The 69,357-nt window shown below is 47.3% G+C and overlaps 6 protein-coding genes, 1 non-coding gene and 1 pseudogene across 14 annotated transcripts; 6 read left to right on the top strand and 2 right to left on the bottom strand.

Annotated features, from left to right (window-relative positions):
- Positions 1–1,079: 1,079 nt before the first annotated feature.
- On the top strand, positions 1,080–6,525 carry LOC103630759 (protein CHUP1, chloroplastic). The gene is made up of 6 exons (XM_008651823.4): positions 1,080–2,992; positions 3,983–4,114; positions 4,212–4,393; positions 4,479–4,590; positions 5,900–6,034; positions 6,145–6,525. Exons 1-6 carry the CDS (start codon positions 1,658–1,660, stop codon positions 6,271–6,273), a joined length of 2,025 nt encoding a protein of 674 aa, XP_008650045.1. The 5' UTR covers positions 1,080–1,657; the 3' UTR covers positions 6,274–6,525.
- An 11,966-nt stretch (positions 6,526–18,491) lies between these two features.
- LOC103630758 (uncharacterized) lies at positions 18,492–21,383 on the bottom strand (annotated as a pseudogene). Its single transcript, NR_157075.1, has 2 exons — positions 20,983–21,383; positions 18,492–19,407 (listed from the first exon to the last, which is right to left on the bottom strand). The product of NR_157075.1 is annotated as an uncharacterized protein (transcript).
- Positions 21,384–26,413: 5,030 nt separating this feature from the next.
- On the top strand, positions 26,414–27,123 carry LOC100276192 (DUF538 family protein). Its single transcript, NM_001152074.2, has one exon. The coding sequence runs from the start codon at positions 26,492–26,494 to the stop codon at positions 26,906–26,908; it is 417 nt and encodes a 138-aa protein (NP_001145546.2). The 5' UTR covers positions 26,414–26,491; the 3' UTR covers positions 26,909–27,123.
- An 8,633-nt stretch (positions 27,124–35,756) lies between these two features.
- Positions 35,757–35,895, top strand: LOC111589614 (small nucleolar RNA Z247). The gene has a single exon (XR_004850972.1). It is a non-coding gene; the product is annotated as a small nucleolar RNA Z247 (small nucleolar RNA).
- A 5,785-nt stretch (positions 35,896–41,680) lies between these two features.
- LOC100194241 (CTP synthase family protein) lies at positions 41,681–48,103 on the top strand. Of its 4 annotated transcripts, none has more exons than NM_001359436.1 (20): positions 41,681–42,037; positions 43,282–43,361; positions 43,716–43,802; positions 44,457–44,507; positions 44,615–44,732; positions 44,873–44,929; positions 45,059–45,123; positions 45,223–45,306; positions 45,410–45,460; positions 45,551–45,613; positions 45,698–45,744; positions 45,833–45,911; positions 46,018–46,080; positions 46,165–46,254; positions 46,341–46,379; positions 46,455–46,682; positions 46,780–46,865; positions 46,990–47,119; positions 47,223–47,316; positions 47,417–48,038. In NM_001359436.1, exons 1-20 carry the CDS (start codon positions 41,920–41,922, stop codon positions 47,602–47,604), a joined length of 1,818 nt encoding a protein of 605 aa, NP_001346365.1. In that variant the 5' UTR covers positions 41,681–41,919; the 3' UTR covers positions 47,605–48,038. The 4 variants fall into 4 exon arrangements, with proteins under 4 accessions (NP_001346365.1, XP_008647438.1, XP_020394393.1 ...); XM_008649216.3 differs by lacking the exon at positions 41,681–42,037 and adding an exon at positions 42,299–42,549 and having other exon boundaries at positions 47,417–48,103; XM_020538804.3 differs by lacking the exon at positions 41,681–42,037 and adding an exon at positions 42,700–42,830 and having other exon boundaries at positions 47,417–48,103.
- Positions 48,104–49,609: 1,506 nt separating this feature from the next.
- LOC100284657 (uncharacterized) lies at positions 49,610–50,560 on the top strand. Its single transcript, NM_001157552.2, has one exon. The coding sequence runs from the start codon at positions 49,666–49,668 to the stop codon at positions 50,407–50,409; it is 744 nt and encodes a 247-aa protein (NP_001151024.1). The 5' UTR covers positions 49,610–49,665; the 3' UTR covers positions 50,410–50,560.
- Positions 50,561–51,238: 678 nt separating this feature from the next.
- LOC100272371 (uncharacterized) lies at positions 51,239–54,824 on the bottom strand. The gene is made up of 15 exons (NM_001146852.2): positions 54,672–54,824; positions 54,369–54,412; positions 54,129–54,238; positions 53,726–53,763; positions 53,569–53,646; positions 53,431–53,484; positions 53,252–53,353; positions 53,020–53,105; positions 52,824–52,927; positions 52,653–52,721; positions 52,442–52,557; positions 52,286–52,320; positions 51,952–52,094; positions 51,681–51,806; positions 51,239–51,597 (listed from the first exon to the last, which is right to left on the bottom strand). The coding sequence occupies exons 1-15, from the start codon at positions 54,718–54,720 to the stop codon at positions 51,504–51,506; spliced, it is 1,248 nt and encodes a 415-aa protein (NP_001140324.2). The 5' UTR covers positions 54,721–54,824; the 3' UTR covers positions 51,239–51,503.
- Positions 54,825–57,827: 3,003 nt separating this feature from the next.
- Positions 57,828–62,557, top strand: LOC103630757 (pentatricopeptide repeat-containing protein At5g39680). Of its 4 annotated transcripts, none has more exons than XM_008651819.3 (3): positions 57,828–60,800; positions 61,239–61,352; positions 61,877–62,508. In XM_008651819.3, exon 1 carries the CDS (start codon positions 57,873–57,875, stop codon positions 59,919–59,921), a length of 2,049 nt encoding a protein of 682 aa, XP_008650041.1. In that variant the 5' UTR covers positions 57,828–57,872; the 3' UTR covers positions 59,922–60,800; positions 61,239–61,352; positions 61,877–62,508. The 4 variants fall into 4 exon arrangements, with proteins under 4 accessions (XP_008650041.1, XP_008650042.1, XP_008650043.1 ...); XM_008651820.3 differs by having other exon boundaries at positions 57,865–60,800; positions 61,874–62,557; XM_008651821.3 differs by having other exon boundaries at positions 57,865–60,800; positions 61,244–61,352.
- Positions 62,558–69,357: the final 6,800 nt, after the last annotated feature.

Here is a 69,357-nt window from a genome sequence, read left to right as displayed (position 1 = left end):
TCTAACCATGTTAATGCTCCGAGCTGCTGATCCTTGGTTCGTGGGTGGATCAGCTATCAAGCATTGGATGCCATCATTTTCGGTCCGGTCTCGTCTCTCTGCCCGAAACCACTGGGGTTAGTGGTCTACTCCATTGTGCTGTGATCTCCATCGATGGCTCTGTAGGGGTTTGCTGCCGAGGAACAGGCGGCACTACTAGTGGAGGGAGACTCGAGAGCGATGCCATGGCGTGCACGTACGGTCGTGTGTGTGTGTGTGTCGCCGGCCGTGCCCGTGCTCGTGCGTGGGTGCAACCGACGACGTGGCGCCCGTCTACGTACCTGCTACAGACTTAATTCGCTTGCTAGTCATTCCCATAACCACCGTTCCTAGCTAATGATGATGATGGTGATGATAGGTCCTTCTTGTCCGCACAGCATGCAAAGATCGATCGATCGATCGATCTACTACTGTAGTAGCAGTAGTAGTATCTATCACCATCACGTGAGATCTGCGCGGCGACCGCGCGCAAAGAGCGTGTGCGTGCGTTGGCTGCCGCAACGGTAACGGTTGCTGCTACCTCGTGGTCGTGGTACGCTCAGCAGCTCGCCTCCCACCATTAATTTCCTGGGCGCGGCGTGGTCTCGCCTCGCTCCGCCGTGCCGCGCTTGGACTTGGACTAGCTAGTGGCACGTAAGGTACGTGTACAACCAGCCGTGCAGGGCAGTAGGAGCGCTGTCCCTGTCCGCCACCACTGCATAGTAACATGCACCTGGTGCAGGCCGACGGCGACGGCGACGGTGGCCACGGCGATGGCGACGCTCTCCGTGGTCCAGCACCGCCGTGCCTCCTCCGTCCTATCCTAGGTACGGACAAGCATGCAAAGGAAGGATGGCACTCGCACACGCCCACACACTGCACTGGCTTTTGGCTGCCTCCAACAGTCCAACTCGATCCAAGCGCGATGCCTGGAAGAAGCCAGGAGGAGGAAGTCTGCAACCGAACGATGTAGACACCTCGCTCTCACGTACGTACGTAAATGCAGTGACATTCTCTGTTAGTGCCATGCTTGCTTGGGCTTACAATACTGTGCTGTGTAGTGAACTGGGGATTAGGCATTCGGATCTCACTGAGCTAAACAAACAGAGATAAAGGAACCGAGGACTGGAAAAAGCAGTGCGTCAAAAAAGGAGGAGGTTTCCAGATTCAGAACATGCAAAAGCAGATGCATCTGTGGATTGTCTGGGTCTCGGGTGCGACGTGGCCTTTGTCTCCAACGTTCATATTCCTCCATGCCCAACGACCTGAAGCCTGATTGCCTGAATCGCCGAAGGTGAAGCTAAGTAGGAGTATTTTACTTATACCACACAACACAGCACTCCACTAGCCACTAGGCAGTAGCAGCTGCATTCATCACTCCAGCTTGCTTCTTCCCAGCTGCAGACCAAACCAAAAGACCGTTCCTTGAACGCCGTGTCCAACTCCACCTCCCTCTTTTAAAATCCCACACCCAACCGGCAACCGCACACCAAAAAGCCTACCCTACCACTCCGACCGACAGACGACGAGCGAGCGCAGCCCAAGCCCAAGCAAGCAGGGCACGGCCATGCCCGTGGCCCAATCCTAGGCGTCCATTTCGTATTCCACGGCCGGCGAAGCAGCAGCAGCAGCAGCAGCCATGGTGGCCGGCAGGGTCAAGGCGGCCATGGGCTTCCAGCGGAGCCCGGCCACGCCCAAGCCCGGGGCCTCCTCCTCCTCCTCCTCCTCGCGCAAGGCGCCGCCGCCGCTGCAGCTGCCCGGGTCGGCCGCGCTGCCGGAGACGCCGCGCCGGAGGTCCTCGGGCTCTCCGGCGCCGCCAGGCTCCGGGTCCAAGGGCGGCGGCGGCCCATTCTCGCGCTACTTCCCGCGGTCGTCCGCGCAGGTGCAGCCGGCGCGCGCGTCGGGCCAGCCCGAGCCGCCGCCGCCGCCGCCGCCGCCGCCGTCGTGCCCGGGCCCCGCCGCCGCCGCTGACCTCGCCCGCCTCGTCGAGGAGCTCCGGGAGCGCGAGTCCCGCCTCCGCACCGAGCTGCTGGAGCACAAGATCCTCAAGGAGACCGTCGCCATCGTGCCGTTCCTCGAGACCGAGCTCGCCGCCAAGAGCAGCGACCTCGGCCGCTGCCGCGACGCGCTGTCGCGCCTCGAGGCCGAGAACGCAAGCCTCCGCGCCGAGCTCCACGCCGCCAGGGGCAGCCAGCAGAGGGTGGTTCAGCTGGAGAAGGAGCTGGCGGAGGTGAAGAGGCACCGTCGCCGGGACTCCGGCCCCGATGCCGACCGTCACGATGATGACTGCTCGTCGTCGGTGTCGTCGCACAACTCCGACTCCGATCGCTCCAATGCGCCGACCAACGCGGTCGTGCCCGGGCTGTTGATCGTCCCTCCTCCTGCTCCTCCTCCTCCTCCCCCGCCGCCGCCGCCGCCTTCTTACAAGTCCAGGTCCTACTTCTCTGCCTCGTCGCGCGCATCGCCGGCCAACTCCTCCTCGTCCAGCTCCACCTCGTCCGCGCCATCGACGCCAACCTACTCTTCAGACACCGCGGCGTCGCGAAACCGCGTGCCGGAGCTCTCCCAGCTCCCGCCGATACCCGCCCCACCCCCGCCGCCGCCCCCACCCCCGCCACCGGCAATGCCGGCGCGCGGACGCCGCAGCGCGTGCTCGTCACCTTCGACCTCGAGCGGCAGCAGCGGCGGCGGCTGCGGCAGAGGCTCGGGGCCTCCTGCGCCGCCGCCGCCGCCTCCGCCTGCGGCGAGGAGGAGCTCCAGAGCTTCGTCCCCTGCGGCTTCGGGAACGGCCCCGGCGCCCGCCCCCTGCGTCAGGCGAGTCCCCGAGGTGGTGGAATTCTACCACTCGCTAATGCGGAGGGACTCCAGGTCTAGGGACGCCGCCGCTGCCGCCGAAGCTGGCGCCAGTGGGGGTGCCGCCGCCGCGAGGGATATGATCGGCGAGATCGAGAACCGCTCTTCTCATCTTCTCGCGGTAAGTGTTCAATCGATTTACTCCGCCATGCTAATGGAAATTGAAAAAGGAAAAGAAGGCTAGTTTTCGATCGATAGCATTCGTTCATTTATCTTTATTACCCTACTAGCACTCGCAAAGTAAATTCCCCTTGTCTTGCCATTTTAGATTCAATTCTCCGCTCATCTTGTATTCTTGTTTGGCAACAATGCCTGAATGTCATCTTCTTGACGTGCCGTTTTTTGAGGGAAATTAACTCTTTTTAACAAATTGATTTGAGTGGTTATGAAGTAGCTGTTGGTGATAAGAGTTGTTGCGGAGAGATGAACAAAAGAAAGATGGGCACTAGAAAGCGATCGTCTTTTCGAGCTTCTGAGCTCGCATACGGCCGTCTCAGCACCAAATACAGTTGCAACAAACAAGCGCCTTTTCCCCCCTGTTCACCGCCCTCGTGCTCACCAACCTGCCATGAATTCGTGCGAGAAATCCATGGATTCCAGCATGCTCGTTTGTCTTGGAATTTCACGGTCCATGACGAGCAGAGAAGACGAGGCCACGAGGGAGACGAAGGACAGGACAGAGCCGAATAGGACAATCTCTAGTTGGCAACAAAAAAGAAAGCTGCAACCTCTTCTGGTCCTGGGAATCAATCGAAACAGGCTCGGCTTTGTCGGACTGACTCGTGGGTCCCATACACTGTCACCACTACGACACAAGTGATGATGCTGCCACTGAGATAAAAGAGGAGCGTAATTAATGACCTGAGACAGGGAGTGCCGCCTTTTTCTTTTCGAATATAAAAAGGTGTAGCCTTTACCCCACCCGAAACCTCGAGACCCAGCTAGCCGTTGGAGTCTACCTAACTCGACCGTTGCTTAGCGCCATGTGTTCTTGGGTCGAAGAAACTTTTGAAATCAAACGAACTGGCTTCTGTTGCTGCTGAGCTTATTGAAGTTGCTTTGGTTTGTGATTCTTTGGCTCTGAACTGACTAGTTCGACTTGTAATTGCAGATCAAATCAGACGTGGAGAGGCAGGGCGACTTCATCCGGTTCCTGATCAAGGAGGTGCAGGGCGCGGCGTTCGTCGACATCGAGGACGTGGTCACCTTTGTCAAGTGGCTGGACGTCGAGCTCTCACGTCTGGTGAGCTTATTATACCCACCCGTTGTCGTTCCCGTCACAAATCCCACCTAACGGCGACCGGCTAACTTCGTTTCACTTGGTTGCTGCGCGCGTGCAGGTGGACGAGAGGGCGGTGCTGAAGCACTTCGACTGGCCGGAGGGGAAGGCGGACGCGCTGCGTGAGGCCGCGTTCGGGTACCGCGACCTGAAGAAGGTCGAGTCGGAGGCGTCGTCCTTCTGCGATGACCCCCGGCAGCCCTGCTCTTCTGCTCTCAAGAAGATGCAGGCCGTCTTCGAGAAGTAAGTTGCACTTTCTACTTGGTATCGGCGTTAGATATCGAGTTATTTTTGCTTGCTGTTGTGCTCATCGGCGTTTCATTAGCAGGTTAGAGCATGGAGTGTACAGCCTTGTGCGTGTGCGAGACGGCGCAATGAGCCGGTACCGTGGGTATCAGATCCCATGGGAGTGGATGCAGGACACTGGAATTGTTAGTCAGGTACTGCAAGTCAATTCGTTTCCAGTAGGAGCAACATGTTGATTGAGTTAATGAGCAGCACTGGGTTTAACCATTCTTCCTTTTTTTTTCCCCCACAAAACACTCTAAACGGCTAGATGAGCATGTATTTTGCTGCTGTGTTTTTCATGCACTTGAAGACGAATAGGACAAGAACAAAAATCCATACTTTAATATTAGACACACTCATGGTGCCAACTGGTAGAATTTTGGGCAAATTGGTGTTTTGGGGACCAATAGTAGCTTTCGTTTCTTGTTGGAGTATGCTAAGCCATGCACGTGTGAGCCAGGGGTTCTCGTGAATCGATTTTGTTTCTGCGTGATGAATGTTCTCTGAATATCGGGGGGTCAAATTAGTACTGTACTGTGCTGTTATTTGGCCAGTCAAATGTCCTTTGTCGTTTACAACTTGTGGTACCAACAAGAATAGATGTACGCAAACCTGGTGTTTTTGGGACCAAAAAAGGGCCATATCAAAATGTGTGGTGGCCAAGTGCTGTGAAACCCTGTGTTAGTCAGGGATTCTCGTGAATCAGTTTTGCTTTTGCATGGGCCCTTCTGAATTTTGGTCCAGAAGCGCATGCTGGTCCATGAACTTTGAGCTGAACAGAAACAAAAAGTGCCAAAACACTGCTATTATATTTGGCTCATGTAAGATATTTTAATTTAAAAGAAAGGTGAGCATATCGACGTACATGTGTCAAAAAGTGCTTGTCCATAATATTTTTTTATCATCACACCCTATATCATTGAGGGAAAAAAACAGCCTGCATCACAGATCAACGAGTGTTGTTCTGTACACTCGCATTTGCTTTGATGATATCAATAGTTAAAATAGATAATTTCTTATTTGACACTAATAAAGTTTCTGGTTCTTTTTGATAATTTCTTATTTGACTTTGTTATTTTATTGTGATCAATTATGAAAATAGTGTACTACAAATTATTATGGAAATATATTACACTTTACAACAACAACAAAATATTTGTACTATCTTTAATAGGGATAAAATTCAGAACAAACGTCAGTGTTATATAGGGAACCAAATTTACATCTAATGTCAAATAAGAAACATCTATATTATGAGGGTCAAGAAAGGAATTACGAACTTTACTAGTGTCAAACACTGAATTTGTCTCATAGTTGCACAAATATCAGTTCTCTATCGTTTTTGTTCCATTCTGTTACTAGGATAAGCCTAAACCCTTAAACTCAACACCAGATCTGCACTTGAGTTTACTTCCTCAAACATAAACGGCATTTTGATGACAAGCCGGGTCTTACGTGCAGATCAAACTGCAATCAGTGAAGCTGGCAATGAAGTACCTGAGGAGGGTTTCCTCAGAGATTCAGGCCATACAGGTCGGCCCTGACGAAGAGGAGCTGGTGCTTCAAGGAGTCCGATTTGCCTTCAGAGTGCACCAGGTAAACCACTCGCCACTTGCTCATGTACGTTGCTGATATGCTCAGCAGCCCTTCAAGCTTGTATAGTTTGCTGCATATTGTTGTGCTCAGTCCCATACCATTCGTTGCAGTTTGCAGGCGGTTTCGACGTCGATACGATGCGCGCCTTTCAGGAGTTGAAGGAGACGGCGTCAGCCTTTCAGCAGTGGGGAGGCCAAAACCAACACCTGCATCAGCAAAGGCTCGCTGGCAGAAGTTGAGACGCATGTATTTATAGCAATCCGTTACTACAGGATAGTGGAAGCATCTATTTACCTGGCCAAATGCTCCACTCCTTTTCTTTTTTTTTAACCTTCCCGTCAAGAAGCTATATTTCGACAGATTCTTTATTATTTTTAATATGCATAAGAGCATGCAGAAAGACGCTTAGCGTGTCAATACCTTGCGTGTGGGCTATCATTTACACGCTCCTATGAGTGATTAACTCGCATCCATCGATGGACATTTCTCTCTTCTTACGTTCTCGCCTCAAGACAAGGATTTTACAGGTGCGAAAACACCCGTGTCTGCTTGTCGTGATTGATTTTTTTTCTATCACAAATTATCGACATTAATTTATTTTTTCAATAGCTGATCTGCACTGAATTTTATACTACCTCCGTTCTCGAATATTTATCATTCGTTGATTTATTTTTGAACTAAAACGCGACAAATAAAAAAACAGAAGGAGTAGTAGAATTCAGCATTCGATGACCACGACAATAGCACAAGGTAGCTGCAGTACTGAATGTGCATGGCTTCACTAACCATAGTATAGTGATGCCAGTGGCGTTTAATTTCTTTTGTCATATATGGCATTGTAAAAGGCATTGTAACTCTAATAGTTAGTTAGCTAAAAAAATTGATATTAGAGTAACTCCAAGAGACTAAGTATATGGTTTTGTAAAGGTAAATTTAGCTAATATTAAAAGAAAAGTCTATCCAATAGACTCTGAAAACGACTCTTTAAATTTAGTGGTTCTCTATTTCTCCATCTTCGCTCTCCATTTCTTGATAGTCTGCTTCACTCTCTATTCAGTCCGCAGATTTACCGAGTCTGTTGGATTAGCCTATACTTTTTCTCTAAAATCTATTTTAGAGAGTAGCTAAATCAATAAATTTGGCTAGTCTTTTTAGCTAATCTGTTGGAGTTGCTCTTAGAATTAGAGATGGCAATGGGTACCCGCGACCCGATACCCGATGGGTATTTACTCCATTAGGGTATGTATGTGGCTAAATATTCTATCCGTGGGTCTGTTATTGGGCAAAAATCTTTACCCAATGGATAAACGGGTATTAGAATGTTCCGCCTTCACCCATACTCGTTAACCCGTGGATATAAAGTACCCAATATAAACTTATCCGAAGCATGAACTTGGACTTTAGTCATCCAACTTTTTTACTATTTAACAACAATTTAATGACCATGTAATGTGCTATGTAGTACTATCATAGTGTTACTACTTTATTCAATTATCTTTGATGTGTTGAATGGATGGTTAAATGATGCTAGAAAAATTTGTAATGGTATTTATATGGATATACTTGACATTTGTATAGTATAATATTTTGATAGTTGTTTAATTTTTGTGGGTACGGGTGACCCGATGGGTGACCCATACCCACATGGTTATGGGTATGGGGGTAAATCCATACCCGCCAGTGTATACAGGTGACCCAGTGGGGTTATTTTTGTGTCATGGGTATGAGTATGTGGTAGTAATACCCGATGGGTATTTACCCATTGCCATCTCTACTTAGAATTAGCTAGCTAATTATTAACTAACTAGGTGTATGCTCGTGCTTTGCTACGGAGTCAACATGTATTGATAATATACATTAAGATGCAAAAGCATTATTTATCGTCCTATGCTCCCGTTATTAAAATGTTTATATGTTTAGAGTTGTACTCGGATGCTTCGTCTAGCTGACGAAGATGACAGACGGGTCACAGCAGCACTCGTCGATCAAGTAGTAGCAGCACAGCGCGACAAGGCTGTAGATTAATCAATTAGATGGCACATGTGCAAGAGCAGAAGTGAGCGTCGTCATTTGGGAAATCAGAGAGACAAAGCCAACAATAAGCTTATGGCATAGTGAAAGGGAATTAGGCTTACACCTAGTCCCTAATTAATTTTCGTGGTTGAATTGCCCAACACAAACAATTGGACTAACTAGTTTGCCCAAGTGTATAGATTATACAGGTGTAAAAGGTTCACACTCAGCCAATAAAAAGACCAAGTTTTGGATTCAACAAAGGAGCAAAGTGGCAACCGAAGGCTCTCTGGTCTGGGAGCACCGGACTGTCCGGTGTACACCGGACAGTGTCCGGTGCACCACCGGACAGTGTCCGGTGCACCAGAGGACTCCAGCTCAAACTCGCCACCTTCGGGAATTTCCAGAGGCACTCGCGCTATAATTCACCAGACTGTCCAGTGTACACCGGACAGTGTCCGGTGCGCCAAGGAGGAGCGGCCTCAGGAACTCGCCAGCTTCGGGAAACTCCAACGGCTAGTCCGCTATAATTCACCGGACTGTCCGGTGTGCACCGGACTGTCCGGTGCGACTCCAGAGCAACGGCTAGTCGGCGCCAACGGCTACCTGCGGCGCATTAAATGCGCGCGCAGCGCGCGCAGAAGTCAGGCGCGCCCATACTGGCACACCGGACAGCAAACAGTACCTGTCCGGTGTGCACCGGACACCCTGGCGGGCCCACAAGTCAGAAGCTCCAACGGTCAGAATCCAACGGCAGTGATGACGTGGCAGGGGGCACCGGACTTTCCGGTGCGCCATCGTGCAGACAGCCTCCCAATGGCCACTTTTGGTGGTTGGGGCTATAAATACCCCAACCACCCCACCATTCATGGTATCCAAGTTTTCCTACTTCCCAACTACTACAAGAGCTCTAGCATTCAATTCTAGACACACCAAAGAGATCAAATCCTCTCCATATTCCACACAACGCCTTAGTGACTAGAGAGAGAGATTTGCTTGTGTTCTTTCGAGCTCTTGCGCTTGGATTGCTTCCTTCTTTCTTGATTCTTTCTTGTGATCAAACCTTCACTTGTAATTGAGGCAAGAGGCACCAATTGTGTGGTGGCCCTTGCGGGAAGTTTGATTCCCAAGTGATTTGAGAAGAGAAGCTCACTCGGTCCAAGGGACCGATTGAGAGAGGGAAGGGTTGAAAGAGACCCGGCCTTTGTGGCCTCCTCAACGGGGAGTAGGTTTGCAAGAACCGAACCTTGGTAAAACAAATCCGCGTGTCACACTCTTCATTTGCTTGCGATTTGTTTCCTCTCTCGCGGACTCGTTTATATTTCTAACGCTAACCCGGCTTGTAGTTGTGATTATTTTTGAGAATTTCAGTTTCGCCCTATTCACCCCCCCTCTAGGCGACTATCAATTGGTATCAAAGCCCGGTGCTTCATTAGAGCCTAACCGCTCGAAGTGATGTCGGGAGATCACGCCAAGAAGGAGATGGAGACCGGCGAAAAGCCCACTAGAAGCCACGGGAGCACTTCATCGGAAGAGTCCCGCACCAAGAGGAAGGAGAAGAAGAAGGACTCCTCCAAACGGAAGGAGAAAAGATCTTCCTCTTCTCACCACAAAGAGAAGAAGGAAAAATCTTCTTCTCACAAGTCGCATCGGAAAGGCGACAAGCACAAGAGGATGAGGAAAGTGGTCTACTACGAGACCGACACTTCATCAACATCGACCTCCGACTCCGATGCGCCCTCCGTAACTTCTAAACGCCAAGAGCGTAAGAAGTTTAGTAAGATCCCCTTACACTATCCTCGTACATCTAGACATACTCCATTACTTTCCGTTCCATTAGGCAAACCGCCAACCTTTGACGGTGAATATTATGCTAGGTGGAGTGATTTAATGAAATTTCATCTAACCTCACTCCACAAAAGTATATGGAATGTTGTTGAGTTTGGAGCACAGGTACCATCCATAGGGGATGAGGATTATGATGAGGACGAGGTGGCCCAAATCGAGCACTTCAACTCCCAAGCCATAACCATACTCTTGGCCTCTCTAAATAGAGAGGAATACAACAAGGTGCAAGGATTGAAGAACGCAAAGGAAATTTGGGACCTCCTCAAGACCGCGCACGAGGGTGATGAACTAACAAAGATCACCAAGCGGGAAACGATCGAGGGGGAGCTCGGTCGCTTTCGACTTCGCCAAGGGGAAGAGCCACAAGACATGTACAACCGGCTCAAGACCTTGGTGAACCAAGTGCGCAACCTCGGGAGCAAGAAGTGGGATGACCACGAGGTGGTTAAGGTTATTCTTAGATCACTCATTTTCCTTAACCCCACTCAAGTTCAATTAATTCGTGGTAATCCTAGATATACTCAAATGACCCCCGAGGAAGTTATCGGGAATTTTGTGAGCTTTGAATGTATGATCAAGGGCTCCAAGAAGATCAACGAGCTTGATGAACCCTCCACGTCCGAAGCACAACCGGTGGCGTTTAAGGCGATGGAGGAGAAGGAGGAGTCTACACCAAGTAGACAACCAATTGACGCATCCAAGCTCGACAATGAGGAGATGGCTTTAATCATCAAAAGCTTTCGCCAAATCCTCAAGCAACGGAAGGGGAAGGATTACAAATCCCGTTCCAAGAAAGTTTGCTACAAGTGTGGTAAGCCCGGTCATTTCATTGCAAAATGTCCTATATCTAGTGACAGTGACAGCGGCGACGACAAGAAGGGAAAGAGGAGAGAAAAGAAGAGGTACTACAAGAAGAAGGGCGGCGATGCCCATGTTTGCCGGGAGTGGGACTCGGACGAGAGCTCCACCGACTCCTCCTCCGACGAAGACGCCGCCAACATCGCCGTCACCAAGGGACTTCTCTTCCCCAACGTCGGCCACAAGTGCCTCATGGCAAAGGACGGCAAAAGGAAGAAGGTTAAATCTAAATCCTCCACTAAATATGAATCCTCTAGTGATGATGATGCTAGTGATGAGGAGAATAATTTGCGTACCCTTTTTGCCGATCTTAACATGCAACAAAAGGAAAAATTAAATGAATTAATTAGTGCCATCCATGAGAAGGATGATCTCTTGGACTCCCAAGAGGACTTCCTAATCAAGGAAAATAAAAAGCATGTTAAGGTTAAAAATGCTTATGCTCAACAAGTTGAAAAATATGAAAAATTGTCTAGTGAGCTAAGCACTTGCCATGAGACTATAGACAACCTTAGAAATGAAAATGCTAGATTAATTGCTAAGGTTGATTCTCATGTTTGTAATGTCTCGATTCCCAATCTTAGAAATGATAATAATGATTTGCTTGCTAAGATTGAAGAATTAAACATTTCTCTTGCTAGCCTTAGAGTAGAAAATGAAAATTTAATTGCTAAGGCTAAAGAACTAGATGTTTGCAATGTTACAATTTCCGATCTTAGAGATAATAATAATATCTTGTGTGCTAAGATCGTTGAGCTTAATTCATGCAAACCCTCTACATCTAGTGTTGAGCATGTTTCCATTTGTACTAGATGTAGAGATGTTGATATTAATGCTATTCATGATCACATGGCTTTAATTAAACAACAAAATGATCATATAGCAATATTAGATGCTAAAATTGTCGAGCATAACTTAGAAAATGAAAAATTTAAATTTGCTAGAAGTATGCTCTATAATGGGAGACGCCCTGGCATCAAGGATGGCATTGGCTTCCAAAGGGGAGACAATGTCAAACTTAATGCCCCTCCTAAAAACTTGTCTAACTTTGTTAAGGGCAAGGCTCCCATGCCTCAGGATAACGAGGGTTACATTTTGAACCCTGCCGGTTATCCCGAGAGCAAAATTAAGAAAGTTCATTCTAGGAAGTCTCACTCTGGCCCTAACCATGCTTTTATGTATAAGGGTGAGACATCTAGCTCTAGGCAAACAACCCGTGCTAAGTTGCCTAGTAAGAAAACTCCAAATGCATCAAATGATCATGATATTTCATTTAAGACTTTTGATGCATCTTATGTGCTTACTAACAAATCCGGCAAGGTAGTTGCCAAGATTGTTGGGGGCAAACACAAGGGCTCTAAGACTTGTGTTTGGGTACCCAAAGTTCTTGTTTCTAATGCCAAAGGACCCAAAACCGTTTGGGTACCTAAAGTCAAGAACTAAAATTGTTTTGTAGGTTTATGCATCTGGGGGCTCAAGTTGGATACTCGACAGCGGGTGCACAAACCACATGACAGGGGAGAAAAAGATGTTCTCCTCATATGAGAAAAACCAAGATCCCCAAAGAGCGATCACATTCGGGGATGGAAATCAAGGTTTGGTCAAAGGTTTGGGTAAAATTGCTATATCTCCTGACCATTCCAATTCCAATGTTTTTCTTGTTGATTCTTTAGATTACAACTTGCTTTCTGTATCTCAATTATGTCAAATGGGCTACAACTGTCTATTCACTGATGTAGGTGTCACTGTCTTTAGAAGAAGTGATGATTCAATAGCATTTAAGGGAGTATTAGAGGGTCAGCTATACTTGGTAGATTTTGATAGAGCTGAACTCGACACTTGCTTAATTGCTAAGACTAACATGGGTTGGCTCTGGCACCGCCGACTAGCCCATGTTGGGATGAAGAATCTTCACAAGCTTCTAAAGGGAGAACACATTTTAGGATTAACAAATGTTCATTTTGAGAAAGACAGGATTTGTAGCGCATGCCAAGCAGGGAAGCAAGTTGGCACTCATCATCCGCATAAGAACATAATAATGACCGACAGGCCACTGGAGCTCCTTCACATGGATCTATTCGGCCCGATCGCTTACATAAGCATCGGCGGGAGTAAGTACTGTCTAGTTATTGTGGATGATTATTCTCGCTTCACTTGGGTATTCTTTTTACAGGAAAAATCTCAAACCCAAGAGACCTTAAAGGGATTCTTGAGACGGGCTCAAAATGAGTTCGCCTTAAGGATCAAGAAAATAAGAAGCGACAACGGAACGGAGTTCAAGAACTCTCAAATAGAAGGCTTCCTTGAGGAGGAGGGCATCAAGCATGAGTTCTCTTCTCCCTACACACCTCAACAAAATGGTGTAGTGGAGAGGAAGAATAGAACTCTATTGGACATGGCAAGAACCATGCTTGATGAATACAAGACTTTGGATCGGTTTTGGGCCGAGGCGGTCAACACCGCTTGCTACGCCATCAACCGGTTATATCTACACCGAATCCTCAAGAAGACATCATACGAACTCCTAACCGGTAAAAAGCCCAACATTTCATATTTTAGAGTCTTTGGTAGCAAATGCTTTATACTTGTTAAAAGAGGTAGAAAATCTAAATTTGCTCCTAAGACTGTAGAAGGCTTTTTACTTGGTTATGACTCAAACACAAGGGCATATAGGGTCTTTAACAAGTCCACTGGACTAGTTGAAGTCTCATGTGACGTTGTGTTTGATGAGACTAATGGCTCTCAAATAGAGCAAGTTGATCTTAATGAGATAGGTGAAGAAGAGGCTCCATGCATCGCGCTAAGGAACATGTCCATTGGGGATATGTGTCCTAAGGAATCCGAAGAGCCTCCAATTGCACAAGATCAACCATCCTCCTCAATGCAAGCATCTCCACCGACTCAAATTGAGGATGAAGCTCAAGTTGATGAAGTAGAAGATCAAGCAAATGAGCCACCTCAAGATGATGGCATTGATCAAGGGGGAGATGCAAATGAGGAAGACAAGGAGGATGAGGAACAAAGACCGCCACACCCAAGAGTCCACCAAGCAATACAACGAGATCACCCCGTCGACACCATCCTCGGCGACATTCATAAGGGGGTAACTACTCGATCTCGTGTTGCCCATTTTTGTGAACATTACTCGTTTGTTTCCTCTATTGAGCCACACAGGGTAGAGGAAGCACTCCAAGATTCGGATTGGGTGGTAGCGATGCAAGAGGAGCTCAACAACTTCACTAGGAATGAGGTATGGCATTTAGTTCCACGTCCTAACCAAAATGTTGTAGGAACCAAATGGGTCTTCCGCAACAAGCAAGATGAGCATGGTGTGGTGACAAGGAACAAAGCTCGACTTGTGGCCAAGGGATACTCCCAAGTCGAAGATTTGGATTTCGGTGAAACCTATGCACCCGTAGCTAGGCTTGAGTCAATTCGCATATTATTGGCCTATGCTACTTACCATGGCTTTAAGCTTTATCAAATGGACGTGAAAAGTGCCTTCCTCAATGGACCAATCAAGGAAGAGGTCTATGTTGAGCAACCTCCCGGCTTTGAAGACAGTGAGTATCCTAACCATGTCTATAAGCTCTCTAAGGCGCTTTATGGGCTCAAGCAAGCCCCAAGAGCATGGTATGAATGCCTTAGAGATTTCCTTATTGCTAATGGCTTCAAAGTTGGAAAGGCCGATCCTACACTCTTTACTAAAACTCTTGAAAATGACTTGTTTGTATGCCAAATTTATGTTGATGATATTATATTTGGGTCTACTAACGAGTCTACATGTGAAGAGTTTAGTAGGATCATGACACAGAAATTCGAGATGTCTATGATGGGGGAGTTGAAGTATTTCTTAGGATTCCAAGTAAAGCAACTCCAAGAGGGCACCTTCATCAGCCAAACAAAGTACACTCAAGACATTCTAACCAAGTTTGGGATGAAGGATGCCAAACCCATCAAGACACCCATGGGAACTAATGGGCATCTCGACCTCGACACGGGAGGTAAGTCCGTAGATCAAAAGGTATACCGGTCGATGATAGGTTCTTTACTCTATTTATGTGCATCTCGACCGGATATTATGCTTTCCGTATGCATGTGTGCAAGATTCCAAGCCGACCCTAAGGAAGCTCACCTTACGGCCGTAAAACGAATCTTGAGATATTTGGCTTATACTCCTAAGTTTGGACTTTGGTACCCTCGGGGATCCACATTTGATTTGATTGGTTATTCGGATGCCGATTGGGCGGGGTGTAAGATTAATAGGAAGAGCACATCGGGGACTTGCCAGTTCTTGGGAAGATCCTTGGTGTCTTGGGCTTCAAAGAAGCAAAATTCGGTCGCTCTTTCCACCGCCGAAGCCGAGTACATTGCCGCAGGTCATTGTTGCGCGCAACTACTTTGGATGAGGCAAACCCTGCGGGACTACGGTTACAAATTAACCAAAGTCCCTTTGCTATGTGATAATGAGAGTGCAATCAAAATGGCCGACAATCCCGTCGAGCATAGCCGCACTAAGCACATAGCCATTCGGTATCATTTTCTTAGGGATCACCAACAAAAGGGGGATATCGAGATTTCATACATTAACACTAAAGATCAATTAGCCGATATCTTTACCAAGCCACTTGATGAACAATCCTTTACCAAACTTAGGCATGAGCTCAATATTCTTGATTCTAGAAATTTCTTTTGCTAACTTGCTCACATAGCTCATTTATATACTTTTGATCATATCTCTTTTATATACTATGACTAATGTATTTTCAAGTCCATTTCAAACCAAGTCATAGGTATATTGAAAGGGAATTGGAGTCTTCGGCCAAGACAAAGGCTTCCACTCCGTAACTCATCCTTCGCCGTCGCTCCAAGCCACTCTCCATCTTTGGGGGAGAGAGCAAAAGGACTTCTTCTTTGGTATAATCTTAACTCATTCGTTTATGACCAAAGGGGAAGAAATTACTTCGAGGGCTCTAATGATTCCGTTTTTGGCGATTCATGCTAAAGGGGGAGAGATTATGAGCCCAAAGCAAAAGGACCGCACCACCACAATTATGAGCCCAAAGCAAAAGGACCGCACCACCACAATATTTTCAATTGGTATCCTATTATGTTAAAAAGGGGGAGAAAGTAGTATTTCAAAATGATATATCAAAACCCTCTTGAACAGTAAGAGGAGGATCTCATTTAGGGGGAGTTTTTGTTTAGTCAAAGGAAAAGCATTTGAAACAGGGGGAGAAAATTTCAAATCTTGAAAATGCTTTGCAAAAATCTTATTCATTTACCTTTGACTATTTGCAAAAGAACTTTGGAAATGATTTACAAAAGAGTTTGCAAAAACAAAACATGTGGTGCAAACGTGGTCCAAAATGTTATATAAGAAAGAAACAATCCATGCATATCTTGTAAGTATTCATATTGGCTCAAATTCTAAGCAACCTTTACACTTACATTATGCAAACTAGTTCAATTATGCACTTCCATATTTGCTTTGGTTTGTGTTGGCATCAATCACCAAAAAGGGGGAGATTGAAAGGGAATTAGGCTTACACCTAGTCCCTAATTAATTTTGGTGGTTGAATTGCCCAACACAAACAATTGGACTAACTAGTTTGCCCAAGTGTATAGATTATACAGGTGTAAAAGGTTCACACTCAGCCAATAAAAAGACCAAGTTTTGGATTCAACAAAGGAGCAAAGTGGCAACCGAAGGCTCTCTGGTCTGGGAGCACCGGACAGTGTCCGGTGCACCAGAGGACTCCAGCTTAAACTCGCCACCTTCGGGAATTTCCAGAGGCACTCGCGCTATAATTCACCGGACTGTCCGGTGTACACCGGACAGTGTCCGGTGCGCCAAGGAGGAGCGGCCTCAGGAACTCGCCAGCTTCGGGAAACTCCAACGGCTAGTCCGCTATAATTCACTGGACTGTTTGGTGTGCACCGGACTGTCCGGTGCGACTCCAGAGCAACGGCTAGTCGACGCCAACGGCTACCTGCGGCGCATTAAATGCGCGCGCAGCGCGCGCAGAAGTCAGGCGCGCCTATACTGGCACACCGGACAGCAAACAGTACCTGTCCGGTGTGCACCGGACACCCTGGCGGGCCCACAAGTCAGAAGCTCCAACGGTCAGAATCCAACGGCAGTGATGACGTGGCAGGGGGCACCGGACTGTCCGGTGTGCACCGGACTGTCCGGTGCGCCATCGTGCAGACAGCCTCCCAACGGCCACTTTTGGTGGTTGGGGCTATAAATACCCCAACCACCCCACCATTCATGGTATCCAAGTTTTCCTACTTCCCAACTACTACAAGAGCTCTAGCATTCAATTCTAGACACACCAAAGAGATCAAATCCTCTCCATATTCCACACAACGCCTTAGTGACTAGAGAGAGAGATTTGCTTGTGTTCTTTCGAGCTCTTGCGCTTGGATTGCTTCCTTCTTTCTTGATTCTTTCTTGTGATCAAACCTTCACTTGTAATTGAGGCAAGAGGCACCAATTGTGTGGTGGCCCTTGCGGGAAGTTTGATTCCCAAGTGATTTGAGAAGAGAAGCTCACTCGGTCCAAGGGACCGATTGAGAGAGGGAAGGGTTGAAAGAGACCCGGCCTTTGTGGCCTCCTCAACGGGGAGTAGGTTTGCAAGAACCGAACCTCGGTAAAACAAATCCGCGTGTCACACTGTTCATTTTCTTGCGATTTGTTTCCTCTCTCGCGGACTCGTTTATATTTCTAACGCTAACCCGGCTTGTAGTTGTGATTATTTTTGAGAATTTCAGTTTCGCCCTATTCACCCCCCCTCTAGGCGACTATCACATAGGAATAATAAGATCAGATAGACAGAGATGTACCAGCAAATGGAAAGGGATCTGTCAGCACCGGATCGACCAAGCGATTCTATTCGTTTCTTCACATGGATCGGATCAGATCGACAAGGAGAATGGGTCAAGACGAGAGGCGGGTGAGGCCAAGTCCTACAGGGCCGCACTCGGACCCGAGCCTCACGGCATGGGTTCTAGGAAGTGGAGCACGTCGGGAAAGGGGAAGGCCAGGTCGTGAATGCAGCTATCGACGGACTTGACAAGGATCAGGGATGAGGACACATAGTCGACGTCTGGCGAGGAGGGCGTGGTGGAGACGAGGGGCCAGCCGAGAAGCTTGGCGATCTTCTTTGCTGTTGTGCGCTGGGAGGCTGGCGTGGGGAGCTGGGACAACAAGACGCGGCGCGGCGCGAGGACTCGCCGAGATGGGCATGCAGCTAGGGTTTGGTTGGCCAGTTGGTCGGACCTGGGCTGCGTGTATACAGATGTGAGACATTAGACTGCGGGTCGCGTCGCCTCCTTCTCCCACGCCGCGGCCTCGTCGTGCGGGGGCAGCCATTGTCGTGGCCTCGTCGTGCAGGTGAAGCCTAGTCCGCGAGGGGTTAGAGAAGCGCACGGGCAGAAGGGGGGCACAGTATCGACTCCCGGATGGGGCGGAAGGGTGGTTTGTGCATGTGCAGAGGGTGAGGCATGAGTGAGGGTGTGGAGGGTGAAGTCATGGTAGTGTCGTAGTCTACACTATTGACTTAATATGTAGTAGAGATTAATATGTAGTAGAGATAGAGATTTACTAAAAAATAATTAATAGTTAAACTATTAGCTAGGATGTCTTCAACTAATTTTAGACACTCCCTTAGATTAGTTAGCATGTTGGCCAGTGGTCCAAACAAGCACTCGGAAAGCACGATGATCAAAATACTCCAGGGAAAACTGAGCACTTGTGTCATTGTGACTTGTGAGTTCAGCAAGGCAAGCTCTTAGAGCTGGAGCTCGTAACGAGCAGTTTAACATTGGTCAGGTCCACGGACGCCGTGGCCCTCCTCAGTATAGACTTCATGTTCCTATCCAGGCTCCGCCTCACAATCTCGTCCACGGTGGTATCCCGGCAACCCTTCGCCTCGCCGGCTACGTCGTCGTCGCGGCACGACGTGGCCTCTGCCACTCCCTCCACGCGAGGCCCCGAATGCGCCCTGGTCGTCCTGCTCTGCGGCCCATCCTCCTTGAACCAGCGCAGGATGATGGCCGCCCTCCGCTGCGCGAGTGGGCTGCTGCTGAGTAGCGAGACCTCCAGGAGCGCCTGCACGACGCCGAGCCGGCGCATGGCGCGCCGCAGCGCGCGGCTGCCGTGCGCGAGCACCATGGCCAGGTACGTGGCGCGCTCCTGGCACCGCGCGCTCCCGTGCCGCGTCATGGCCTCCAGGAGCGCCCGCGGCACCGCCTCGCCCTCCGCCTCCATCGCCTCCCGCCCCGCCGCCGCCGCCAGCTCCCCGAGGACGGCCAGCGCCGGCTCCGACGTCTTGGGCTCCAGCGAGAGCGGCAGGAGCGCGCGCACGGCCCCGCTGGACGCCACGTCGCGCGCGTGCTCCAGCTTCGCCGACAGGTTGCGGAGCGCGGCCAGGCACGGCAGCTTCGCGTCGGGCGGGACGTCGGTGGCTCCCAGCGTGGCCACGAGGAACGGGAGGAGCTCGGTGGTGCGGAGCGGGAAGTCGGTGTTGGCTAGCGACGAGATGGACAGGAGCAGCAGCGCCAGCTCCTGGCTTCTGCACACGTCCCTGTCGTCCGCGACCACCGGCAACTTCTTGAGCAGGCCGGCCTGCACGATGCGCACCTTATTTCTGAAAACCAATAGCAGAATCCCACCAGCACTTGGTTGAGAAGATAAACCAAATGACAAGAGATTTACGGATGGACAGAAAACATACTGCAGATAACAGTTTTGCCTTTTTTTTCCCAATTACCTAAAAATTTTCAGCGCTACTGTTTTTTCGACCACCTAAAAATTTGCTAAAAACACTGTACATTCAGAGAAAGGCCTTGCCAGTTTTCCATCAGCTACTCAAACTGCAGTACTAATATATAACATGCAATTCAATTCGGGAGAAACGATACAGTAATACATGGATGGATCTTGAAAACTCATGAAGTGCGAGTTTGGGAGATAGAAAAACAGAGTGAATTGGATACGCTAAAAGATCCTCCTTGTTTAAAATTGAATAAAAAAAGAATTTTATGACCTCCAATCCTCCCCGGTTTTCATGCTCCCAAACTAGTCCGAATTGTTGGATTTAATCCGGTCAGTTAGAAGCTTGCATGTTAGAACATCGACAAGGAATGCATGTCTTCACAGCCTATCGTGGACAACACGTCTGCCCTACGATTCAATGGATCATCTGCTTGGTGCCATTGTGGTTTTCAGTTTCATTCCACTGTCACCATTGGCAGTCGATGCAGTGCAACGCCATGCCGTGCAGGCAGATTAGCAACAAGTGCAAGTCCATGTCATGCCTAGGCCTAGCAAAAACTGCACTGGGTACGTACGTCCAAGTTGTCAATTGTGGGGTTGTCTATCTTTTTTTTTTCTGACGCACCATGTATGTGATGTGCTTGTCACTGTATGGGGCCCATGGCCATATCGACATGACATACCCCCTCCGCTGAAAATACGCAAGGGTGGAGTTCAAGAGGATTTTAACCCCTTCAATACTCTCTGGTATTCTTGCTCTAAAACAAGCCTTAAATATCTCTGTACAAGTTAGCTGGTTTCATCAAAAGTGATGGGCAAGCGGAAAGAAACACATGGTTAGTTAGGACTTTGGGACTTTGGGTCCATTTTGGTTTGGCAAATTTTGTCTGTAGAAAACAAGGGAGTCTGAAACCTGAAAGAGCTGGGGCTGAGAGAGAAAGAGAGAATGGTACGTTGGGCTGCCTAATACCAGCCAACAAAGCTGAAAACTGGAGCCGGATGATAAAGCGCTGACATTATATGTGACTCTGTCAGACCCAATGAGGCAATGACAATGGCGTGAGGGGTCTCTCTCACAGACGCAAAGGTTGGCCAAAGCAGCTAGCAACCGGCAGGATCGGAACTGATGGGCGTGCATATTGTTTAACAAGGACTTTGACAAATGATGATTAAAAAAAAGTCAGAGATGTTCGAGAGGATTTGGCAGAGACAGCTCTACTAACTGCCAAGGGGTCACCTTTGTCAAGGCTGACCAATCGTGATTTCCGATCATGTATGTACGTGTGCAAGTGCAGCAACGCAACGCAGAGTTTTGCAACTCGTTGATCAGAGAAGTTGCACGCGGTGTCGGCATCGCAAGATGATGATGAGCATGCAGTCTCGGCACAAAAGCAACAAGCAAAGCACCGGGCCACCGAGAAGAAGAAGAACTCAGGGAGCGACTAACCGACGAACCTGTGCGTCCCTCGGGCGAGCTCCAGCAGCGCCCCCGCCGCGGCCAGGCGCGCCCCCGGTCCCGCGCCGCCCAGCATGTCCAGGAGCGGGGGCAGGACGCCGAGCTCGGGCAGGAGGCGCTTGGTCCGCTCGTCCGCGCGCGCCAGCCTCGCGACCTCCCCCGCGGCGTCCCGCCTCTCCTCCGCCGCCGCGCCGAAGCTGAGCCGCATCACCGCGGCCCGCACTGACGCAGCGTCGTCCGCTGCTGCCCCCATGATCCCCGGCTCCCCGCCAGTGAGGTGTGCGGCTGAGGCGGGCCGGCTCGGTGGCGCCGGTGCATGCGCACGGAGGTGGTGGACGTTTTTTTGGTTTTTCGCGCTGCCAACGTAACGTAGTAGCGGGCGGTTTGGGTTGTGGATGGGTTTGGCTCGGCAGTCGCCTCGGCAGGCCGCAGGCACGGGCGTTTTTGTTGGGAGGGGAAAGTGGGTTTTGGAGTGCGTGGTCTCGGAGGCTGACGTGTGGAGCACTTGGTAGACTTTGTGGTAGGGGAGTTGGGGTTCGGTTTGTCCGTTCGGGCCTGGAGGACGTGGTGGTACCGGCAGCGGGAGTACGTGACACTCCCACCCGCCGGCACCGGCTGGGAAAGCTGCAAGCACGTACGCATCTTGATTGCGACACAGTACGACGCAACACAAATCTATTGCTCCTCTTCGATGAGCAAGTTCAGTTCGAATGCAATTACGCAAAGCCCAAAGATGGTGATAAGAAAAACTATGGCGCCAAATAAAGGTATGCTACAGCAGTAACATGTATACTGCTAGATATTTACATGTCCCGGCCTCTAGATTTGCTATGGGTCCCACATCATCGGCTTAATCTAATGAATCTTTGCCTCATTGCCTGATCCTTGGGCCTTGGCTGCCTCCTGGCTAGCCGATTATCTCACATGCTCATTTAATAAAAATAAAAAAAGGAAGAGGTCTACTAACAGTAAGTGCTGGCGGCCTACATGGTGGGTCGGTTGGCTCGGGCAGAAAATGGTGGAGCATTATGAGAAAAGCGTTAGAGATCCATCCATTAGTGATGTGCTTGAGACAGTGACTAAGCCCATTATCCCCTTGTCAGATAAGGAGCGAGGTCTAAACCAAATTTTTTATCGTAATGTAATTGCTACAGTGTTAGTTGGATTGCTCAAATAGTAAGAACACAGCTAGATTTTTTTTCTTGTTATAATCATATCGAAGTTATTTGGTTAAAACATTTTTGAATGGTTCTTTATTTGTTTGTTGTAAAGAATGTCTTCTCTCTATGCGCTCGCACCAAAAAAAAAACCCAAAAGCTATTATCAACCAATGCACTAGCCCTTCTCTTTCTATTCCTCTACTACTCCTATGTGATTATACATTTTGTGCTAAGAACAGATCAAGGCACCCTTCAGGTTCTTATGTTGAGCTCAATTTCTCCATAAAACCATTAACCATACCTCTCACATATTGTTATATTGTAAAGTTTATACCTTATCTCTAAATGTGTCAGGTAGATTTCAACTTTAGATATCTCATACCTTCTCCTAAGAACCTACATTTATATTTTTATCACCCTAAAACATCACTTGATTCATCACAAGACGACCTTGATGGTAGGGTCAGCCCTCCAAGAATACATGTTGGTGACAATAGGACCCAACCATCGAGTTCAATCGAAGGTCGTGAGAACTATGACAAGGACTTTACTCTTAAGAAAGCAGAACAAGAGAGACCTAGTCGACATATAGGCTATGTCGATCGAATAAATGGGCCCAACCAAATGCTACGGAGATATTTTCGAGGACTTCACTGATTTCAAGAACAACTTGAAAGGCGTGTACAAGATAATGATTTTGCCCCCCTTGACTAGCAATGCGCGAAGACCCTAAAGGCTAGAAAAGAGGCCAAGTCCATTAGAGGGATTAAGGTCTCCACAGCCGGAGGAATGGCGCTGTTAGTCAGAAATGCGTGCACACTAATGTTCAGACGAGTATGTAATTGGGTTTGTATAATATAAGGTTTGTAATCGCCCTAAAGATATTGTTGCACAAGATTTTTCTAGAATGCAGTAGGTAACACTGTTGAATAGTAAGAGGATCCCTCCCCCATGGATCCCCTCCATTTTTCTGTCCACCAAACTAGCCCTTACGAGGGACATTTTTCCCCATCACCATTCCCCGCGGGGATAAATCCCCGACGGGGATACCAGTCCGCGCTTAAATTATAATTAGAACATACATTCTTTGTTATTAATGCAAAACATTATCACTTATACACATTGTCATATGTAAAAAACATTATGTGTACATCAAAATAAACACATTTGTACAATGAGCGATCTCTTAATAAGGGAATTCTTTTTTATCATTAACTAGTACACGAAAATATCGTCACATGCAAGTTTAACGGGTCACCGTGGGGAAAGGGGATGGGGAATGCCTCCTCGTGCCCGTTTACCCGTTGGGAGAAGAGTTTTCCCCGTTTACATCCTCATTGGGGAAGAAACTTCCCCATCCCATCCCCTAATGGAAGAATTCCAAACAGAGAATCGAGGATCGGATCCTCATTGCCATCTCTAGTCCGGATAAGGTGAAAGGACAATAGATAAGACATTTTAGAACCATTGTTTCACATTTGTCTCACTATTTCACATCTATCGCCTCCCTTGTTTGGGTCCCCTCTGTCAGGTCCCAACAATTTTGAGAACCAAACCCTTATTCGTGTGAAGAAGAGCCATCTTGATGGTGGATGTGCACGTATATCTTATGATCATTTATCTTCCCCAATGTTTGAGTCAATGCAATGGTGAAAAGACCAATTCGATGAATCATGATGACGATGTGACCATATTTCTTGTTTGGGAATACACTTAATATTTTTCTCCTAGCATCTGGTTGCATAAGTTGTGTGAGTCCTATTCCATTCATCTTTATAAGAACATTCAACTGTGAATACATGTCACTGGTATTTTTATGACGAAGCATTTCAGTTGCATTTTCAATGAGCTTAAAGTCCAGAAGCTCACTACGACTTTTAGGGGTTTTTTGGCTTTTGAAATGTCCAAAAGGCTCTTAGGAAGCCCAAACAAACAAGCTTTAAATTTACAGTTTTGACATGGTTTAAGAAAATAATTATGTTTTCATAGGAGAAAGAGGGCCTCCTAGCTTTTCTAATGGGCAACCTCAACCGAACTTGCATGTGGAAGGTCGGTGAAAAGGTGTGCTCAACGCGTCCGGAAGGTGACGTTGGCCCATTCTATGCCTTCACCGCCGGAGTTGCACATTTCCCTTATGATGGTTCAGGTAACATTTTTTCACCTTCTCAAGCGATAACCAAGATAACCTTGTGTTCACGATGGATCTTATCGTACTCAATGGAATTCTTAGGAAGAATGGGCACTCCTTCCCTAAGATCAGCAATAAGAGCGTGATCGAGTTAGTGGACTCACTGAACCCATTCAACATGCACGCCTTCATGGTGAACAACTACTCCATTATGGCTCACTTGTGATCCACGAAGTGGGCGTCGTGCTCCAACTACATCCTGACACAAACAGGCCTTCCTGATGGTGGACATGGACGCCCATATCAAATAGGACCTCATCAACAACTTTTTGTTAGACCATATCCATGTCACATTAGAGGTCTGCAATGATCTGAGGCCCACAATCAATATCTTTGTGCCCGCCAACGCCGACTTTGTGTACCTAGAGCTATGGCGGTCTTCCTAGACTGAGGTGGTGAGCAGAGAGAGAGAGAGAGGAAGCAAATATAAAAATAGCTAGGGTAATTAAAAAAGTCTTGAATTCTTGATGCAAATTGTTCTCTTGAGTAAATCCAATAGATATGTTCTCATCTCTTTTTAGCCACTCGAAAGCTTATAGATTTACCCATCAACTTTTTTGGGGAATTAATTGAGATGTTTTAAGAGAATAAGTATTATTAAGATGCACAAAATAGTCCCACTTGTCACTGAATATATGACCATCTCTGTAAATCTTTGTCAATGAGTCGTCCATCATCTAGTTTGCGAGGTGCGGCCCAACGCCATGCCCGTCCGCCAACCTACCCAGCTAGACTAACGCAACCGGGTCAGACGAGCGCGCCGAGACACCGTTACTCCTATGACTCATTTCTACATTGTTTGCTTGCGTGGAGGCTAGAGTTGGACCAATCCAATATATAGGTGTGCACCAAGTCTTGCCCAAAATCTGTAGGGATTTGTGCAAAATTCGGAGACGGCATGGTTAATAAAACTATAGATTTGGTCAGAGCTTAACCATTTAAATTAAACTTCACTAATTGTAAGGAACTAAATAGGTTCTGTCTAAAAAACTAATATAATATTTTTCTTCGGATAGTTTTTAGTATTATTATCCTATTATTCTACACTAGATAGTTGTCCCTACATTGATACGGGTGCTATATATCATATAGGTAGGTCTTACTTAAATGACATATTTATTCAAACACGATTATATTTTTTATTTTCAAACTATTAATGTATATATATTTACAATATCTCTCCTTTGTATAATACAATATACACGATCTACAGTGGTTAAGATGCGTGTTTTGTTATTTTGAGATCCTATTTTTTTTATTATTTTGGGACGCCCGCGGGAGGAGACAACGCACGAAAATATTAACGCATTAAAAGTGTTAGTGATTAGTGAAGTGAAGTGAGTTGCGGCACTAGAAGTTGTGTGCCCGGAGGATTGGAGGCTTAAACTGGAGTAGAAAAGCTGTTGCAAGCTTTTGCCTAATCAACAGCTGCTGCTCTCGTCTCGACCCTGACGAAGACGACGTAGGCGCATCTTACTAGTGCGTTAGCAGCGATTCAGCGGTTACGCAGTTTGTTTGGCTTTGCTAGCTTGGGGTAGGCAGGTAGTTTGGTCGCTTCGAGTTTGGCGGAAACGTCCTTTCCATTTTGCACAATGTTTTTAGAATATATAGATAGATAGAGTAAAAGTCGCTTGCTGAACTTGTATTTATCTTTCTGTATTTTTGGTATATACATTCAAACTTACCAATAGCGCTATTCCAATAATTAATGTCATGATTCCCTTTGGTCACAGGGGATAAAGCGAGATACTCAAAAGATCAAATTAAAAGAGAATCAAAAGTATTCAACCCAAAACTCAATCCTAGCGTTATATTTGGTCATCCATCCATACATATGCTTCAAAATACATGCAAAATGGCATCCCTTATACGTGCACGCCGGCCATCGGAGTTGACGAACTGAAACCTGCGACGCCGAAAATAATGGACCGACGCGCAGGTCCGAGTCCGACGGCGTCTCCCAACGCAACACCGTGCTTGATTCCACGCTCTTGCGACCTGCCCCTGGCCCGTCTGCCTCTGCCCTTGCCCTTGCCCTGCCCCCATATATGCATGCCATTGCCACCCCCAAAGTGTAAGCACAAGCACAACCAAAAGCAAAGAAGAGACGAAGTCGATCGATCGATCTCAGCAACCAAGCAGGTAGGTAGGCATGGCGGCCGAGAAGGAGGGCGCGGTGGTGACCAAGGGCCACGACGAGGGGATGAAGGCGGCGGCGGCGCTGCTGGAGGAGTTCGGGCTCCCGCCGGGGCTGCTGCCGCTGGAGGACGTGACGGAGGTGGGGTTCGTGCGGGCCACCGGCTACTTCTGGCTCGCGCAGCGCAAGAAGGTGGAGCACCGGTTCCGCAAGATCGGCAAGCAGGTGAGCTACGACGTCGAGATCGCCGGCTACGTCCGGCCCAGGGGCATCAGGAGGCTCAAGGGGGTCAAGGCCAAGGAGCTCGTGCTCTGGCCGCCCGTCCACGAGATGGCCGTCGACGACGACCCGCCCACCGGCAAGATCCACTTCAAGAGCCTCGCCGGCGTCACCAAGACCTTCCCCGTTGACGCCTTCGCCGCCGGCCAGTAGCCACCCACGCGTACCATCTTATATCACTATAGTAATACATCATACACCATTATATATGGCGCATATATATAGTATTAATTAATCTCTTGTGTTACTACCTTATATATATGTTATGTGTGTACTTGCTTTGCTAATCCTGATGATGATGAAGAACGTAACCTCTAGTTTTTTTCCTGACAAATATAATGAAATGAAACTGAACAATAAAAGTATAATGCCGTGCTTTTTGATACACTGCTACCAGCAGCACCAGGATCTTGAATGCATGTAGATATCGTTCAGGTTCTGGAAGCACAAATTTTGTTAGCCCGCGAAACACTAGCAAACTAGATTAAAAATGCCTTAAATCATCTAACTGGTAAACCCTCAATCTAACCTTGTTAAAGTTGAGAAGAAAATCACGGGCCATTTTTTTTGTTTGGGCAGAAAAATTCAAGTGAGAGAAGACCTTAAATCACTCGAGTGATGTTTAGCTTTGCTCAGGTTATACTGAACAAGAGCCGAAAGCAACATAAACGCCTTAATTAATTAAAGGAGCTTGAATGAGAAGGGCAGGCACGCGCGCGTCGTCCCTTTCATTTCTTCAACGGGCCCTTGGTAATAACAGGGATTTCGCTGTGCGAGGAGGTAGTACTCTACGTAGTGAATTAGACTTGCAGGAAGCAACAAATGCAAGGGATAAGATATTTCGGTTCGACAAATCAATGCGATAACGGATAAGAGTTCATCACGCAACAGGCAACAATGTACGACAAAGATGTGTCTCTGACCTTTTCCTTTGGCTTTAATCCGTATTGGTTGTACATTCAGTTTGTCTCTGGTGCTTGCCGCTGCTAGTGTCGAGCTCTTTCGATGTGATTGTGTAGGTTGTTCAGGGTGAAGGTGAACAGCGGGCTGGGAGCCGCCGTTCGAGTCAAGGTTTAGCATATATAGTACTCCATGTTGAATAGATGCTACAGTTTGTCTCAGGGTGAGGCCGTGAGGGTGTAGGCCTGCCGCTTTCCTCCAGCTCGGCGGCGGCGTCCTTGCCGGTGAACCGCTGGACGACGGACTTGAAGTCGTCGGCGGTGCCGGCCTCCACGTACACCGTCTCGATGATCTTCACGGTCACCGGCTTGGGGTTCCCTTCCTCCTCCCTCGACGACATGTATCTATCAATTGCTAGCTAGCTGCGTGGCTCCAGACTCCAGTAGTTTTGGGCAGCTCCAGGCTCGTTTCGTTCAAGAGCAGAAACAGACAACAGGCAGGACGCGAGAAAGTAGCCGGCCGGACTCCGGAGGATAGATAGGTGACGGGACGTCATCGAGGGCTCGGAGTCGGAGGAGCCCACTTGCTGTTGCTGAATGCCTGAAACCAACACCAAGTCATTCCAATTGGCACAGTCCTCGCATGCAGATATTTCTACTCTAGTTCCCTGCTAACATGATCCCCCCCAAGCATGTTGCCTATAAAAAGCACCTGTTCTAGACGACCTATAAGTTTTCAGGGAAGTTTAGTGCTGACAGCTCTTCCAAGCCAACCAGAGCGAGACATAATGCAGTTTAAACCAACCCATGTGATGCCGCACATAACATACCATACCAAAGTCAAGCCCTAGCTTCAAGAGTACACTCTCGTATCATCAACACCGCCTGTACATGAATACACAGTCAGTTTTCCCAAGACACGTCATCATCAAGTAACTAAAACTTCGCGGGAAAGGCATAGTACTGGGCTACTGGCTGCCCGGTTGTGTATATGGACGCAGGCCCACTCACAGTTTTCTCTGTGGGCCGTACGGAGTGGACGACCTGAGAAACTGACTGGGCCGAAAAGGGAGCGCAATGGCCCCGTTCCGTCGAAACTCAGCGGCCTTGAGCGCCATCGCTGAAGGAGTAGCAAGTGCACGGGGCACGGCAGCGACGGAGGGCGCGCGGCGCCGCCGACGCTCCAGCGATGTCCAGAGGGTGCGGGACCAGGTTGCTCCGCCAATGTCTCCTAGTTTCGCGACACAGCTCGTCGTCGTCAAGGTCAAGGTACCGGCACGTACGGTGGAAGAAGAAGACGGTTTTTGCTGTAGCTTTATTAGGGCCTGTTTGTTTCAGCTTATAGATTATATAATCTGGATTATAATCTAAATTATATAATCTAGATATATTATAATCTATATGTAGTTGTTTGTTAGTTTAGATTATATAAATATAGATTATTTATAAAGACAACAATACCCTTGTTTGTTTATCTAAGGTGAGAAAAGAAGGATGACATATATTGTAATTTCTATTTACATAACCATGGGTAGTAGGTCTTTTGCCAAAATAATCTCAAATAAGCTACTCTTGAGATTATCATAATCTAGGCTTTAGATTATATAATCTGAACCCATAATCTAGTTGTTTGTTTACCTAATGGATTATTTGCGCTAGATTATATAATCTGGAGAGATTATAATCTGAAACAAACAGGGCCTTAGTTCGTTGAGAGCAAGGCTCAAGGACCGCGCGTTCGTAGGGGAAGTTGACGGTTGTTCAAAAACGAAGAAACAACGAGCGCGCTGCACGTATTACTATTGTCTATTCGACCGATAGAGAATCGTGTAGCGTGCATGCAGTACGTACGACAGGTGCCGAGGACCACGCGTGTTTGCGGCATTTGCGTAACGTCGGCGTCGGATGATCTGGGAGGGGGGTATGGGCGTATGGCGCCTGCCTGCCGACCGGTCGGCCATTTATACATAAAATATACGCCGTGACAGAAGCAGAGGCAGACAAATTCTGTATGCATGCACGTTCTGCATGGCGGCCATAATAGCCGCAGCCCGCAGGCAGCAGATCCCAGACCCGGCCGGCCCGTCTCGGATCCATCGCCATCATTCGAGCACTGTAGCAGTGTAATAGCAGATCACAATCACGTGCATGCATATGGCCGGACTGTATTGGTGCCTGTCTCTGCCTGCTGCCAGTGGCACAGATGCGGCATTCACCCCTCACATCGACCACGCCGGCGCCGACGAGGCAGCATGCAGCAGCCAGCAGGGGCCCCCGGCCGGGCGTCAAGTCCGGGCTCCTCCGGGGACCGGGGTGTACCGCGTCCTGGGGGACAGGATCACGCACAGTAGTGCGCGGCCGGTAGCTCACGGCGGGGGACCAGGGGCCGGGTGAGTCGGATCCATGTGGCAACAGGATAAGCGGCACCACAACGGCGCGGCCGCCGGGCCCGGGAGCGGCGCGCGCGGGTCACCGGATCCGCGGCCTCGGCGCCGCGGTCGGGCCAGGAACAGCGTCGTCGTAACCGTAACCGCCACGTCGGTCTGGTGGTTCGTGGTTGCGTGCGGTGCCCCCTGCCGTATCCGTGCCGTGTGTTGGGCCGGCGCGCGGAGCGAGGTGGTCGCCATCGATCTGGGTCGAGCTCGAGCAGTGCTGTGCTCGCCGATAAATTAACCGGCCGAGAGGACCCGAATGATCGAAGCAGGCAGGGGCATGCAGTTTGGCTGCCAAACCCGCGGCAGCTGGCGGCGGCGTAGGCATGCATGCACTCGATCGGGTCGGGTCGGTCTGCTCGTTCTTACGTCGTCTGTCTCACGGATCGACAGACCGCGCGGTGCAGTGCAGGTCGATCATCGGTCCAATAGAACGGTGGGTACGGTGCATTTGCGTCTCTTGCTCGAGTTCACCGCAAATCGCGGGGGCGATGTTTGATTTCGTCCATGTTTCACATATACATGCATGTAAGGTTTTCGCTTTGCAAGAGCCCATTTGACCTAGCTTGCTTTAAGACTGATGGTGTAGAGCTACTCTAGCTAGGCTCCAACTAATACCGTTGTATACATATGGATATGGTTAGCAGAACCAATCCTAAATAAATCTAATGAAAGTGCCAGGATCGAGCAGATCACGGATAATCAGCGAGCGATCGAGTTAACGCCGCGCGTGATCATATCGTATCGTACTATAGCTGGTCGTATATACATATGGTTAGCACGTTTCTTTCAAGACGAAGGGAAAATAGCATCCATGCATGCAATGTGCATATGCGTTGGCGTATACATCAGCGTCTATACGAACGCATGCAATGTGCATATGCGTTGGCGTATATACAGTGTATTTTGTGCAATCTGCTTAAATACTTGGGTGTGATTGCACTATTGTGGGTGGATTTGTATACTCGATGATGATAGTGGTGTAGTGAGACAACGTGACAGTTTAGGTTTTTGTGTGTTGTTATTTTCAGTATCAAATATAAAAATATGTGTGCCTAGTTATATATCTCTTTACTGAGGTTGTTTACTTATGTTAAGTTTTGTTATTTTATTCGGTGCACATTTCCTTACTCTTGGTATTAATGCTTGGTTTCTAGGCTCATTATATTTGATCTAAAACCCAAAATTATATTTGATCTAAAACCCTGGTTTGGTAAGTTAGGACTGTTACGTTAGTTGAGGATCTCTGATCACCATTTAGTGTTGGAGGGTTGTCTAGTACAGCAACCCGCTAGTTTGAAAGCAATATCAAAAGATAAACAACCATGTTTATGTGTTTGAACTGGCTTCTTCATTTACTAGACATGTTTAATGTTGAAATGGACCTGAGTAGCTATTTTAATTTACATGTTTTTCATGTCCTATAATTGCTAATGTTCATGGCTGTTATAATTACGTATGACATTTATCTGAGATATATGCTTGTTTTATTTGGAATTAGAATATTAATATATTTAAATATGTTGGAAACATGTGACTTATTTCTCTAAAACTAGAGCAGACACTAGTTTGTGACGTACGTACTGAATATTGCTCCACCCACACACAGTCACACAGATCGAGCATGACTGGCACTGTTGTGCCGACCACGCTCGCTTGGACGCAGACGTTCGTCTTGGAAAAAAGGGTTAGGTGGCGGCTAGCTGTAGGCTTCCGACACCATCCTCGCTCGTCGACAGTGTGTACGGTCGGTCACTCACATCGTGCAACAGCACAGCCCGGCCGGCATCATCCAAAACGCGTGCAACGGCAACTGGAGCGAACTACTGAGATCGATATCGAGTCGATCGTCAGAATAAATGAATGAATGAACATAATCCACCCAACCAACCATCCATCAAAGACGATTGTGTCACCAAATAAACGAGACGTACGTACGACGACGCCTCTAGCTCAGAAAAGCATCGATCGAGCATTCCTGGCCGCCGGTCGGTCGTCGACACATCGCCACGTACGCAGGGAGCGTTGTATACTAGTGATGTAGGACGAGCAGAGCTAGCGCCTAGCGTATCGACGACGTTGACAGGTGTTGCATGCACGCGCGTCGGTGCTGTGATTGGTAGTTAACGAAACACGGCGACACGGTCGACGCGAGAGATCGACCACCGTCTTCGCGGGAACATCGACAGGTAGCTAGCCTTAGCTTTGGCTTCGATCGACACGGGTGAACCTGCAGGCTGGAGTCGTAGCTAGCTAGGCTTCTCTCTCGCTCTTTTTTTTTATTCCGTCGTTCCCGATCGAATCGCATCAACAGCGACTGGCTGCTGCGGCATGGTTGGATTGGATTGGATTCGATGGTTCACCTCTATGTACTCGGAACCAGCCGTATGGTATGGTACAGTGAGTCTGCATGCAAATAGAGATGGATTCTCGCCCGACGACGCGAGTGTCTGCATACTCTGCATAAACAACTCATTAAAGCCTAGTTTGGATATTCTAGTAATAAGTGAAATTGTAGTGGATTCAAATGTATTAAAAGAGTATTTGATCTATTAGGGATTTGTATCCTCTTCAATCTCTTCAAAACACTTCAATCCCAAAGTATCCAAACTAGGCCTAACCAATCTGGTAAGCGTGCCGTGTATTTAAGCTGCCGCAGCCTTACAGACTACATTGCCTGGCCTGATTGGGGGAGGTTGGGATGGATGGAGTTGGGCTCGCACTGCGAAGGCCGCACAGGATGGGATGGGATGGGACCACGACGGCCCTGTAACTACCAACGGTCGTGGTGGGCCCTGGGGCGCCAGGGTCGGGCCACGTGGGGCGATGGCCCACGGGGTCCTGTCGGGAGGGTATCGGCAACGTGGTGGGGGCCGGATCACACCCACCTGACTGCTGATGCTGCTGTGACCGGGCCGGCCCAACCTCCACACCTCCGTGGCACCTCGCGACGGTGCCGCGGGCGGACCGGACCCACGGCTGGATCCGAGGATCCGCGGCCGCGCGCATCCCAGTCCCAGCAGAATGCCATTGCCATCATGCCAGATCTTGGCGCTGCTCACTTTGCGCCGAGGAGCGATACGAAAAGTGCCTGCCTCGAGAGTCGAGAGGGACGACCACAATCTAGCCACAGTTCCACAGTGCAAAGCAAGCAAAAGACTCGGCCAGCAGCTGGTACTGCCTCGCTCTCCTGCCGATACCACACGATGGCTCGAGGAAAAATGCGTTGCGCTGGTTGATGCCCACGCTGCCTTGTCAGTCGTGCAGGTACGTACGTACGTGCCTTTGTCTGGTGGCAGGCATGCAGAAATGAATACGGTTGCGTTCGGTCGAGTGTACGCCCACAGACCCGGCATGTGCTGTGTTTCGCTGCTCCCAGAATTATTGGCCCGGCACAGCATTTATACAGCGCGTCAGAAAGGAAACTATTATTTATATATTTTTTTGTTTTGGTTTACTTTCCCTGTGTGCGGCGCCGGCGTTAATTCCATACCCATTCCGCCCCCGGCCCGGCCGTGCATGCATGCATGCAGAAGGAAGAACATGCATGCATGCAAGCATGCAGCCCCTCCCTGCATCGCCGTGGACCTCTCTGCCTGTCTGGGCAAATGCAGCAGCAGCAGGCAGCAGCCAGCAGCAGCACGATCTGCAGTGCAGGTCACCTGGGCACCTGGCTGAGCCGGCCGGTGCCCTCGACGAGATGCGCGAGAGAGAAACCGCCCAACCGAAGGCCACCAACTTCCTGCCTGCCATGGACCGGATAACGTGCGTGTTAATTAGAATGAACGAAGGGCCCGTCGATGTGTGAAAGCGATGTACTAGCGATATTTTAGTCGCTTATTTCAACTTCTTCTATATATCCAAACATGTACAGCTCTACAAGCTCTAGCTTCAAAAAAAAAAACCTAAAAATAGTGGTTAGTTTCATGAAATTTTGTCGAAGTTATAAAAAGTGTGCTTTTAAAAACACTGTTTTTATATCTTCTCATTAAGTTACACCAAAATTACCCATCACGCTATTGGTTATCTGACATACCAATTCATGTCTCTTTCTCCGCCCGCTAATCATCAAGGGTAAATAGAAAAACTTACACAAACTAATTGTATTACAAAAACTAGAGTATATGTGTAAGCCAAACACTCTTGAACCGCGCCTTACTAATCTGTTGAAGTTGTTTCATGGTGAAGTTGGAAAACCGAAAATGTAATTTTTTGAAATGAAGCCCACCCTATGTCCCTATCCAACCATCCATCGGTGCGTCAGAATTAAGATGGATTAGCTACCACACGTTGCATTGTTGGTCTGAACGCTGATGTGTGGGACGATGGTAGTATGGCGCTGGAGCTAGGGGTCGCCCCCACCCCCACCCCCAGGGCCCCACCCCACCCCACAGGCCCACGCACACACCCCACCCGCGAAATTGAAACCTGACTGGCTGATAGCTAGCTGAGCAGAGCGGGCGCGGGGGCGAGAGAGACTAAGAGCATGTTTGGTTTGTGGCAAAATGTGTCTCACTTTACCTAAGGTTAGTCGTTCGAATTGAATAACTAACCTTATGTAGAAAAGTTAGGCAAAGTGTGGCAACTGAGGTAGTGAACCAAACATGCCTTAATACTTTAATCTGCCGCCAAGTTTCAAATTTCAAATGATGCGCGCATGCACCTCCTTGCCGACCATCAACAGAGCCATACATACATAACCAAATAAAAAACATCCCCTGATAAACCTAGCTAACTAACACCTACTCCTAGCTACATGGATCGACGTGTCAGCCCGGCCGGCCCCCTTCATTTCACCGGAGGCGATCATGGCTGATCGAGATGCATGGGGGAGGAGATCAAATAAATCAACGGCGTGACGTGAAAAGGAGCTCGCGCTTGCTGAACTGAAAGAGATGCCAGAGCCTGCAGATGACTGGGTTGTTAAGATATGATGCTAATCCTGATAACGCGTGTGTTATCAGATATAGTCAGTTAGTAATATCCTATATTTTGGGACTAGATACGGCAGAGTTTGTTCAGCAATACATAGATCCTGTAGGTCCCATCTTAAAGGTTGTTACTCATGTAAATCTAAGCATCATTGCTTTCCTATTTAATAGAATCATGCGGCCTCGACAGAGGTGAGAACGCTTCATCAATTTCTACATGGTATCTAGAGCCTATTCCTCATTAAGCTCATCCATGGCGTCACCATCCAATCCTCCTCTTTCCCTCCCTTCCTCCCTGAATATCACCATCACCGAGAAGCTCTCCAGGACAAATCACGTCCTCTGGCAAGCCCAAGTGCTGCCGGCGATCCGTGCTGCCCAATTTGAGGGTTATCTTGATGGATCCATTGCTGCGCCTCCTCCGGCCATCAATGAAAAAGACGGCGATAAGGTCATCTCCAAGCCCAACCCGGAGTATGCTCGCTGGGTTGCGCAGGACCAAGCCGTTCTCAGCTATCTGTTCTCATCGCTCACAAGGGAGATCCTTACAACTGTTGCTTCGCTCCGCACCTCGGCGCAAGTTTGGTCTACCTTGGAGCAGATGTTCACGTGCCAAACTCGGGCGCGTTCCGTTAGCACGCGCATTGCGCTGCATACTCTGAAGAAAGGGAATTCTTCAGTTGCTGACTATTACTCCAAAGTCCGTAGCCTCGCCGATGAGCTTGGTGCCTCGGGCGTGGTTATCTCTGATGATGAACTGGTGTCCTACATCTTGTCGGGCCTTGAAGAAAATTACAATCCGGTGGTCTCGGCGGTTCTAGCCCGTGAAGAACCAGTAACGCCTGGGGCCCTGTATGCTCAGCTTTTGAGCCATGAATCTCGGCTAGAGCTGCAATCTGGTGCAAGCAACATCCAGTTCTCAGCCAATATGGCGTCCTATGGAGGTCGCAATAGGGGCCGATCTGGCTCCTCTCGTGGCGGTGGGCAGTCCCGTGGTCGTGGCCGATTCCAGGGTGCCTACTCTAGCAACAGCACCGGCCGCCACAATAGGCAAGACACTGGCAATCGCTCCAAGAAACCCACGTGCCAACTATGCTTCAAAGTTGGACACGTTGTTACCAATTGTTGGTACAGATTTGACGAAAATTTCGTCCCTGATCAACGCCTCGCCGCAGCAGCCGCTCCATCCACTACTGATCCATCCTGGTACACAGACACGGGCGCAACTGATCACATCACAGGCGAATTGGACAAACTTGCTGTTTATGATCGCTATAATGGCACTGATCAGATACACACTGCAAGCGGCGCAGGTATGAACATTCGTCACATTGGTTATTCGTCTATTCATACCCCTGGTCGTAATTTACATCTCCACAAAATTCTTCACGTTCCCCAGACATCAAAAAATTTAGTCTCTGTTCATCGGCTCACTACAGACAATAATGTTTTTATTGAATTTCACCCCAAATTTTTCTTGATTAAGGATCAAGCAACGAAGCAGGTGCTTCTTCGAGGACCATGTGAACGTGGACTCTACCCCTTGCCGTCCCCTTCTCAGTCATCCGATAATAAGGCGGCGTTTCATGTTTCCACAGCGATGCCGTCCCTTTCAAGGTGGCACCACAGGCTCGGTCATCCCTCCTATGCTACGGTGTCGCGCGTTGTTCGTGAACACGCATTGCCATGTTCTTCTGAGTCCTTGTCCCAGTCCGTGTGTGGAGCTTGCCAACAGGCAAAGTCTCACCAGCTTCCTTATAGTGTGTCCACTAGCAAGTCTAGCTTTCCTCTTCAATTAGTTTTCTCTGATGTATGGGGACCGGCCATTGATTCTTTTGGTCGTTATAACTATTATGTCAGTTTTATTGATGATTATAGTAAATTCACCTGGATATATCTCATGCGCCATAAGTCGGATGTTTTTTGTTATTTTAAAGAGTTTCAAGCTCTTGTTGAACGCCTTCTTGGACGAAAAATCATTGCTATACAAACGGACTGGGGAGGCGAGTATGCTCGCCTCAACACCTTTCTTCGACAGGTTGGCATCTCCCATCTTGTCTCTTGTCCCCATGCTCACCAACAAAATGGTGCTGCAGAGCGGAAACACCGCCACATAGTTGAAATCGGCCTATCTCTTCTTGCCACGGCAAATATGCCGCTCAAATATTGGGATCAAGCTTTCTTGGCTGCCACATATCTTATTAATCGAACTCCTAGTTCCGCTATCCAGTTTCAAACTCCTCTCTTTCGCCTCCTTGATCGCACACCAGACTACCAAAATCTTCGAATATTTGGTTGTGCATGTTGGCCTTGTCTACGACCATACAACACAAAAAAACTTCAATTTCGATCCCTTCGATGTGTCTTTTTAGGATACAGCAACATGCATAAAGGGTTTAAGTGTCTTGACCCTGCCACTGGTAGAATATATATTTCCCGTGATGTCATCTTTGATGAATCAGTTTTCCCTTTTGCATCGACGTCTTGTACTGGCGCTCGTTTTAGTAGTGAAGTCCTTCTTCTTCCTACACCAGGGATGAATACGAATAATTCTGTTGACGATAGTTCACCTGCTTCTATTTTTCCAATGCTTCGTCCAGTTTCTGGCTATAATGACATGCAGGACACATCAGGCTCCCTGATCGGGAATCGTCTAGATCAAACCCCTGGTGAAAATAATAGGAGGGCTGCTTCCCCGGGTCCAGCTGGAGCTGCTCTGGATTCCACGACAGACGACTACCCATCATCAGTTGTTCCATCGCTCACTCCGGTCTCGATCGAGGGGGACAGTCCGGACCTCATCTCGCCAGATGCACTTGACACCGCGAGTGTTCGGGTCAGCTCCGCCTCGCATGAAGCGCCATCAACTGCGACAGACAACAACGATGAGTCTAGTTTGGGATCGGTGCCCATATCATCCTCTACTGCACCGGATCCTGAATCAGCAGCTGAAGAACTTGTTCCTGCCTTATCTCCTGCGTCTCCTGTTCACCGTACCAGGCTTCAGCAAGGTATTCGTAAAACCAAGCAGTATACTGATGGCACCATACGGTATGGATTTCTTATTACTACAAGTGAGCCATCAAATTTAACTGATGCTCTTAATGATGCGAACTGGAAGCTAGCAATGGATGTTGAATATGCAGCTCTCGTTCGAAACAAGACCTGGCATCTTGTGCCCCCAAAACAAGGCAGGAATATAATTGATTGTAAATGGATATACAAAATTAAACAGAAGGCAGATGGATCAGTGGATAGATACAAAGCACGGTTAGTGGCAAAAGGGTTCAAGCAACGTTATGGGATCGATTATGAAGACACCTTTAGCCCGGTGGTCAAACCTACTACAATTAGACTTGTTCTCTCAATTGCTATGACTAAAGGATGGTGCCTGCGACAGCTGGATGTGCAGAACGCGTTTCTTCATGGTGTTCTTGAGGAAGAAGTGTATATGAGACAACCTCCTGGGTATGAAGATATCACTAAGCCACATCATATATGCAAACTTAATAAGGCCCTTTATGGTCTAAAGCAAGCGCCACGTGCTTGGTATGCTAGACTTAGTGATAAACTCAAGATACTTGGTTTTCGATCATCAAGAGCTGATACCTCTTTATTTTTCTATAAGAAAGGCATGATCACCATTTTTCTTCTTGTATATGTGGATGATATAGTGGTTGTAAGCTCCTCGTCAAAGGCAGTCCAAGCGTTACTTGAGGATCTCAAAACTGATTTTGCTCTAAAGGACTTAGGGGAATTACATTATTTTTTGGGAATTGAGGTCAAAAGAATCAGAGATGGAATTTTGTTATCTCAAGAGAAATATGCCACTGATCTTCTAAAGAAAGCTGGTATGGCCACCTGTAAACCTACGGTTACTCCCTTGTCAACAAGTGAAAAACTGTCAGCTCATGTCGGGGATGCTTTAGGCTCAGAAGATGCTACAAAATATAGGAGTATTGTTGGAGGCTTACAATATTTAACACTTACAAGACCGGATATTTCATTCGCCATCAATAAGGTGTGCCAATATTTACATGCCCCAACTACTCAACATTGGACTGCAGTTAAGAGGATATTACGTTATGTGAAGGGAACTGCCGACATAGGATTAAAAATTAAGCAATCATCGTCCTGGTTAATCAGTGCCTTCTCTGATGCAGATTGGGCAGGCTGTTTAGATGATCGAAAATCCACTGGGGGTTTTGCTGTATTCTTGGGATCCAATCTTATATCCTGGAGTGCAAGAAAACAAGCTACCGTGTCAAGATCCAGTACTGAAGCAGAATATAAGGCAATGGGGAATGCTACTGCAGAAGTAATGTGGATCCAAACTTTGCTCGATGAATTGAACATAGCATGTCCTCGTACTGCTCGATTATGGTGTGACAATATGGGTGCTAAATATCTATCATCAAATCCTGTATTTCACGCTAGAACAAAACACATCGAAGTAGATTATCATTTTATCCGTGATAGAGTTCTACAGAAAAGATTAGACGTGCAATTTATATCCACCAATGATCAAGTTGCAGATGGGTTTACAAAACCATTGACTCAACAGAAGCTTGAAGAATTTAAGTGCAATCTCAACCTTGGGCGGTTATGATTGACGGGGGGTGTTAAGATATGATGCTAATCCTGATAACGCGTGTGTTATCAGATATAGTCAGTTAGTAATATCCTATATTTTGGGACTAGATACGGCAGAGTTTGTTCAGCAATACATAGATCCTGTAGGTCCCATCTTAAAGGTTGTTACTCATGTAAATCTAAGCATCATTGCTTTCCTATTTAATAGAATCATGCGGCCTCGACAGAGGTGAGAACGCTTCATCAATTTCTACATGGGTGGCAGCTCAGCACCTAGATCTAGCTAGCTAGCTTAGCTCATGGGTCGCGTATATATGGGTATTGCCACGTCGATCGAGGAGTAGCATCGAAGCAAATTCGAGACCGACCGATCGAGCTGTGAAACTAAACTAGCTAGCTAGGCAGCTGATCCATCTCACGAGCTCCTGCTGCATGCACAGACGATTGCCACAGCGAATTCAACGAAAGAGATGGCCCGAATGGAAGCCGGTCCCACCGGATCAATATCTATAGATCCATCTCGTCGTCGGGGTTCTTTCTCTCGGTCGACAGCGCACCCGATCGAAATAGGTAGCGCGCGCCAGCACCACGGTTCAGTCTTAGTCGGCAACCAATATATAGTCGGAGTCGGATCCGTACGTCGTCTGAAACGGTTCTTCTTCTTCTTCTGGCCGGCAGTGAAACGCGACAGTTGAACGTCCGGACGCCACACGTCCGTCGTCGGCGATCGTATCGCAGAAGATCGAGCTAGGAGGAGGACTGGAGGATGGCTCATGCATGCCTGTCTGTCATATGACTTCTTCTTGCAGTACTGGCATCTCTCTCTTTCTATTCGAATACCATTCCATCGCCGACAATAAGCATGCTTGTGACGTTGGACGACTTTGCAGCAGACGCGGGTCGTCACTGCCTCACTGGGCCGTGGGAGCACGATCATATTCTGTCTCTAGCTTTGCCTCTAAAGGGTCCTCTAACCTAAATATAGAGTATCAAACGGTTCTATACGATCTCCAGTAGCATTCTCTAAACAATTTCTCTAAATTTAAAGGACACTGCTAGATTAGTCTTCTATCCATCTGAATACTTTAAATAACCGGTTTAACAAAACTAAAATATGTGAAATACATTTAAGAGTATGACATGTACATATGTAAAAAAAATAAAAATAAAAATGTCTCTAATATAGATATTTGAGATTTTTAGGATGTTGGAGAGGATGAAGACATAGAGGATGAAATTTTTTAAGTAAACTATAAATGACGGATATATAAGATGAATATAGAGGAAGACAACCTCACCTGACCTGCTTGCTTCGGCATGCACATGCACATGCACGCATGCATGCGTTATGCGTACGCTACTAGCTCATCTTCCCTCCGTATCTCTGAACGTACGGTTGCCTATACGAGACGATGGTACACGCACAGTCAAGCTAGTACACGAGGAATATATACCGTGTCGTTCGCACGTACGCGTGCCGTCCAACAAGCTCAGGTCGGTTTCACCATATCCACACACCAGCTCACGTCAATACACGAAGAATAACGGAATATAATCTCGCGTCGTCCAGTCCAACAGATTCTACTCGACCAGTCAGTCCACTAGCATATATACACGCGACCTGGTCGGTAAGAGATGCCAAATGCTAGCTCTCAACGGAGGAGGAAAAAAACACGACCAGGAGAAGCAGGGTCAAACGGCGAAGCGTGGCGTGGTCCAGTGGCGCCTGTGCCTTTGGATCTGTCTGGATAAATAGGCTACTGCACGCCACTGTACGCTTATTACAAGATCTCGTTGTGAACTGTATGTATATGTACTCTAGCGACACAGGAGGGGATGGATGGGAGAGCCCAGCCCAGCCCAGCCCAGTACACTTTTTTTTGTGTGTGTGTGTGTGTTTTAACAGATTTTCGCGGTGTCAGTAGCGCGCGCGCGTGTGAGAGAGAAAGAGACGGAGCACGGTAGTGGGCCGTACCAGTGGCAGTTGTCCCCTCTCCCTCTCGCCCCCGATCCGAGGGCCGACGCCTATTTAACCCAACATCCCCTCCGCGCTCCCAAACCCCAACCTCCCTTGGTTTGGCTGGCGGCTAGCCCCTAACCAAAAAAAATAAAATAAAACCAACTCTCCCATTCGGCCATTTGCCCATTTCCCATCTCGCCTTCGCTTCCCACGCCCCTCCGTCCCGCCTCGCCGCGGCAAGGCACCGCCGCCAACCGCCCTCGTCCCTCTTCGACTCGACCGCGTGAGTGAGACGACCGCGCGCGCCCCTCGCCCGCCCGCCAGGAGGAGATCGACCCCCGAACGCGTCATGAAGTACGTGCTGGTGACCGGCGGCGTGGTGAGCGGGCTCGGGAAGGGCGTGACGGCCAGCAGCGTCGGGGTCGTCCTCAAGTCCTGCGGCCTCCGCGTCACCTCCATCAAGATCGGTAAGCCCGCCGCCCGCCCGCCCGCGTCCGTTTCTGGTTTCTCCCTCCACGCCCCTCCTCTCCGGTCAAACTGAAAAGAGAGAGAGAGAGAGAGAGAGAGAGAAAAGAGAGAGGGTGGCAAGGCAAGGGAGAGTAATGGCGGCCACGTGATCGCACAACGCCGGAATGGCCTCCCGCCCTCCCCGTACAAAACAAAAGCCGTTCCGCTCCGGCCGTTTTTTATTCCCCTGGCGTCCCCCTAGTCCCTCTCCCTCCCATGCGTACGTGTGCCCGCTTCCGTTTTTTGGCGGTTCGGGCATATAAACTACTCGCCGCCCTCGAGATCGTCGTCACAAGTTGAAGTTGGGGTGGGCGTGGCCGTGGCCGTGGCCGTGGCCGCGTGGGGGAGGTTCACACTTCACTAGGGTGCCGCCCACGTTGCTAGGACCGACTCCATTTCCATCGAGTAATGAATGGGGGCCTCATCTGATATGGGCCTCTCTTGACGGTCGCCTTCGCCTGCTCTGGGACATGTATGTGGATAAGGCTTCATCTCATGTGCCGTCGTTTTTGTACTACCTAGTAGGCACCTGTAGCTTTCCATGCTTTCTTATTATCAGTCGCACCCAATTTCTTTTTCCCCTGCTGTATCGGTGTGCTGCTACTGCATATATATTTCAACTGCTGTTACCTTGGCCGGCTTGTTTCCTCTGTCAGTACGTAGTAGCAGTGCTACAAAAGCAATTCTACCTTTTCTTCCTCTGGCGTGGTAGCCAGCAGCCAGCGACGAGTCGCCGCTCGCTGCTTTGCTCAAGTAGGCATCTGATTCCGATCCTGTGCCACTGTCACTGTCTGGGTTCCTTGGAGCACATGAACTTCTCAGGCGCACTGTTGGGTTTTTTTATTGGGGCGCTGGGGGCAGTAATGCAGGTCAAATTTCCCATCCCGTGCACTGGAATTTTGTCCGCACTGGGAGACTCTTTCTTGTTTTTTTTTTGTCTCTTCACGCGGACCAAGTGCTCAGCACCTTTCATTTCTCGCGTCTGTCTCTCTCAGTTTGCACAAAAACGTTTTCTACCCTGTCTCGTCACGTCCCGGCAGTCGGCAGACTTGCCCCGTACCACTTGATTTCACTGCAGGTTTCTACGTTGATCGAGCCAGTGCCGTGGAGACTTGTGACTCTTGAGTTTCTTTTAATCTGTTGGGTGCTCTGGGAGATGAAACCGTTTTTCTGAACTGCTTTCACTGTCGCTGGTGGTGTGCAGATCCATACCTCAACATCGATGCCGGAACCATGTCTCCGCTCGAGCATGGCGAAGTGTTTGTTTTGGACGACGGCGGTGAGGTACGAGTACGATTCACACTGCATATAATAATAGTCCTGTGTGCCTACTTTCTTTTCCCCTGCACGTACTTTCTTGTTCACTGTACACCCATCACCACATTCCACAACTGGAGATTTGAGCAATCGATTTGCCAAGTGGCACACGTCTGCAGCTGCACGATAGCGCCACATATCGTCCCTCCTTGTTTTACAGCTTCAACTTTCACGGACTGGTCGTCAGTTCTAGCGCTTCATACACCTGTCCTGTTGTCCATTCTTCACTTTTCTCCAACGTGTTAGAACTGTACTATATCTGTGCAAGGCTTCTTTGATGGCTAACAAGACTTCATTTTGCTCCAACCCTTCTTTTCAAAGGTGGACTTGGACCTTGGAAACTACGAACGATTTCTGGACATCAAGCTGACTCGTGACAACAACATAACCACGGGGAAGATCTACCAGGTGAGGGAATAAACAGCCTCTCTCATAAGCCCACACAAGGCTGCGAGCTAACCTGCTAGTCTATATATATATATATTTTAAAAAAGGTTGTGGCTTATGCTTCACCTTGACATTTACGAACTAGGAATATTCGGTGTTTTTTCTTTTGCAAGGAGGTTGGGTGCTTTTCTTTACCTCTGAATGTTTAATGGAACCCGCAAATCTTTTGTGATGTTGCTTTTTCCTATTGTAAGATCTGCTACAGTTCAATACTGCATGTGGGCAATCATCTGGTCCTTAGTCAGCCACTGCTGTGATGCTGTCTAAAGCAATTGGTTGGTGGAAAGCATATCAGGTTGATAGTGCACTAATCATAGGCTTGGACCCATTGCAGATCTGGATGCTTGCTTTACTGCATCTGCAAATTGTTCTGGAGGTCTATTAGTGGTTGAAATATGTGCATATAAGTTGTAACTCATAATATAATTAGAATAGATTATGACATCCTGATACTAGAAATATGGTTTAATGAAAGTGGGTAGCTGTCGTCTATCACTTTGTACTCGACAGAATTTAGGACCACCGGAGCATATGCTTATGTATACCTTATGAGATATCATGGATTTAATAATAGAACTGGTAATAACTTTTCTACTAATGTTTCAAAAACTGCAGTCTGTTATTGACAAGGAACGTAGAGGGGATTACCTAGGAAAAACTGTTCAGGTGAGGAACGCTTATCAGAACAGAGATTTCCATGCTTTTCTGTAGCCACGGAAAAGATGCCCACTGTTACCTTGGCTTTACAAATTAGAGTTCATTCTCTTTATCAGGTTGTGCCGCACATCACAGATGAAATACAAGAGTGGATTGAACGTGTGGCAATGAATCCAGTTGATGGCACAGAAGAGCCAGCTGATGTTTGTGTCATAGAACTTGGTGGCACTATAGGTAAAAAAAACATTCTGTATCGTTGCAGGAAATCGCAAAATAACATATATTAGTTTGCTCAATTGTTCCCATACCTGTAAGTATTCCGGTGCATGAGACAATGTTTTTGCCACATAACGACAGTGACATTCTTGATGCAGGGGACATTGAATCAATGCCTTTCATTGAAGCATTAGGTCAATTTTCATACCGTGTAGGTAAGGAAACTGTAAATTTCTGCAATGTTTTCCTTGTTTTACTTATGTTTTTACTCAAGGATGGTGACCCAATGTCTATTTGCTATTAGGATAAATTGTTTATTGATGCAATCTTGTGAAAACTGTCAGGGCCTGGAAACTTCTGCTTGGTGCATGTCAGTCTTGTACCAGTTTTAAATGTGGTTGGTGAGCAGGTAAGCTTCTCCTGATTTGGGGTTACAGTGTTACTTTTGATGTCCCAAAGATATTATTCCTGTTCAGAAACTAATGTTGTTGTTTTCTCTATTATCTAGAAAACAAAGCCCACCCAACATAGTGTTCGCGGACTTAGAGGACTTGGACTCATGCCTGATATTTTGGCATGCCGTAGTACACAGGTATACCACATAATTTGTATCTATATTTGCATTCCGTGCCTCCTCTGAACCTTTAAATGCTGATGGTGGCTCTATAATTGGTTTGCTCTGTGTTTTTTGGCAGCCACTTGAAGAACATGTGAAAGTGAAGCTCGCACAATTTTGTCATGTTCCGGTAAAAATGTTGTGTGATCAAGGCTTATTTTTTAAAGATACCAAGTCTGCATCATGCAACAGCAATACTGACTTTGATTTTATTTGGCAGATATCAAATATCATTAATCTCCGTGATGTAACGAACATTTGGCACATCCCTTTGTTGCTCAGAGTATGTCATATGAAATTACTTGTATGCATGATTGCCAAATTCTCATTTGACATGGTTAACCTGAAAGCTTTTCTCTCTTTATAGGACCAGAAGGCCCATGAAGCTATTTTGAAAGTGTTAGACATTCAGTGGTATGCCATTGGACCAAAGTATTATAAGCTCTTCCAGTTGGCTTCTTTTCTGAGAATACTTACATGTATTATTTCTTCATGCGTGCAGTGTGGGTAAAGTTGCTCGAGAACCCCAGTTGTCTGAATGGACTGAAAGAGCCAGCAGATGTGACAGATTGAAATCTCCGGTTGGTTTGTTGATCATTTTAGCTGCTGTTTCCAATGTTGAAACGACTCCCTTAGCCTATTTGTAATACACAGTGCTTGATATTATGGCATGAAAATCCTTTTCAGGTTAGGATTGCTATGGTTGGAAAGTATACTGGCCTGTCAGATTCCTACCTATCTGTTATCAAGGTGCCATTACTGTTTTATATCTTATAACACATACAGTTTTCAACCAAACTGGTGGGCCTTATCTATTTCTTCCGCTTCTGTCAGGCTCTTTTGCATGCGTCGGTTGCTTTGGACAGGAAACTTGTGGTAGACTGGGTTCCTTCCTGTGATCTTGAAGATTCTGCAGCAGAAGAGGTCAGTTTTTTTATACCTTATCAAATGTTCTTTTCCATATCTTAGAGAATTAACTGGTACTAATTGGGATACCGTCGCATTTTCAGAATCTTGATGCCTACGAAAAAGCATGGGAATTGTTAAAGGTAAGCACAGAATGCCTTCTGGTGACACACCACTAGCCCACTATATAAAAATCTGAACGAGTTTTTGCACCTCAGGGTGCAGATGGTGTGTTGGTGCCAGGGGGTTTTGGAGACAGAGGAGTTCAAGGGAAAATTCTGGCTGCAAAATATGCGCGAGAAAACAACATTCCATATCTTGGCATTTGCTTGGGCATGCAAATTGCAGTGATTGAGTTTGCACGTTCTATCATGAAGTTGCACGGTGCAAACAGCACAGAGTTCGATCCAACCACAAAAACCCCATGTGTTATTTTCATGCCAGAGGTAATTATTTTGCTACAGCTGCTAGTGTAGTTACCTAAATTCCTTTGTGTTGAAAACTAGCTGTATTAGTTCCAACCATGCTTCTGTTGTTCCGAAGGGGTCAAAAACCCATATGGGGGCAACAATGCGCCTTGGATCAAGGAGGACCTTTTTCCAGGTCACTAACTGCAAATCTGCTAAACTGTAAGAAGCACTCCCACATCTTTCACCAGTGTTTCTGCAGGAGTTTTACATCTGGTCCCTCTTCCACCATTTGATTATCTATGGAGTACTCGGAGATAATTGCTTGAATTCTGAACTGCCTTAGGTATGGGAATGCTAGCTACGTTGATGAACGGCACCGCCACAGATACGAGGTGAATCCTGATATGGTCCCAGAATTTGAGAAGGCAGGGCTTTCTTTCGTTGGCAGGGATGAAAGTGGTAAACGCATGGAGGTATGGGTGCCAACACTTTTCCATGAAGAATGAACCATGGCCTAGTCTGATGCATTTTCTTTTAGGAAACCTGGTCTCACGTATTTGATTTGTCACATTGCAGATTATCGAACTGCCAACTCATAGGTTTTTCGTCGGTGCACAATTTCATCCTGAATTCAAGTCAAGGCCCGGCAAGCCATCTCCGCTTTTCTTAGGTAAGACATCCTCAAACCGTCTACTTATTTTGCCTGTTTAACTATCTGTTGTCTTTGAAAGAAATTTAAACGTCTGAACAATTAACGAAAATCTTGGCAGGATTGGTAGCAGCGTCATCAGGTCAGCTTGATCACCTGCTCCAACCTGGTCTTATCAGTTCGACTGGCAGACACACCTGCAGCAAAGGAGGAGCGCAAAAATTAAAGGCTGGGCACGTCATGAAGCCACTGAATGGCCTGGTGAACGCACACTATTCAGCAACCGGCAATGGCGCCATTCCCATCTAGCAGCGCAGAGCTGCGACGCGTCGCGTGCTTGTTTGGGATTTCTCTTCTACCGTTACTGCTTGTTCTTTTTTTTTCCCTTTCCTTCGAGGGTGTTCTTCCGTACGTTCTGCCAGGCCAACTGAGAAGAAGAGAAGGGCTGTTTGCTCTAGCGACACGGGCAGCCGCGTTTCCGATGTTTTAACGTGGAAGCATTTGGCATGGAAGCTGTCGCATGCATCAAGAGGCAAATCTAGCAGGTTAGCTAGAGTTTGATTAGTAGTGGTAATCCGATATATATGCTGGTTGATTTGTTCGTTTGTTTGCTAAGATTACAAGGGCCGGTGATGTGCAGCTAGCTGGTAGTGTAGCCTGCCGTCTCGCCTCATTTGTACATTGTAAAACAACTGCTACTCTCCATTGACTGACTGAATGGACGAGTATAAACGTATTGGACCAACATGCTGCGTGTGTGTTTAGTTTATCACTGGTAGAAAAGCTACTATCGAATGCCAGTTTTATATACAGGCGAGGCCGATACAGAAGGGATTTTCAGTCTAAATTTGAATTGCATTTTATTTAAATTCCAATCTAGCCCGCTAGCGTTTCATCCCACTAACCTTTGCGCGAATTCAAAACTGATTGGGTAAATTGCCTCGGCTTACCCTAAGTTCCTAATTCTAAAATCTATTGCATCTTTGGATGTTGATGGGTATGCGCTCTCTGATACTCCGTAAAATGGAAGATCCATCTTAGCACGGTGATCCATCTTAGTTTCAGCTACCCTAAGTTTCTACGGTTTAACTTCTCTTCTATTTTACGGTGATCCATTTTAGCACGGTTTCTATGATAAACATATAAAACTAAGTTGAGATCAAGCTTACATGTATAAAATACTATGTGGATTAGACGCTAAACGTGAGCTAAGATCGAGTATAAATGAATTGAGTTTAGGGTTTAGTCACAAGATCGAGTTTAGGATCTATAGTCACGATCCGTCTTGTTTTTTTTATGTTACATAAATAGGTGAAGTCACACAAACTCATGTGTGCCATCTCAATGCATACATGTTTAAGGTATTGGTTTTTACATGACCCTTTAATATCGTTTTAGTACCAAATTTTCAGAAGAACCGGTATTAAAGATGTATTTCATAGCTTTAGCATCGATGGAGCTTCAAAACTTCATGTGCGAAACCCTTTCAATTGGGTGTGGTAGGCCGACGTCATAGTATATGTTAGTGTGAGATGTTTATGGCATAAGCTGAGTTGTTTAGACTCTTTCCGACATTTTGTGAACCAAACAACACCTAAATTCTGCGGAGCTTCGGCCTGCAACCACGATGAAGTTCAGAAAACTGCCTTTTTCCATTCCCAATTGATAATTTTTGTGGCAGCCGCAAACGGTTATGGTCAAAACCCTAACATTTACACGGAAGCTTATTTTCGCTCTTGAGAGCATGTTTGGCGATAGCCAAAGGATTTGTCATTCCCCTGGCTTCTAAGTTCTAAACAAGTTTAAGATGCCAAGACCTTCAAGGCGCGTGCAAGCTTTGCAGAAGATTACAAACTCATAGAAATCATGAGATTGTGTTACCAGGAAATACCTGTCATGGCGGCAAGGTTAATGGATAGCAAAATATGACAGCACATAAATTGGCACAACATGCTAATATAAATGCGATCTAATTTCAGCTCGTATCCTTCTTGTATCCAACATGTTGGTGCTTATGGACTACAATAAACACTATCTAATTATGCTTCATTAAACACCAATTTTCTCGCACAAAACGTTACATTCCTCACACAGAACATTACAATTTAACAGCTCAGTGTTTAAACTCATCCCTCATTTAGCATTAGCATCTGGAATATGTGTGCATACAGCTTGAACTACACCTAGTTAATCCTCTTTGTTTGGATCCTCAGAAGCGACAACCCATGCCTTCTAATTTCTCATAATCTGCCTCAGTGGTTTACCTTGCAGCGTTAGCTATACTATAAATGATGAACTACTGCAGCCACAATACAGAGTGTTCCTCCGGTTAGTAGCTGACCGGCCGGCGACGTACGCACTGCGCTAGCAATGGCGCCTCCACGGCGGCCGAGCATGGGGCGGCAGAAAATCGAGATCCGGCGCATAGAGAGCGACGAGGCACGGCAGGTGTGCTTCTCCAAGCGGCGCGCGGGGCTGTTCAAGAAGGCCAGCGAGCTCTCCATCCTATGCGGCGCCGACGTGGCCGCCGTCGTCTTCTCCCCCGCCGGCAAGGCCTTCTCGTTCGGCCACCCCTCGGTGGAGTCCGTCGTCGACCGCTTCCTCGCCTCGTCCACCCCCTCGCCTGCCGGTGCCGGTGCCGGTGCCGGCCACTCCTCCGCCGGCGGCGGCGAGGACCGCGCGGTCTCCGAGCTGAACCGCCAGCACGGCGACCTGCGCGCGCAGCTGGACGCGGAGAAGGCGAGGCAGGAGCGCGCGGACGAGGCCATCCGGAAGGAGCGCGAGGCCGGGAGCCCCGCCATGGCGTGGATCGACGCGGACCTGGGCGCCATGGGCCACGACGACCTGGTCGCGTTCTGGGCCGCGCTGGCCGGCGTGCAGGCCGCTGTGGCCGCCAGCGCCGATCAGCTGCTGCGTGACGCGCTGCTCGTCGGGCGCAGGGGCCGACAGCAGCAGCAGCCAGCGGCCCAGCTTGGCGGTGGTGGTGTGGCCTTCGACGTCGGCGCGTTTGGCATCGGCGTGCAGGTGCCGCCGCCTCCAGGATTCGCTGGCGTCGACCTGCAGGGGTTCGGGGGACAGGCTGCTGCCATCCTCGGCGCCGGCGGCCCCTCGTGAGGTGGTGGAATGGAATGCATGTGCGCGCAGTTCGCTTGAGTTGTTGCATTCGCATGGAGGACGCGTCGTGCCTATGTTAGGTTTGGTGATAACATCGCAAATTTGCAAACAGTGTTTAAATTAAATTTGATGTGTGCTTCCTGCTTCTCTCCTATCCTACTGCTGCTCGTGATCGTGATGCATTCATTGTTCGTTCTCACCTGGCTTCGGAGCATCATTCTCGCTCATTGACACTGACGTTATCTGACAAACAACTCCATAGTAGTGCTGACTGCTAGTCCTAACAAAAAGTAGTTCTGGAATCTAGATGGACGAAGTCTCTAATTCCAACAGGTAGGTAGCTCTCCAATCGTCACCCTCTCAGCTATTGTTTTTCAAAATCCATCAATTACTTCTGTGTTCGTGTCAGATGTTTGATTGTCACCTACGAGCATTAAATAATCTAATTACAAACCTAATTGTACAGATAAAAGCTACTCATTATGTACTTAGCAAATGTTTACTATAGCATTTATTAAAACTAATTAATATATAATTAGCAAATGTTTACTATAGCATCACATGGATGAATCATGGATTAATTAGGATTAATAAGGTAGTATTGTGTCTCCATTATGTACTTAGTTTTATAATTAGATTGTATCTAATACTTTTTAACTAGTACCAAACATCCGATTTAGCGGCGCAGTCTGCAGGAACATGTCAGAAAAGGTGTCACAAACCAATTCCAACGTTTAGAACGATGAAAGCCGGTAACGTGTATTTTGAAATTGACAAAAATCCAATGGCTAGCACGAAATCGGGCACAGATGAAGAGACAACCAGAAATCATTCTAATGGGCGACCTTTTATTTCAAACGTATCAGATAATCAGGTAAATGAGTTCCCATAATCGCGGAAATCTACGGCAATCTCCAATTGGTAATGGTAACGGTAATGATAATGATTTGGCATACTGCTGCAGCCTGCAGATGTTCGCCTAGCTCAGGCCTTCTTCATTCATCAGGGTGGTGGCACAGGGAAAGAAAATGGCGACATAATAAAAACGGTTCGAAAGCGTCGCGCAGGAAAGCACCACAACTTCGGCAAGGATTTCAAAGGTTCGAGTTGGCTGCCAGCCTTGATCTGAGCTCATCAGCAACAGCGTCAATGAACTCCTCCGTGTTCAGGTAATGGCTCCTCGTGATACTGCAGCAGACATCAGTCAATACAAAATCACGAGGTGTATGCCACTTGAATGGGGCAGCAAGACAAATACTGCGGCCACGTACTTTGAAGATCCGTGAACGAGAAGGGCAAGGTCCTTGGTCATCTTCCCAGACTCGACGGCTCCAACGCAGGCAGCCTCAAGCTTCTGGGTGAAGTCAAGTAGTCTAGCATTGTCATCAAGCTTTGCCCTAACCCACACACACAAGAAAGGGGAATGTATGTTGATTACTGTGAAAACTGGAAGCTGCAAAATTTGTAGGTCTGGATAACGAATAAATCCGAACCGATGCATCTCACGTAAGTACTAGAACTGTACGTAATGGTCATACAAACCTGTGTGCAAGTCCTCTTGTCCACGCAAAGATTGAGGCAATACTGTTCGTACTAGTTTCACCTCCTTTCTGGTGAACACGGTAATGACGGGTAACAGTACCATGGGCAGCTTCAGCTTCGATCGTCTTTCCATCAGGGCACACCTGGGACAAGGTTACATGAACGAGTTCAGCATCAACCTCTAATCTAAACACTTGCAAAGTCTAAAACTATCCAAGTAAAATACACTCGTTTTCTTCTTGTCTGACCAAATTAGTAACAATATGCCTGATAACTGAGGAGAAATTTATCAATTATATCATGACAAATACTAAAAGCAAATTTAGTGACCTACCAGTACCGAAGTCATCAAACCCAATGAGCCAAAACCTGCAGTTAAAGAAAGACTCATATAATCAAATACATCACTTTTTTAACTAAGAGCAAGAAAGTAGCAAGTGTTACTCAGAACTTGAGAGTCCAGACTGTAAAAACTGAGGCAAATTGTAACCTTGAGCTAAGAAATCGCTCTGCACATCTCCATCATAATTCTTGCAAGCCCAGACATACCCTCCTTCACTCTTAAGTGCGTATGCTACCATGTCATCGATAAGGCGGTGCTCATACCTACAGGCATCAAAGACCAAATGACAAGAAAGACCTTGGGAGTCACACCTTATTAAAGAAAAAGATGAGATATGAAACGGGATTTGAAACTATACCATATGCCGGCAGCTTCAAATTTGGTTTTCCAACCAGCTTCATACACCTCCTGGAAAATGTCCTTGAACCTGCAAACAAATCAAGTACACAGGTAAACATGCTGCGCCAGAGAAAAGGCACCGTCAGTAAGACCTGAAAAATAATGAGAAACAGTTTAGCAAAACCCTTACCTGCCATCATATTTCTTCAAAATAGTGTTTTTGGTGCTAAGATACAATGGCCATTTCTTTTCATAAGCAGTGGCCATAGAAGCGTCAGCAAAGGCATGGATGGACTGCATAATTACACAAATACTGAGATGATAAATCACAAGAGGAGCACATTATATATGTCAAGTAATGGAATAGTAGCAAGCACCAACTGCACCTCGTCAGTGTTGTACATTGATAAGGCAACTCCTCCTGCACCAGTGAAGTTGAACACCTCCAGCTCAACTTGCTCTTCTTTTCCCTCTATCAGTAACAACAAAGGACAAAGGGGAAGATGTCAATTATTTACAGGATTCTCTCAGCAGAATTTTAGAAAATGAATCATAGGACGTTTAATAAGACAAGCATTTCATTGATTCTCAAATGCTGAGTGATTCATACATACATACCAAAAACTAATTTAAGCTTCCCTGGCCCCTTGATAACTGCATCAGTTGCCCGGTACTGATCACCGAATGCATGCCTCCCGATGCAAATGGGTTTTGTCCACCCTGAATTCACAAACAGTTCAGTTTACAAGGCAATTACATAAATGAGTACTCCTATGATTATGGTCTTCCTTCCATACCTGGAACAAGCCGTGGGATGTTTTTGCAGATGATTGGTTCTCTGAACACAGTGCCTACACGCAGCGAGCACATGAATAAAACTGTCAGTCCTGAGGACCCAAGAAATGTTACACTTAAAGGCTGCAGCAGCATCTTACCATTCAGAATATTCCTAATTGTGCCATTTGGGCTCTTCCACATAGCCTTCAAGCCAAACTCATTTACCCTTGCTTCATCTGCCATGGATTTTGATGCGATGTCAGTAAATCTAGAATCTCTTAAAACTTTGTCAGCAGAACAGTAACCCAAATGTACCTGGTGTAATGGTGGCACACTTGATAGCCACATTGTACCTACAAATAATGGAGAAGCATAAGCAATAGAAAAGATAGGTGCACGATGCAGCAAAATATTCAAAAGCCCGCAATACCAGACTACTGAAGCAACAACAGATAAGCAACAGGCTGAGTAGCAAAAAGGCCCTTAAACACGCCACTTTCTCAAGGAAGACTTTTCCAGTGATTAAATGACTTATGGAAAAAAAAAGGTTAAATCGACTATGCATATTCCACCACAAACACTTGTTAGACAACGCAACTAAACACAAACTTGAGCATCTGGATTTGATATAAATAACACTGAGCCACAACACTCTTTTCTGTGCTTTGCTTTTCATTTCCACCTTCTTAAGGAAGTGACAGTAACGTGCAATTCTTACTTGAGTGTGGCCTCCGCAGCCTCCACTGTGACTTTGTCGTCGGTAGCATCACGGTGTGGAAGCCCGAGGTCAAAATATTTGATGTCGAGGTCTACGAAAGGGAATATAAGCTGCACGAAATTCAATCGACAATTTAACATCCCAGCAACCCATGGGGAAAAGATGGTCCTCTCAAGGAACAAGAGCACAGGAAGCAACATCTAAGGGCGACGGAGATAGAGTCAGCCACGTTCCTATTACCTTGTCCTTGATAGATTTCCAGAACACCCTGGTCATCTCATCGCCTGCAAGCGAAATTCAGCAACAAACGTAAGCAGACCAGCTGGATTAATCGCTGAGTGAACAAAATCCCGGACACTAGCGAGACTAGCGTATCTGATCCAAGGTCCTCGTCTACTAGATCCACGGGATCTCCTGTGACGCTTCGACTAAAGCCACGGCTGGAGTTAGAGCGACCGGAAGAGAGGACGCGGCACAAGGCAAACGACGGAACGCAGCAGATCTGTTGTGTGGCGAACAGGACAGGACAGGTATCCCGCTTACCGTCCATCTCGACGACGGGGTTGGAGACCTTGATCTTGTTGAAGGCCATGACCAACCTGGTTCGCCTGAAGGACCGGGATAGGGCGGCGGCGGCGGCGGCGGCGGCCGAGACAGCCGGCGGCTGGACGGGGTTGGTGGGTTTCTGAGGAGGAGAAGATGACAGGAGGAACAGGGGGGCATCATCAGTTGAGGAGTGGGACGGTTTTAAACGAGGCGCGGGAGTGGGACCCACTGCCCAACGTAGAGATATTTTTTTGTCAAATCAAAAATTCAAAATAGGTTGCCTGTCCTGTAATGGGTTTCGTGGTTTTTTCCTCGACTCAGCTACTGTTGTACAATCAAATTTCTCGTTTAATTAAATTACTAAAAGTTATAAATACATTTTATTATTTACTCTATTAGAGTATCAAAGTTTGATTTGTTTTATATTAAAGGATATAAAAAATAGTACAATCTGTCCACTGTAGTAAATGATGAAGAGCGTCCATAAAATTTTCAACAAAAAATCATGATTGCACGAAACACTTAATTGCACAACATTTTTTCGTCTTTGCTCAATCATTGTACTTTATATTTAGCTTTTATAATTAGCATCACAACATCCTATATGATTCGGAGAAATTATCTGTGGCACACTAACAAATAGTTAATTTAGCTCTTGGACACCATAAATGGTATTATTTCTCAGGAACACAATGACAGATATTGATTATTATTAGCGGCGGCACACTCCATCGATAAAAATATCATTTTAGAAAATAATCTTATAGATAAAGTCTTGCTGGAAATGGAAAATTTAGTCGCTGCGATGTGCACTAGATGTGCACTAGATAATGAACAACATTTCTCTGTGTTCCTGATAAATAGTACAGTTTTATGTGTCAAAAATCTAAAGCCACTTTTTATCGGTATGCCATAAATAATTTTCCCGCATAGTTTACACTAAACTTTAGATTTTCTATGTTGTCTTCGGTGGATCATATAAAATAGGGAATGTGACACTTTAGATGATATTGTCTGTAGAGTGAGATTTAAAATAGAGAATGTGATAGAGACAACCTAACCAACATTTAGGGCCCCTTTGGTAGGGTTGCTACGGCTTTGTAAGTACTTTTGTATGAGGCGGCAGAGATACATTCTAGCCGCCCATACGCAAATTCTACGACAAGACATACATTACCCTAATACCTAAGGGTTTGTTTGGGTCTTTAGTATTCACCTCATTCTATATATATTGAGCTGGATTAAAGTGCAAATTAAACAATGTGAATTGAGCTGAATACTAAAATACACAAATAAGGCCTAAGGTGCACCATTGCATGCACAATAAGATTATGACACACAGCTGAACTCGATATATTTTATAAAATATTTTGGTGTTATGATTTTAAAATAAGGTGGATAATAGAGAGTTTTCCATTTTGATAAAGAAGAAAAGAGGTTGGCAGGGATCGCTTTCTCCCACCTGCCGTCTGTTCACCAACTTCCGTTGTTCGCGACAAAAGGGAACGGGAGCCGGCGGCAGGGTTTTCAATCTCGTTTGAGCACAGATCCTCGCTACACTCGTAAACGGAAAAATCATTGAAAACCGCCGAAATCCGGTAAAATCCGAACTGTTCGGATTCTCAAATTCAAATCTACCGGTTTCCGGAAACCTCACTCGAAAACCGCTGACGATGAATCGGGTTTCGCTGTAAAACCACGAGAAAAGTTGTTGGTAAAAAAAAAAACTGCATAATCAATGTGCCCTTCGTTGATTAGCAAAAGCTTGCTGTCACCCACTCGTTGCTACGAACAAGAGCACTCGGCTTTTCTCTAGTCACTGCTCCTTATCCTTTTTTTCTGCATAAGGCTAGCCGCAGTGGGAAACTGTAAAGAGAACGCTACCGATATAGGGTTAGATATACAGTAGAAAAAATGGTGCAGCGGGGAACCTCACCGGCGACTGCAAAGTTAGGGAGAGCATGCGAAACGCTATTTACAGAGTCGCTCAGTCTCTACTCCAAATCTCTCTGAGCACAGGAGGTAGTTGGGAGGATGGTAAAAAAATGGAATGAAATGATAAAAATATGTGGTAGTTGATATAGAGTTGTAATATAGAGTAAATATGGCTGCGGAGGGTTATGATATAGAGTATATAATTTTGCTGGCGAGGATAGAATATTCTTTTTAGAGTAGGAATTTAGAGTGACATGAGTGCGGATAGCCTAAGAACCAACCCAGACAGTAGTTACCATTTACCAACTACTACTACGTATTTTATTGCAGAGATCGTACCGACCATGATCGGGAACCGCGAAAAAGACAGCCTGAACGACACCAGAGCCGAGCACAAGCAGGCGAGAAACGACGGTTTCCTACCGGATTTCGCAACTCTCACCTCGTTTCTCTCCGTCGCCTCCGTTCGGCGAATCTCGCCGTCCGACCGCTAACCACCGGCACCGGGAAGGCGCAAGCAGATACACCAGATCTCTCAATGCATTCTCGCCGAAACCCAACGCCGACCGCGCGGACATCACACGGTTTTGGCCAGAAACAACTGTCCGACGTGAAGTTGTTGGCACCTTCAGCAGGAAAGAAGCTGATGACGGTCAGTCTGATAAGTGGGACGACAGGTGGTTGGAAAGACTAGTTAGCCAAATGACGCCAGTTAAAGGAGCACTGCGGAGATAGTTCCATTGCATATACCATTTTTTTTTTTTTTGCCTTCCTCGTTGTCGTTAAAGATTTCTGGAGTAGGACGCTATGTCAGGGTGTGCGAATACATTGATACGAAGCTGAAAATTTTGTAAGCTCCCTCTGCCAATTTACTGACAACTGCAACTGCTGAGCATAGTTTTCTCAGGCTCGCTTGTGTTCTTGCGAGGTTCTCTGTATTGATCTTTCTCCCTATAAAATATTTTTATGAAATTTACGGAATTCTTGTGAAACTTCTACGTGAAATCCGGTGGCACCAGTTCGCACTTTACAGTGGGTAGTGAGTAGGGCCGTTATTGGACTTCCGACCCATCTAATGTTTTAGCCCATAAACGCCTAGCACGCAAAGTTGAAATACACATTTGGGCTAAACCTTCAACCTTACATGGGCCCTGGCCCGCTATCTCGACGTCGAGCTAATATATTGTATCTCCAAAGCCCCTGGCCTGCAGTTTTCCCCCTTTCCTTTCCTCTAAACCTCTCTAAAACCCTGCGCCCCAATCCATGGCCAGACCCTGCGGCGCCGCGCTCCAGCGGCACGCGGCAGTGGCCGTCCTTCGCGCGGCCGCCGCCGCTGGCGACCTGTCCAAGGGGAAGGCGCTCCACGCCCGTCTCATCACAGCCGCCCATTTCGACGTCGTCCTGCACAACAACCTCATCTCCTTCTACGCCAAGTGCGGCCGGGTCGGGCTCGCCCGCACGGTGTTCGACGCCATGCCCTTCCGGAACGCCGTGTCCGCAAACCTCCTCATGTCCGGATACGCTTCCTCGGGGCGCCATAAGGAATCGCTCCAGCTGCTCAGGGTGGTCGACTTTGGCATGAACGAGTACGTTCTGTCGGCAGCGGTGTCCGCGACCGCCAATGTCAGGAGCTATGACATGGGGAGGCAGTGCCATGGGTATGCTGTTAAGGCTGGCTTCGCGGAGCAACGCTATGTTTTCAACGCGGTGCTATATATGTACTGCCAGTGTGCTCACATGGAGGATGCGTCCAAGGTATTTGAGAGTGTGTCCGGTTTTGATGCATTCGCGTTCAACTCAATGATAAATGGGTATCTTGATCGAGGGCAACTGGATGGTTCATTAGGGATTGTGAGAAATATGACCGGGGAGGCTGAGAAATGGGATTATGTGTCTTATGTCGCAGTTCTTGGTCATTGTGCTAGCATGAAGGACTCTGTTCTTGGGGCTCAGGTGCATGCCCAGGCTTTGAAGAAGAGGCTAGAACTAAATGTGTATGTGGGGAGTGCACTTGTTGATATGTATGGGAAATGTGACCATGTTCATGATGCTAATCGTGCATTTGAGGTTTTGCCAGAAAAGAATGTTGTTTCTTGGACAGCTGTTATGACTGCTTACACCCAGAATGAGCTGTATGAAGATGCATTGCAGTTGTTCTTGGACATGGAGATGGAAGGAGTTCAACCCAATGAGTTCACTTATGCTGTGGCTCTCAACAGCTGTGCTGGCCTTGCAGCCTTGAGAACTGGTAACGCCCTTGGTGCCTGTGTTATGAAAACTGGGCATTGGGACCATTTGCTAGTCAGTAATGCCCTCATGAACATGTACTCAAAGAGTGGAAGCATTGAGGATGCGCACAGGGTCTTCATTTCCATGCCACTTCGTGATGTAGTCTCTTGGAATTTGATCATCACAGGCTATGCGCATCATGGCCTTGCAAGGGAAGGAATGGAAGCATTTCACAGTATGCTATCAGCAGCAGTGATCCCATCCTATGTCACCTTTGTCGGAGTATTGTCAGCTTGTGCTCAGTTGGGTCTTGTTGATGAAGCATTCTACTACTTGAATACTATGATGAAGGAAGTTGGAATTACACCTGGGAAGGAACATTATACTTGTATGGTTGGTTTATTATGCAGAGTTGGAAGGCTAGATGAGGCTGAGAGGTTCATAGTGAATAACTGCATTGGCACAGATGTTGTTGCATGGCGATCACTGCTAAATTCTTGTCAGGTATATAAAAATTATGGTCTTGGTCATCGAGTAGCTGAACAGATTCTTCAGTTGGAGCCCAGTGATGTTGGAACCTATGTTTTACTCTCTAACATGTATGCAAAAGCCAACCGATGGGATGGCGTTGTGAAGGTCCGGAAGCATATGAGGGAGAGGGCCGTTAGGAAGTCACCTGGTGTTAGTTGGATTCACGTGGGAAGTGATGTTCATGTTTTCACATCGGAGGAGAAGGTACATCCGCAGATGGACCAAATCGCCAAAAAACTTGAAGAGCTGATCGACCAGATAAAAGCTATCGGATATGTTCCAAACTTCGCAGTGGTCCTTCATGATATTGATGATGAACGAAAAGAGGAGCACCTTATGTATCATAGTGAGAAATTGGCTCTAGCCTTTGGCCTTATTCACACACCTAAGGGAGCAACAATCCATATCATGAAAAACCTCAGGATATGTGATGATTGCCATGTTGCTATCAAACTCATATCAGTTGTTACTAGCAGAAAAATAGTTGTAAGAGATGCTGTTCGATTTCATTGTATAGAAGGTGGCATTTGCTCATGCAATGATTATTGGTGATTTGTGGTGCAATTGTCTTGATAGCATGTGGCTTGTTGAGTCAGGTTAGTGTAACACGATGGTAATACTTAAATTCCTGAGCATTCTCACTTCATGCATTCATTAGGTTTCCAGCTGGGCTTACAAAGTTGAGCTCCAGACAACAGATCTTAGACATCTAAAGTTGCACAGCTTACAAAATACAAATTTGTGAGAGCTTGGAACAAAGACTTAGACGACATATTTCGATGATTAGTGCAGAAGCTATAGCTCTTGCTCATTGTTTTGATCCCGGAGCGCAGCACAGACACTGTATTTGTAATTCCAGCTGCTCAGCTGCATCAAAAAGACATTGCTGGTAAATCTGAAAGATCAACACACAAATGAACTTAGAAGCAGGAAATCTAATTGGAAAATAGATCTAGAAATTCCTGGAGAAGCATGCAAATATGTGTTGTCTTAAGACCATTTTTGACCCGATCGCAAGGTACAAGCCAGATTGTCTCTACGGTAGCACAGCCATGGATTGGCGAATAATCGCCAATTCTCTTGTGCAGGCAGAACACTAAGAAAACAGAGAGAAATAAGTGGTATTTTTGGAGAATAAAGGAATGAGCGTGAAGCTATTTTCCATTTCCATCATACACTTGATAGGTATACAGTGTATTTGTAGATGACTGGATGTATGTCATCTTGCAGTGGAGTTAGTCCACCATGGTAGCATGTGGCAGAGGACTTGATAAGCCAGAGGATCAGCTTGTGACTGAGCACAAAGATTCAGTCTGAGCATTTTTTTTCTTCTCGAAAATGGATTCAGTCGAAACATGCATGCAGGAGGACGATGCAGCGTGCATGCAAGCAACCGGTCATGGCAGCTGCACTTCATCTTGAAGAATACATGTGAGTGGAATTAGATGAGCTTATATTATTTTGTGCAATGGATATTCTTGTATTTCCTACTAACAGTATTCACACTTACTCTACAATGCGGATCAAACTGCTATGCAATCAAGCTTCCCATGCAATCAAACTATCGAATGTCATGAAAAATTGTGTGTGTGTGTGTGTGTATATATATATATATATATATATATATATATATATAGTTGTACTTCATTATATACTCTACTAAAATATAAAATTTCAAGTTCTAATTCATTATATATAGGATGAATCAGTACTTGAAAATTTATACTTTGGTAGAGTATATAACGAAGTACAACTATAGTTTTTTTTATAATTTTTTTATGACTTTTAGTAGTTTAATTGCACGGCAGTTTGACTCCTCTACATGCATTACATTCCTATTCCTGTGACTGACATGTTGTTTTCGCTCAGTCTAGGTTCTGGCCATGAAGTTTGAGAGAATAATACTGTATGAGACATCAGCTAGAGATGTATCTGCCAAAGATGTCCGTATTCACGGAAATTATACATTTTGATCCTCATGGGGTACGTTTGCTTCTTAGAACTTAAATCTTTACTCAAGTTAGTGAGCATGGTATATATATTTTCAACATCTGGAATGGTACCTGACAGTTAAAGCTTGTTGGGAGCAAGGAAATCGAAGTGGCTAAAATCCTTTTACTTGTCAAATTTGAATAGAAAGTGGGTTTTAGCCCCTTCAATCTCCTCCTCCCAAAACAAACCATTAGGGGTGGCAATTCCATTTCTCTGTTGCCCTCCTAGACATTTCATGATGTTCTAATTAAGGGATGAGCGGTGGGCTTGACACTTGAAAGAACCAGGCCTGCTCGAGCACACATAATAATCACAGGGGCCGGGATAAATTGGTCCCCTCTTGTAGCATTTCTCAGTTTTTTCCACCCTGAAGAAACTGAATCCGAGAGGACGCATTACTAGAACTATGGATAAACCTCTATATCCAGTACAGGTCGTCCAGCAAGTTTTTGTTATGAGCTGACCATCTTTTTTTTTTCTTCATTGTGGCCTGTTTGGTTCCTGGCATTCAGCAGGTCCAGGGAAGAAGTTTTGCCGGAGAGCACGCCAGTAAATGCGTTCCTGATTGCGGCAAGGCAACCGAGTGAGCGGAAGGGTCGTTGAGAGCTGCAGATGGCTTCAGGCTGCTGGATCGGCCTGTCCCTTCGCATTGCTCTGGTGCTGTCAGCACGATAGATGCGTGGCGTGGCGCCCTACGGAAGCGGTGGACCGGTCGACACCGTGAGCGCTAGTTGTCTGCTAGTCGTGGTCGTGGTCGTGGCGGATGCCTGTGCCTGGCAGTGTCGGCCCTGCCCGTCGCGGGCTCGCGGCCGCACGAGATTGCCCAGCGTCTGGGATCTCCGTGTCCTGCGCGCGCGACACAGGCGCTACCTACAGGCAGAGGCAGCTGCGTGCTTCGGCCGGAGACGGAGAGCGGCAACCTGTACGTGGAACGCCAAACAAAACGCCATGGCATGACTGTATCTAACTGGAGTACGTCTGGCCTGCTGAAGAATTTGTCCACATATCCTGAAGATTCTTCTTTAACCCGAGACACGTACGTGCTAGGATATAAAATATTGATGGATTTTGGTGTAAACTAAGTGGCGTCTAAAATTTCGACACGCAATTTTTTTTTTGCCTATCACAATTTGTCGATCATTTGAGAGATGTATCTAGTGATTTTTTTTAAAAAAATAACCACAGCACTGAGAACATGATCTTTACTTCTGCAAGTCGACACGACAAGTAGCTAGGGGCCATGGACCCATCGGTGGACCTTAGACTGTGTTCAGCGGTTCCCTCTAAATTTCTCCCCCTATATCTCACTCACGTGCCACGTCAGCGTTCTCTTCCCCCCTATATCTCTACCCTGTACAGCGGTTTCCCCTAAATCCTTCCCCTATACCCCACTATAATCATAAAATACCATTTTCCATATCTATTCACCATCTATTTATCACCTATTACTATTTTTTCACAACTAATAAATACCCACGTGCACAGAAATTGATGAAAGGGAGGCCAACAACCACGCTCTTCATCTAGCGTGCACAACAACCACCCGCTACCACTGTAGCAGCGGTAGGGAGCACCGATGAAGAGGAAGAGGGAGTACTGGCGCCGTCACAGCTAGGGGAGAGGCCACCGTTGAACTTAGTCTTATATTTTTCGAGAGCAGACGACACGCAGGCAGTGTGAGTGCACGCATGACAGGACGACGTACGGGCCGGCCGCTGGCGGCGCCTCCGGAAGAACCGCGCGCTCGCTCCTATAAACAGGCTACTCTATAAACAAGCTACTCGGAGTCTCGGACACACAAATAAGGAGCGGTTTGGTTTGTAGGGACTAATTTTTAGTTCCTATATTTTATTCTATTTTAGTTCTAAAATTTTCAAATATAGAAATTAAAATAGAGTTTTAATTTCTATATTTAGTAATTTTGTAACTAAAATGAAATAAAATGTAAGAACTAAAAATTAATCTCTAGAAACCAAACACACACTGAGAGATTGAATTTTTTATTAATTCATTGATCTAAAGCTCTCTCTATATAAGAATAATTATGAAAGGACGCCTTTTAAGAGAACGATTGATAGTCATAATATTTTCCCTTAATTAACGACGTCATTTACTCATTTCATTTATGAGTAAGATCAATATATTGAATAAGAGGGTACTTGGTTCTTGTAACACCCACTTTGTAATTTGCTAGAAATAATACAAATAAAGAAACAATTTCTTTTTATGTGAGTTTGATCTTTATGCATCATCATATGTGAACACCATGCCCAAAAACAATTAATAAAAATATATACTACCAAATTATGTATCATGCTCGATTTTATTCTGTGTGCATTTTGTGACAAGAAAATATTAAAGACCAAAAAGGGAATTTAGAACCTAAAAGAAATTCTTGAATCTAGAAAAGAGAAGGAAATAAATATTGTGAGGATAAAAATAAGTAAATGAAAATATATTATTCCAACATTAGAGTGTGAATGTGTATAATGGACTCAAAGGAGAAACTCACATTCAAATTCAAATTTGGATTCAAAACAATTAAAGAAAATAGAAAAAATAAAACATAAAAGAAAAGGGAAAAGGAACCTTACCTGGGCCGCAGACTCCCATTTCGGCCCACCTGGTCAATCCAGCGCGCGTGCAGACCGGCTTTCTCCACCGCGCACTTCACCCTGGCGACTGGGGCCCACGGGTCATGCACTCGCTTAGCGCAGGGGTGGCACCTGTGTGTCTTACGCGTGGGGCCAAGATGTCGGGCCCGTCTTCAACCACCAAGCCGACCTTCGCGGGGGCGATGTCAACAGAATCCCGCTGGATCTCCGGGTGAGCCCCGTCAAAGCTGTCCGCGGACTCCATTGTGGCTATTTGACGGGCCTCGCGACCTCCTCCTCCCCCGTGTCATCCCTCGCGGTTGAACCAAGTTGACGCCGCTCGGAGAAAAGCAAATCGAGCGAGAGATAGAGAGAGAGAGTGCCGCCGCCGAGACCTAATCTGCTTTGTTGCCGCGCTGGGTATAGTACGCTTGTGTGAGGAGCTTCGCCCGGGTCTCCAGTCCGCGTTGGTGGCGATTGCGGGGCAGGAGGGTGACCGGAGCGCGCCCAATTTGCCTCCGCCGTCGCACATTCGCGGTTCGCCGTGGCCAGACCAAGCAACGCTGCGATTATCGGTGAGTAACCTTCCCTCCATATCGTATGGCTACCCTATACGTGTTACTGCATTCGAATCGGAGTTCGAGCGCGAGGGCCGAGTTTCGGGCGGTACCGGCCATGGCGCCACCGCGGGCGACGAGCTCCGCCGTGTCTGTTCGCCGAAGGATCAGGTGATGGGGAGCGACGCGTAGAAGCCATCGATCTCAGGATTAACGGTTAGGATTAGATATCCCCTTACCCATTCGCGCAATCAAACGGGCACCGTAGATTCGCCATCCTTCGGCTCAGGCAAGCTCTAGATTCATTAAACCGTGGCCGTGGATCTTGGATCCAGCGGCTAGCAGCGCTTAACATTTCGGTTAAGTTAGATCTGATCTGTGCCGCGCATTGTTGATCAAACGGCCCAGAATAGAGCTTACCCCTTCGCTGAGCCAAAACTGCAAAATAGCCCCTCGGTTTCATTAAAATCAACCCGCCGTCCATTGTCACTATGCGTTGTGTCTCGGGTTTCTTGTCCCGAGCCCCCTGGTCTTTTATTAATTTGACGGCCAGTCCAGTGCCATGGCAAACTGAATAAAGGAATTAGAAAATATGTTTTTATTATATAAATAAGTGCTAGAACTTTGATAATTCATAGAAAATTCATATGAGCTCCAAATTACTCCATTCCAGTTCCTAAAATTTTGTAATTTTATTCTCTAGCACTTAGTGTCTCTGTTTTATCATGACAACAGCAAGAAAATTAATCCCACACTTAATCCTATTCTAAACACATAAAACCTTTGAAAATCCATAACTTAAAATCTATAACTCGAAAAATTATGATTCCTGTTCCTAGAATTTTATTTTAATGTGTAGATTATTACTGTGTATTTTATTTATATGTTTGAAGTAATGTTAATTTCTCTATATGCACTGTGCTTGTTTGTATTGTGGCGAGTAGAAGAGCCCGTGACCGAGGATCCTGGTGAGCAGCAGGTTGAAGTAGCTGAGCAGGAGCTCATTGAAGGCAAGTTGTGCCCTTGACCACTTTTTACCCAATAATGTTCTTTAATATCATTTATCCATGCATAGGTTAATTTTGATGGGACCCAATAGGTCACCCTAGACTGTTTATCTCATTACCTTGTTTACCCCTGAATCACTTGGGTAGTTTGCTATTGCTTTACATGGTTTTGGGATAATCATTTATTATATCTATGTTCCAATTATTCTTGTTATTCTATTTATGTTCATGTCAAGTTCATTAATGTTAATTGGAACATAGAGCTTAACTTGAGAAACGCGTGCCACCACAAGGGTTTAATGGGACGCCCTTGGCTGACTAATTAGGAAAGCTAGTGGAAGACTAGCTTACCCGAAAGGGGCAAGGGCAGTAGGGGAGTTGCATGCAAGGAGGTTCTCGGGTTGATTTAGCTGCGATGGCGGTCAGACGGGGGATTCTTGCAAGTGCTCTTCCCATAAACTGTAGCGGGTTTTCGGAAGCTAGTGGAACTTTGTAAAGGCCTCGTAGTGTTGCCCTGCCGCGCTTTCTAGGTAGAGGTGTATGGGAGTCGCGACCCCTTGGCAGATGGGTAACATGACTTGTGGGTAAAGGGTACAACCTCTGCAGAGTGTAAAACTGGTATACTAGCCGTGCTCACGGTCATGAGCAGCTCAGGACTCTCTGATGTTTAAATTATGGAACTTAAATTCAATTTTGTCATTTGCATTGCATGGGTTTATTATTAATTTTGTTCAATTATTTTACTTAAGGTTTGGTATTTACTTACACTTAGTAACTGCTAATAAAATTTTGACCCACTACTTAAAAGCAATGCTCAGCTTTAACCCCTATTGTTGGGGACCATAATTAGGGGTACCCTCAAGACTCCTAATCTCAGCTGGTAACCCCCATCAGCACAAAGCTGCAAAGGCCTGATGGGTGCGATTAAGTCAAGGATCGGTCCACTCAAGGAACACGATCTCGCCTCGACCGAGCCCAGCCTCGGGCAAGGGCAGCCGACCCCGGAGGATTTACGTCTCGCCCGAGGACCCCCTCCAGCAACGGACACACCTTCGGCTCGACCGAGGCACAGACTTCGACAAGAAGCAACCTTGGCCAAGCCGCCACGCCGACCGTATCGCAGGAGCTTTTAATGCAAAGGTGGCCTGACACCTTATCCTGACGCGCGCCCTTCAGTCGATAGAGCCGAAGTGACCGCAGTCACTTCGCCGCTCCACTGACCGGCCTGACAAGAAGACAGCACCGCCTGCGCCGCTCCGACTGTTGTGCCACTCGGCAGAGTGAGGCTGACAGCAGCCAAGTCCGGCCTCAGGCGCCATAGGAAACTCCGCTTCGCCCGACCCCAAGGCTTGGACCCGGGCTCAGCCCTGGAAGACGACGAACTCCGCTTCGCCCGACCCCAGGGCTCGGACTCGGGCTTAGCCCCGGAAGACGACGAACTCCGCTTCGCCCGACCCCAGGGCTCGGACTCGGGCTCAGCCTCGGAAGACGACGAACTCCGCATCGTCCGACCCCAGGGCTCGGACTCGGGCTCGGCCCCGGAAGACGACGAATTCCGCCTTGCCCGACCTAGGGCTCGGACTTAGGCTCAGCCCCGGAAGACGACGAACACCGCCTCGCCCGACCCTAGGGCTCGGACTCGGGCTCAGCCTCAGCCGACAGTCTCCGCCTCGCCCGACCCAGGGGCTCGGGCTCGGCCTCAGCCTCGGAAGACAGACTCGACCTCGACCTCGGAGGAGCCTCCGCCTCGCCCAACCCGGGGCTCGGACCGACCATGTCATAGGAGGCGCCATCATTACCCTATCCCAAGCTAACTCAGGCTACGGGGAACAAGACCGGCGTCCCATCTGGCTCGCCCCGATAAACAAGTAATGATGGCGCCCCGCATGCTCCATGACGACGGCGACTCTCAGCCCCCTTACGGAAGCAAGGAGACGTCAGCAAGGACTCGACAACCCCAACAACTATCCTTCCACCAGGCTCCAGCGCTCCTCTGACGGCCACGACACCACACGAACCGGGTGCCAAAACCTCTCTGGCTGCCACGACGGCATGTACTTAGGGCGCTAGCTCTTCTCCGCTAGACACGTTAGCACACTTGAAAGGGAATTAGGCTTACACCTAGTTCCTAAATAATTTTGGTGGTTGAATTGCCCAACACAAATCTTTGGACTAACTAGTTTGCCCAAGTGTATAGATTATACAGGTGTAAAAGGTTCACACTCAGCCAATAAAAAGACCAAGTTTTGGATTCAATAAAGGAGCAAAGGGGCAACCGAGGGCACCCCTGGTCTGGCGCACCGGACTGTCCGGTGTGCCACCGGACAGTGAACAGTACCTGTCCGGTGCACCAGGGGACTCAGACTCAAACTCTTCACTCTCGGGATTTCTCGGAAGCCGGTGCGCTATAATTCACCGGACTGTCCGGTGTGCACCGGACATGTCCGGTGCGCCAAGGAAGCGCGGTCTCCGGAACTCACCAGCCTCGGGTTCGCGTGGCAGCCGCTCCGCTAAAATTCACCGGACTGTCCGGTGTGCACCGGACTGTCCGGTGTACCAGCGGAGCAACGGCTCTTTTCGGCGCCAACGGCTCCCTGCGGTGCATTTAATGCGCGCGCAGCGCGCGCAGACGTCAGACTTGCCCATGCCGGTGCACCGGACATCAAACAGTACATGTCCGGTGTGCACCGGACATCCAGGAGGGCCCACAAGTCAGAAGCTCTAACGGTCAGAATCCAACGGCAGTGATGACGTGGCAGGGGCACCGGACTGTCCGGTGTGCACCGGACTGTCCGGTGCGCCATCGAGCAGACGCCTCCAGCCAACGGTCAAGTTTGGTGGTTGGGGCTATAAATACCCCAACCACCCCACCATTCATTGCATCCAAGTTTTCCACTTCTCAACTACTACAAGAGCTCTAGCATTCAATTCTAGACACACTAAAGAGATCAAATCCTCTCCAATTCCACATAAATCCCTAGTGACTAGTGAGAGTGATTTGCCGTGTTCATTTGAGCTCTTGCGCTTGGATTGCTTCTTTTCTTTCTCACTTGTTCTTGAGATCACAACTCCATTGTAATCAAGGCAAGAGGCACCAATTGTGTGGTGGCCCTTGCGGGGAAGTTTTGTTCCCGACTTTGATTTGAGAAGAGAAGCTCACTCGGTCCGAGGGACCGTTTGAGAGAGGGAAGGGTTGAAAGAGACCCGGCCTTTGTGGCCTCCTCAACGGGGAGTAGGTTTGCAAGAACCGAACCTCGGTAAAACAAATCTCCGTGTCTCACTTGCTTATTCGCTTGGGATTTGTTTTGCGCCTTCTCTCTCAGACTCGTTTATATTTCTAACGCTAACCCGGCTTGTAGTTGTGTTTATATTTGTAAATTTCAGTTTCGCCCTATTCACCCCCCCCCCTCTAGGCGACTATCAATTGGTATCAGAGGCCGGTGCTTCATTAGAGCCTAACCGCTCGAAGTGATGTCGGGAGATCACGCCAAGAAGGAGATGGAGACCGGCGAAAAGCCCACTACAAGCCACGGGAGCACTTCATCGGAAGAGTCCCGCACCAAAAGGAGGGAGAAGAAGAAGAGCTCCTCCAACAAAGGGAAGGAGAAGAAATCTTCTTCTCATCACAAAGAGAAGAAGGAAAAATCTTCTTCCCACAAGCCGCATCGGAAAGGCGACAAGCACAAGAGGATGAGGAAGGTGGTCTACTACGAGACCGACACTTCATCAACATCGACCTCCGACTCCGATGCGCCCTCCGTCACTTCTAAGCGCCAAGAGCGCAAGAAGTATAGTAAGATCCCCCTACGCTACCCTCGCATTTCCAAACATACACCTT

Source organism: Zea mays, chromosome 6 (genome assembly GCF_902167145.1).
Source record: "Zea mays cultivar B73 chromosome 6, Zm-B73-REFERENCE-NAM-5.0, whole genome shotgun sequence".
Lineage (NCBI taxonomy): Eukaryota > Viridiplantae > Streptophyta > Magnoliopsida > Poales > Poaceae > Zea > Zea mays.
Note: the sequence above shows the minus strand (reverse complement) of the source record. Positions and strands in the feature narration are given on the sequence as shown.

Excerpts from the sequence above, each read along its gene's own strand:
- LOC100194241 (NM_001359436.1), top strand. The coding sequence starts at position 41,920 with ATGAAGTACGTGCTGGTGACCGGCGGCGTGGTGAGCGGGCTCGGGAAG. Across the intron at positions 45,461-45,550 it reads CACAATTTTGTCATGTTCCG|ATATCAAATATCATTAATCT; the intron begins GTAAAAATGTTG and ends TTTATTTGGCAG. Across the intron at positions 45,912-46,017 it reads GTGACAGATTGAAATCTCCG|GTTAGGATTGCTATGGTTGG; the intron begins GTTGGTTTGTTG and ends AATCCTTTTCAG.
- LOC100284657 (NM_001157552.2), top strand. The coding sequence starts at position 49,666 with ATGGCGCCTCCACGGCGGCCGAGCATGGGGCGGCAGAAAATCGAGATC.
- LOC100272371 (NM_001146852.2), bottom strand. The coding sequence starts at position 54,720 with ATGGCCTTCAACAAGATCAAGGTCTCCAACCCCGTCGTCGAGATGGAC. Across the intron at positions 53,647-53,725 it reads GTGTGCCACCATTACACCAG|ATGAAGCAAGGGTAAATGAG; the intron begins GTACATTTGGGT and ends AATCCATGGCAG. Across the intron at positions 53,485-53,568 it reads AATTAGGAATATTCTGAATG|GCACTGTGTTCAGAGAACCA; the intron begins GTAAGATGCTGC and ends CGCTGCGTGTAG.
- LOC100276192 (NM_001152074.2), top strand. The coding sequence starts at position 26,492 with ATGGCGGCCGAGAAGGAGGGCGCGGTGGTGACCAAGGGCCACGACGAG.
- LOC103630759 (XM_008651823.4), top strand. The coding sequence starts at position 1,658 with ATGGTGGCCGGCAGGGTCAAGGCGGCCATGGGCTTCCAGCGGAGCCCG. Across the intron at positions 2,993-3,982 it reads GCTCTTCTCATCTTCTCGCG|ATCAAATCAGACGTGGAGAG; the intron begins GTAAGTGTTCAA and ends TTGTAATTGCAG. Across the intron at positions 6,035-6,144 it reads TTGCCTTCAGAGTGCACCAG|TTTGCAGGCGGTTTCGACGT; the intron begins GTAAACCACTCG and ends CATTCGTTGCAG.
- LOC103630757 (XM_008651820.3), top strand. The coding sequence starts at position 57,873 with ATGGCCAGACCCTGCGGCGCCGCGCTCCAGCGGCACGCGGCAGTGGCC.